This window comes from Dromiciops gliroides, chromosome 1 (assembly GCF_019393635.1).
Source record: "Dromiciops gliroides isolate mDroGli1 chromosome 1, mDroGli1.pri, whole genome shotgun sequence".
In the NCBI taxonomy this organism is placed as follows: Eukaryota; Metazoa; Chordata; class Mammalia; order Microbiotheria; family Microbiotheriidae; genus Dromiciops; species Dromiciops gliroides.
The window spans coordinates 198071468-198143556 of record NC_057861.1 but is presented as its reverse complement, the minus strand read 5'-3'; positions in this window follow the sequence as shown (position 1 = coordinate 198143556).

Genomic DNA, 72089 nt, shown 5'->3' with positions numbered 1-72089 from the left:
TTTGTTTTAAAAAACCCTTAGAATCTATTGCATGGTATCCTATTTGGCAATAGGCTAAATAGCACCCATGACCATGCTAAACTTTCTTTCCTGCTTAATAAAACCTTTCTTTTAATTTGTACAGGCATTGTCTTTCTCGGATTTTCCTTCCCTTTTAGGAAGAAGGGGATTTAAATCTCAGGAATTGACCTTTGCATTCTCTGGAGAACTGGCCTTTGCGTTCTCCAGTCTTTCGCTTTGGGGAATGAGAGTTCTAAATTCCATCTAAGAGAGGTTTGCCTCAGTTTATATCCATTTCCTCTTCAAAAACAACCAGGATGGTGGCATCAGAATACAGATGTGGTGATTTCACTCACCTGGATTGTGAAAAGAGTTTATTTTAAATAACACCAACAATGATAAATATTATATATGTCTTCTTGATTGCTCTATTTGTAGTCCTCCTTTCAGTATCATTTATATATATGTATATATATATATATATACATTAATTATGGATTTATATATTTATCATCTATGTTCTTGACCACATTTCAGTAAAAAATAAGCAAGCTTCTCAAATATTGTTATTATAAATACATAGTGTAGGGGGTAGGGACTTTCCTTTGGGCTAACATATTCCCACAAAGTTCGGGGACTGAGGGAAACCTCAGTTCACCAGGGAAAAAGTATTTGTACTACATTGTCTATAACAGTGCCTGACACACATGAAGCATTTATTAAATGTTTGTTTGTGGACTGATTGAACCTCCCCCTCCCAATGCTATTTGTGAATGCATTTGCTATCTTCCTTCCATTTTCATTCTTGTGCATATACATATACAACATTTATGGGTTTTGACCATATTTCAATCAGAGATCATCCCCTAAAATATTTTTATTACAAAAAAAATAGTATAAGGAGCCCAATCATAAGACTGCCATGTTCCCAGAGTGTTTGGAGACCAAGGAAGAACTCTGCTCACTTAAGAAGAATCTCTGTTCTACATTACCTAGAAGTATGTCTAGGCATTTCTTCAATGCTTGTTGATTGATTGACTGATCTCCTCATCCCTGCCAATGTCCTTTGTGGCTCCACAGCAAAATGATGTCTATACTGCCAAGACTTGACTTGGATTGATGCTTTAAGTATGTTCAATTTTAAAACAATAGGCTGATATAATACTTGACTGGAAGTTGCTATCCTAGAAATGGAAATGTATAGAGAGAGCAAAGACTAAAGTCCATTCCATAGAGCCACATGTCAGGTTCATAGAGGAGAAGAACTAATGAGTATGATAAAGCTGGGTACAGATTCAAGTGGTCAGTGTGTAAGGGACTGAGGGTTACATTTGAAAGCAAAGTCTGCAATGTATTAACATGTTATCTCATGAGTTCTCATGATATCTCAACCAACTAATGATAAAACAAATAATATTATCTTTCATTTATAGATAGAAAAACTAAGGTGCAGAGAAGTGAAAAGACTTATCCCATGTTATAGAATTAGTCAGTAGCAGAGTCAAAGTGAGAAACCAAATATTTGAATCTTTGCTGATTTACTCACAGGCCAATCCTTTATTATAATGTGTACCTCTGGCCAATAGGAAAGGAATGTTAAGTTATCTCCTCATACTAAATAGAAATAACTGGATATTGAAACACATATAGATGGGTATAAAAAGCATCTGCTCAGAATACATAATTAAGTAGGTTGGGGAGGTTAGAATATGTGAGAAAGGAGATGTTACAAACATTACCTTGGTTCTAGGAGTTCTGGAATTCAATTTCCAGTGGTTAAGAACCATGTTAATTGATTGAATGGCTAGGAGTATAATTAGGAAAAAATATTTAGAATTAATACTGAAATGCTCTGGATTATTAAAATACACATCTGAAGACTCTAATGCTTATCTAGAATAAACCTCACTTCTGGACCCCTGAACTCATCTCTAACCCTAATAGCTTGTCAGTAATGATGACCAGTGAATTAGCCCTGAAAAACACTTATTGATCTCTACCTCAGATTGCTGACTTCAAAAAAATGTCATTGCTTCATAACATACACTGTTCTGCCTCATTAGCTACTGTCACTTTGTTCCTGGGCACCAAGGGACTCATTATTCATGACATAATAACTTGCCATGAACTAGCCATGTGTTATTACGAGCCTGTGACAACAAGTGGTTAGACCCATCCCTACTGTTGTCTTCCCCTTATTTTCATGTATGAGTAGTTACCATTCCTGACCAAAAGATTAATTGACATAGAGCCTAAAACACCCAAAGATGATCTAAAACATTTATTCTCTTTTTTACAGCCTAGTTAACTAGATGAACTTAAGTTTTTGTTATTCCTCAAATGTAGCTTTCAAGGACTAATAATGCTTCTTTTTTCATATGGTAATTGACATTGCATAAGATCACATCTATGACCTGGGTTCACCCTAGGAACATTTTATAGTAGAAGTTGCAAAGCTCTATTAGATTATGCTTAATTAGATGCGAACTATCTAGAGATCTGAAATGCAAATTAGAATGCCAGGATAAAAGGAAATCAGACCGGGTCATTAGGAAATAGGCTAGAGAAATAAGATGAGTTTGGAAGGATACAAAAACAAAAGTGAAAGCACAAAAGGAAAACACAACTTTTAAAAGGCATAAGTGGCACTAGAAAATTATTTAATTATTATCATCCTACACTTTCAACCCACTAGATGGATTTTGAAATGAGTCCTTCAAAATTTAAGTTTATTTTTTGTTTTTGCTTCCATCACTCTCAACATTACATCAAAGCCAAACAGAGAATCCATCATTGGTGCTGAGAGAAAGAAACAAAAATTAATTTAGAATAGTTAAAGAAGTCTCTGGGCCCCAAACAGAAGTCCCTACCCTCTTTGCCAACTGAAAAGGAAATGGATCTCCTTTGGAGACAGAACTTTTCAGTACTCTTACCCCTTACAAATATAAACACACAGATAGAAAGAGGACAGTATTTTTGCCTTCGAATTAAAAATAATTTTAAGGGTTCTATAGTTTACTAATAATAATTCCTGATTACCTATAGACTTAGATTCTCTCTGAGAAAGTAGAAAACAGTAGATTGTTTCAAATTGGAAGACATAATTATGTTTCTTAAGAGGTAGCAAAATATTGATTGGACATGGACAATGGGAAAAAAAGAAGACTAGAATAGTTTGAGGGATCATCATTAATTAGTCTTGTCATCAATAATAACTAACATTCTAAAGCTCTTTAAGGTTTGAAAAGTACAAATTTTATATCATTTTATCTTCACATAAACAGTGAGAGCTAAGTACTATAATTATCTCCATTTTATAGTTGAGTAGACTGAGGTAGAGTTTTTGGTAACTTGCCTAAGGTTATATAGCTAGTAAATGTCTGAGGTCAGATTTGAACTTGGGTTTTCCTGAGTCCAGGTCCAACATTCTATTCACTGCTCCAACTAGCTACCAGTCCTGAGTGTAGTATCATTTTCCCCTCTCAGACCTAGAATGATGGGGAAGAACACATATTTACTAAAGCACTATCTACATTGAGCAGTGACCTGGTACAATCTATGGAACACCAAACTTGGAGTCAGGAAGACTCATCTTCTGGAGTTCAAATCTGACCTCAGTCACTTACTAGCTGGGTGATGTGGGCAAGTCACTTAACCCTGTTTACCTTACTTTCCTTAGCAGTAAAATGAGCTGGAAAAGGAAATGGCAAATCACTCCAGTATCTTTGCCAAGAAAACCCCAAAGGGGATTAAGGAGTAAGATATGACTGAAACAACTGAACAGAAACAACTGTCTACATTATTTTAAGATACTTTGGTCAAAACCTCTTCCAAATACATTTCTCAGAAAAATGAACATCTATTAGAGCATACCCTTCAATATATTCCATATTTCATTCAGTTGTCCCATATGTGGAGTCTTAGAATAAACAGGAGAATAATCCAAGCATGCTATGCTTATATAAATATGGCCCATGGATATATAAATGTAATGTATATTAAACAGAAGCATAGCTGTGTGACTTGCCCACATCACCTAGCTAGTAAGTGTCTGAGGACAATTGAAGTTAGTTAAGGGATGTGATGCCATGGACATCTCAATCCCATGTATCTGATTAACTTCACATTCTCCCTTAGGTGAGATGGTCAGGGGGGGAGGGGAGAGACCTAAGACTGAAAAGTTACAACAGTTTGAAAATGATGATTTTAGCTATTAATAAAATTCCACATTTCTAACTTAAGATTATTGTCACTACCTGGTAATAACTTCAATTGTCCTAAACACATAGCAAACACAACTGGCTCCAAACTAAGCTCATGTTGTAAATTCAAGGAACCCAGCTTTCTGGGTGGCTGCTTTATTATCTGTTTGACCAACCACTATCTGGTTAATTAACTACTTTGCCTCTCCAAGGATAGAGTAATCTCTAACTAACCTCAGCAAGTGATCAATTGTATTTCTCCATGGACAGAGTATCCCCGCTTAGGGCTAGAGCATCCCTAACTGGACTCAGGCCTATGAACCTGCTACTACATTACATAGGAAGTATTTAATAAATCATCTAGGGATCTATCTTTCTATCTATATATCTATCCATCCATCCATTTATCTTCCTAATCTATCTCTGTACATTGATCTACCTATTATTTATTTCTATCTATCTAGTTCTTTATACATTAAGCAATTAACAATACTTTATTAAAAACTCACTAGGAAATATAAAGGGAGTGGAGCCAGTATGGCAGAGGAAAGGCAGTGACTTGCCTGAACTTTCCCCAGAACCCCTCCATATACCTTCAAATAATGCCATAAAACAATTTCTGAAGCAGCAGAACCCACAGAAAGAAAAGGTAAACTAATTTTCCAGCCAAAGACAACTTAGAAAGTCAGCAGGAAAGTTCTATTGTACCAGTGTTAGAGTGGAGTGCAGCCCAGTGCAGCCCCAGTCACAGCCACAGCAAACCAGGAGTTATCCTAGGGAGCCTCAGAATCAGCAGCAGCAGGAACTGCTTCTGGAACTCAGCCCATGGTAAGGGACTCAAAAAATTGACCAGAAGGAGATTATAGGGATCTCTTTGCTAGCACTGAGGGAAGACTGTGTTTGGCCCACTGTCTTGGGTGGTGGTCCCAGGTGGGGGAAGAGCACAAGCACACTGGAACTTGCAGCCACAGTGGAGAGGAAGAAAAGCAGCCCTGTGGTTGCTTGCAGACCAAAGCACAGGCCAAGAAAGTGGTAAACATACCTCTCCTTAAATCATAATAGAATTAAAAACTTACAAATTCCTAGAAGTATCTCTGAAATCAGATACACAAACCCCCTGAAGCTTGAGACAGTACACCCTCCATGTTGGAAGCAGTGCTCCACTTTAACAAAGAGTTAAAAGTCAAGAAATAGGCTGGAAAAATGGGCAAACAGAAAGAAATGCTGTCCGTAGACAGTTTCTATGTTGACAAGGAAGATCAAAATACATCCTCAAAAGAAGATAACAAAGTCAAAGCTCCTATATCCAAAGCTTCCAAGAAAAATATGAATTGGACTCAGGCCACAGAAGTGTTCAAAAAGAACTTTGAAAATAAAGTAAAAGAGGGAAAAAATGGAAAAAGAAATGAGAGTGATGCAAGAAAATCATGAAAAAAGTCAATAGCTTGGTAAAAGAGACACAAAAAAATACTGAAGAAAATAACACCTTACAAAACAGATTAGGCCAAATGGTAAAAGAGAAATAAAAAGCCAATGAGGAAAAGAATGCCTTGAGCAGCTGAATTGGCCAAATAGAAAAGGAGGTACAAAAGCTCTCTGAAGAAACTAATTCCTTAAAAATTAGGATTGAGCAAATGGAAGCTAATGACTCTATGAGAAATCCAAAAACAAGATAAAAAACCCAAAAGAATGAAAAAATAGAAGACAATGTGAAATATCTCATTGGAAAAACAACGGACTTGGAAAATAGATCCAGGAGAGATAATTTGAAAATTATTGGACTACCTGAAAGCCATGATCAAAAAAAGAGCCAAGACATAATCTTCCAAGAAATTGTCAGGGAAAATTACCCTGATATTCTAGAACCAGAAAGTAAAATAGAAATTGAAAGAATCTACCAATCATCTCCTGAAAGAGATCCTAAAAGAAAAATCCCCAGTATGTTGTTTCAAAATCTAAATGTGTTCCCCCCCCCCAGTTTTTTGGGGAAACTAGCTAAAATCATTGATAAATTCAGCAAGAGTTTAGGCTTTTAAGGGTTTATTAAAAGATATATTATAAGATAGTGAAGAAAGAGAAAGATTGAGAATAGATTCCTTATAGCATAGAAATCTTAACTTTCCTAGCAACCCACATGAAGTCCTCCCACCACACCAATGTCTAGAACCAAAAGAGCAAACTCCAGCATGCCAGCCTCTGCTTCCTACTTCCTGTCCTCCTCCCCAAAATGGGAGGTCTTTCAAGCTGATTGGTCAAGAGCAGTCTCCTGTTGATATTGCAGTCCACACACTCTACTCAGAGTTGGCCATGTGTGATCTCAATTTAATCAACCTTAACTAGGTTCAACTTCTGAGAACAACACCCTACTCAGGGCTGGCCAGGTGTGGTCCCAATTCAATCATCACAAGTGGACACTTAGTTGGCCCCTCAGACAATACCAGATCAATCAGGTGGGACTCCTGGGTATCTGCCAAACTCCATTACTTTATCACACCAGGAATATTATAGCCAAATTCTTGAGCTCACAGGTCAAGAAGAAAATATTTCAAGCATCCAGAAAGGAACAATTCAAATATTTGTGTAGCTACAGTAAGGATAACACAAGATTTAGCAGCTTCTAAAGAACTGGAGAGCTTGGAATATGATATTCCAGAGGGTAAAGGAACTGGGATTACAACCAAGAATCACCTCAAACTTCAGGGGGAAAATGGGGATTCAATGAAAGAGAGGACTTTCACATATTTGTTGGGGTTTTTTTGGTGAGGCAGTTGGGGTTAAGTGACTTGCCCAAGGTCACACAGCTAGTAAGTGTCAAGTGTCTGAGTTCACATTTGAACTGAGATCCTCCTGACTCTAGGGCCAGTGCTCTATCCACTGCACCACCTAGCTGCTCCTAAAAGTTTTTTTTTTTCCCCGCCCCTCTGGGGCAATGAGGGTTGAGTGACTTCCCCAGAGTCACATAGCTATTTCTGAGGCCAGATTTGAACTCAGGTCCCCCTGAATCCAGGGCTGGTGTTTTATCCACTGCACCACTTAGCTGCCCCCAGATATTCTTGATGAAAAGGCCTGAGCTGAATAGAAAATTTGATTTTCAAATACAAGATTCTAAAGAAGCATAAAAAGGTAAACAGGAAAAAGAAATCATAAGGGATCTTAAAAGGTTAAAATATTTACATTCCTACATGGGAAGATGATACTTATAATTCATAAGAACATTCTCATTATTAGGGCAGGTGGATGGAGTATATTTAGACAGCAGACAGAGGTATGGGTTGAATATGAAGGGATGATATCTTTAAAAAATAAAATTAAGGGGTGAGAGAGGAATGTACTGGGAGAAAGGGAAAGGAAGAGGTGGAATGGGGTAAAGTATCTCACATAAGAGAAGCAAGAAAAAGCATATACAGTGGAGGGGAAGATGGGGTAGGTACTGGTGAGTGAGTGAACCATACTCTCTTACTCTTTGAGCATTGGCTCAAAGAGGGAATAACATACACACTCTTATAGTAATATGAGTAATCTATAGTAATCTATCTTACCCTTCAGGAAAGTAGGAGGGAAAAGGGATAAAAGGGGAGAGGTGATAGAAGGGAGGGCAGATTGGGGGAGGGGGTAGTCAGAAGTAAAACACCTTTGAGGAAGGAAAGGAGATAGAGAATAGACTAAATGACATGGGAAGGGAATAGGATGGAGGGAAATTCATTTAGCAATTGTGCCTGTGAAATGGTGAACAGGATGCTCTCAGAAAACCCTAGAAAGATTTACATGAGCTGATGCAGAGTGAGATGTACTATATACAAAGTAACAGCAATATTATAAGATTATCAGCTGTGAATGTCAGCTATGCTTAGCAATGCAATGATTCAGGACAACTGTGAAGGACTTGTAAAAAACATGATCCATCTCCAGAGAAAGAACTGATGGCATCTGAACACTGATTGAAGTATTTTTTTTGTTTGTTTTCTTTTACAACCTGACTAGTGTGGAGATGTTTTGCATGTTGAGTTGCATGCATTCTTAGCATGGGGGTGGGAAGAGAGGGGGTGTTAGGAAGGGAGGGAGGAGGAGAATTTGGAACATAAAGTTTAAAAAAGGGATATTAAGGGGCAGCTAGGTGGCGCAGTGGATAGAGCACTGGCCCTAGAGTCAGGAGTACCTGAGTTCAAATCCCGCCTCAGACACTTAACACTTACTAGCTGTGTGACCCTGGGCAAGTCACTTAACCCCAATTGCCTCGCTAAAAAAAAAAAAATTAAGTTAAAAAAAGGGATATTAAAATTGTTTTTACATGTAATTGAGGGAAAAATAAAATTCTAATTAAATGGGGAAAAATTGGAAAAAATAAAATAAAAACTCACTATGAGCCAGGTGCTTCTCTGGTTGCTAGAGTAAAAAAAAAAAGCAAAAATTAAAAAAAAAAATTCTTTCCCTCAAGGAACTTAGATTTATACAATTGATTGAATTAAATATACTAGTAAAATATTATTTTTCTTAATTAAAAATGACAGTGGGGCAGCTAGGTGGTGCAGTGGATAGAGCACTGGCCTTGGAGTCAGGAGGATCTGAGTTCAAATCTGGACTCAGACACTTAACACTTACTAGCTGTGTGACTCTGGGCAAGTCACTTAACCCCAATTCCCTCACACACACACACACACACACAAATGACAGTGAAAAATTGTTCAACCAATGCAAACTTTATTTCTATTATAATTGATTAATGTCTGGGTCAGAGGGTACACATAGTTTTGTATCTTTGGGGATATGATTCCAAATTGCTTTTTACAGAATTTCCAGAGTGTACCCATCTGCTTGTTTTACCATTGCCTCTCCAAAATTTTTCATTTTCCCTTTTGGTCACCTGTGACAATCATATGAGTTCAAGGTAGAACCTCAATATTATTTTGATTTGAATTTCTCTAATCTTTAGTGATTTGGAGAATTTGTGTGTGTGATTATAGATAGCTTAGATTTCTTCCCATGAGAACTGCCTCTTCACAACCTATGACCAATTCTGGAAAAAAATAAGAAATCTAATTAAAGTGATTATCAACCATGATTCCAGAGGACTGGTGTTGAAGAATGCTGCCCACTACAAGAGAGAAAGATGATGGACCAATAATAAGCAGAATGAAAAACATATTTTTGAATGTGGCCAATGTGGCAATTTGCCTTGCTTGACTATGCTTTTATGATAGAAGAGTTCTGTATTTCATTCTTTTTCAGTGGTGGGAGGAAGTAGATCTAAGAAAAACTAAGTGCTTGGTAATTGAAAAAGAATTTATTTTTAAAAAGAAATTGTAAATTGGTTAATTCAGTAGAACTAATGGTTTGTATAGTTTTGGAAACTTAAAAGATCTCTCCCTTTGAAACATGCTGAGTAGACATAGAAGGTGGCTATATAAATATAGTACCCAATCTCCCATAATATTTAGATATTTTTTTTGGTGGGGCAATGAGGGTTAAGTGACTTGCCCAGGGTCACACAGCTAGTAAGTGTCAAGTTTCTGAGGCTGGATTTGAACTCAGGTCCTCCTGAATCCCGGGCTGGTGCTTTATGCAATGTGCCACCTAGCTGCCCCTAGATATTCTATTTAAATGATGTGTTATAATAATAATGTGACATCGTAAGGTTTGTGAAATGTTTTACATTTGTTATCTCATTTGATTCTCACAACACTGAGAGGAAGGTGCTATTATTCTCCCCTTTTTGCAGAAGAGGAAACTGAAGCTGCGTCTATATGAGTTGCCCAAGGTCACATAGATAAGAAGAATCTGAAGCAAGATTCCAATTTAGGCCTTTCTGACCCCAAATCTGGTATTCTAACCATCAGACCTCTGGATATGGAGTAATGAAAACCTGAATTTAAATCTCTCCACAGACACTTAAGAGCTGTGTGTCCTTAGAAAGTCATTTAACCTCCTTTGGCCTCAGTTACTTCATCTGTAAAGTGATGGGATTAGTTGAATTCATTGACCTCTAATGTCCCTCTAAACTTTTAATCCATGATTTTATGCTCATTTGTGCTGAAAATCCTCATGTTGATTTCATGTAGGTCATTGTCTCCTAAATGTATCTGACCAAAAGTGAAATGATACACTGAGCTTTTCCACTAAACTAGTGAGTACCTCTGATTGAGACAGTTAATATTGCTCTTAAGCTTCCATACCAAAGGCTGTCAGGTTGTTTCTCCCCGTTGGAGGGTCTTCAAGCAGAGGCTGAAGAATACTTATCCAGGCATCCCTGCTGAGGTCAGAGTTGGACTACAGGACCTCTGAGATCCCTTTCAACTCTTGTATTGGATGAATTTCTCCCATTTAAATTTATTTCTCAGTACTAGTACAGGGTGGACCAAAAGTCATGAAGAGGTCTGATATTTTTAAAAATTGGGTTTTTTTCTTTATTTTTCACCATTTATGAGATTTGATTTTTCACACATAATGTAAATTCATTTCCTACATACACTGTATATGATGTTCTGGTATTGCAAATTAAAAACAAAAAATAAAGAAGTTATTAAATATTTGTAACTTTTGGCCCACCCTGTATATGGCTAAGATAGATACAGAGGGATTAGAAAACTGTCAGGGAATCATATTCAACAATGAAACTAGAAGTAAGCAGCATAGGAAACATACAGTGTTCACAGAAAACATATTTAATGTTACTTTTAAAATAAATGCACACATTACTTAATGCAAGAACATTCTACTTCCCTTGGCATGTAGGAATTTTGTGATAAATAATTATGTGTATTAATGAATTTGGTAAATAGAAACTTTTCCTGTTCGTAAATTTCACATGTGAAAGGGTGAGGTAAAGAGTACAATTGCCACATTTTTCCTAAGGTACATAAATACAGGGGCCCAGTTCTTGTTAAAATGCTTGAGAGATATAGTTTATGGAGGCTATAAGATATGGTGTATTTTAATGTTAAAAAAAGCTATTGAGCATTATAATACATGCTAATCCATTAATGAATCAGTAAGGGTATTAAGCAGCCAGAAAATATTAAATACTTACATGCCTACCAAAGTGAGAGGCACTATGGGAAATGTATAAGACATGTTCTCTATATACAGAGAGCTGATCATGTCACTAAGAAGATATCTTGGTACTCCAATGAATCTGTGACATCATTTACGTGGCTATTCGTTCCTGTTATGTAACTCACAACTCATGGCTTCCTGTCTATTTTGTGTTACTCTTGTCCTCATGTGAAATAATACATGACTAAGACATCACTTTTGTTTAGATATATAATGGATCACTAGACGTAAAATAATATATTCTATTATGAGACTGATGTTTAAAAGATATGCTTGAGCTTTTGTAATTAAGTGTTGTATACACTTGAAAGTAATCACCTTGGGAGTTGCTACAATAACTCTAACCAAGTGACCAACCATTCAAATTTGAGATTGCCCTGAAAATCTACCCTAGTTTATCAGTTCCACAAGAATGTTTGTTCCTTTACCTTAGTCACCCCTAATCTGGGGGTAGGGAGTGGCAGAAAAGAAAAGTGGAAATTTATCACCAGATCCTTTCAGATTACTCAGTTCCAAATAATCCTATGTACTTTCCCAAAAATACAATCCATACTGAACCACAAAAATTTGCCACCATCAAACATATTTTAAAAGTGTGTTTTGCCCAAAGATATTTTAATCAATGATAGAATAGTTGGAATAGCTGCATAACTCCATGAGGTGACTGGCCTGATGGGGATAACTCCCATCAAAGTATGTATGTATATATGTATGTATGTATGTATGTATGTATGTATGTATGTATGCATGCATAACCCATATCTGGTTGCTTACTGCCTCAGGGAGAGGGAGAGGAGGGAGGGATAAAAATTGGAACTCAAAACTATAAATAAGATGTTTATTAATTTAAAAAAATTAACTGGAGATGGAATAAATTATTCCTAAAGAGTTGGTATTTAAAAAATAAATCATAGAAATGGCAGATGATACAGTTAAAGATGACACAAATGAAACAATACACCAATATTTTTGAGATACACCCCAAACAATCCCTCAGTGAAAATTTATAACTACAAATAATTCCATCAACAAAAGAAAGTATAGATCAAAGAATTAAACATGAAACTAAAGAACAAACCTAGAAAACCAAAAAAATTAAAAACACATAACATCAACGAAATGTAAATTCAGAAAAAAAACACAAAGAAGTAATAAAGATACTTGAAGGTTTAAAATTATCATTAAAGTTCTCTCTATAAGAACTGTTTAAAAAGAATAAAATAGATAAAGCACTAGCTAATTAGCATTTAAAATAAAAAATCAAATTATCAATATTAGAATTTTAAAAGTTTACAAGACATGAAGATAAAATGAAGGATATTATTAGAAATTATTTTTCCTAGCTATATGCCAATAAAACCATAGCTTAAATAAATTTAATAAATATTTATGAAAATTCAAAATGCTAAGATTAACAAAACAAAAGGTAAAGAATTTAAATAACCCAATCCCAGAAAAATAAATTGAACCAGACAAACTCCTAAGGAAAATATCACAGGATAAGATGGCTTCAGTTAGTCAATCAACAAATAATTATTAAATGTTTACTTTGTATAAAGCACTGTATTAAAGACTAGGAACATAAATATGAGCAAAAAGATAGCCTCTGCCTTCAAGGAACTTATGTTCTAGTAGTGAAGATAATGCAGGAAAAGGGAGCTGAAAAAGTGAAGGGGAAGGGTAGAAAAATTATGTATTACAGTATGAAGAAGAATGAAGCCTATCTCCTTAAATGGAGATTGTAAGAGGAGTCATCCAAACAATCAAAGAAAGAGAGGCCACAGAGGGAGATAATACTTCCAAAATGTTAATTTCAAAGATAGAGTGAACTTCCAGAATGAAGGGCTTTCTGCAATGTGACAGAGAAAATCTAGACTGCAAGATAAAGAGAAATGAAGGGGGTAGCTAGGTGGCTCAGTGGATAAAGCACCGGCCCTGGATTCAGGAAGACCTGAATTCAAATCCAGCCTCAGAGGCTTGACACTTACTAGCTGTGTGATCCTGGGCAAGACACTTAACCCTTATTGCCCCAAAAAAACAAAAGAAAGAAAGAAAGAAAGAAAGAAAGAAAGAAAGAAAGAAAGAAAGAAAGAAAGAAAGAAAGAAAGAAAGAAAGAAAGGAAGGAAGGAAGGAAGGAAGGAAGGAAGGAAGGAAGGAAGGAAGGAAGGAAGGAAGGAAGGAAGGAAGGAAGGAAGAAAGAAAGAAAGAAAGAAAGAAAGAAAGAAAGAAAGAAAGAAAGAAAGAAAGAAAGAAAGAAAGAAAGAAATGAAACATAATTGGTTTTGTTAGATGAGGATCTTGGAAAAGATATACAATCAGAGGGAAAGGCCATACTTATATTTACAATACATAAATTCCAGGTCTGAGATTAACTTACTGCATGGCATGATAGAAAAGAATACAGCCTAGAAAAGAACAAGGAATGATTTACACATAAATTCTATCAAATGTGGTCCAGCTAGATTTATACTGGGAATTGGTTGGTTCAATAAGAGGAAAACTATAAACATGATAGACCATGTTAATAAAAAGAACAACAAAAATAATATGATTTATCAGCGTTTGTCAAAAAAAGCTTTTGACAAAATGCATTTCTTAAAAAAATAGAATATCAAGTAACAGTGTGTATAACCAAGAGTCAGCATTATATATAATAGCAATCAAATAAAAGCCTTTCCATTAAATTCAAGGGTAAAGCAAGGATATTCATTGTCTCCACTACTTGATATAGTGCTAGAAATGTTAGCTTTGGTGATAAGACCATAAAAATAAATTTAGGTAATAACCATAGGCAAAGAAAAATAAAAATATCACTTTTTTGCAGATGATATAAGAATCCTAGAGATGGAACAAGAATTCATTGTAATAAGTAATACTAGGCATTAAGACTAGAAGCATTTGGCTGGTGTGGTGCAGAAAATAGAGACTAATACATAGAGTTAGGAAGACCTGAAATCAAATATTGACTCAGATACTTCACTATCCATGTGACCTTGGGGAATTAACTTAATCTTTGTCTATCTTAATTTCATCATCTGTAAAATAGAGACAAAAATAGAAAGTACACTCCATGGTTATTGTAAGGATAAAATGAGATATATTTAAAGTTTATTTCAAATAGTAAAATCTATATAAATCCTAGGTATTATTATTATCATCATTATCATCCTACATAATATCAGCAAAGTTCAAAATAAATCCACATAAATCTTTAAATTACCATGAAAACCCAGAAGAAAGAGAAAATAATTTAAAATTCAGAAAGGATAAAATATTTGAGATTCTACCTGTCAGGAGCCACAAAAGAACTATACAAATACAATATTAAATGTTGTTTACAGAAGTAAAGACAGACCTAAATAATTGAAGAAATATTAATTTCTCATATATTGGTCAAATCAACATAATAAAGATGACAATTCTAAATTAATTTACTTATTCAGTCTATCCAATCAATCTACCAAAGGTATAATTGTTTATAAAACTAATAAAAATAGGGGCAGCTAGGTGGCACAGTAGATAAAGCACCCACTCTGGATTCAGGAGGACCTGAGTTCAAATCCAGCCTCAGACACTTGACACTTACTAGCTGTGTAACCCTAGGCAAGTCACTTAATTCCCATTGCTTCACAAAAAACAAAAACACAAATAAAAAACTAATAAAATAACAATGAAATACATGTAAAGGAACAAAAGATTAAGAAACTTGAGAGAAATAATGAAAAGAAAGTGAGATGGAAGGGGCCTAAGCAGTACGTAGTAATGATCAAAATGACTTGGTACTTGTGAAAAATAGAAGGTATAATCAGTGGAACATAAATGCTATACAAAAAGAAGAAACCAATGAATTTGGTAGGCTGGTGTTTGACAATCCCCCCCTCCCAAACTATAGCTACTATGGAAAGGATTCAATACTTTACAAAACCTGCATAGAAAAATGGATAGCAGTCTGGCAGAAATTAAATTTAGTCTAACACATCATACCCACATACCAGGATAAGTTCAAAATGGACACATGTCCTAGATTTAAAAGGTCTCATCATAAAACAAATTACAAAGAAGGAATTATCTTTTGGATCTATGAATTGGGGAAGAGGTCATGACCAGACAAGGGATAAAGAAGACCTCAAAAAATAAGATAGACAATACTTATTATGTAAAATTTAAAAAGGTTTTTCACACACAAAAAAACTCAATACAGCCAAGATTAAAAAAAAAAAACAGTTGAGAAAAGGAGTTGTTTTGTTTGATATGACTCAAATTTTAAAGTATATTAGCCATTCCCCAACTGATAAATTATCGGTGAATATGAATAGGCAGTTTTCTGGGGAAAACATTTAAGTTTTCTATAGCCATCAAATGTCTCAAATCACTAATAATTAAAGAATTGTAAAATATGTAGCTATGAGGTTTTGCAAAAATGTAGACAGACAAATGTTGAAGGGCTTGTGGGAAAACAGATGTGTCAATGTAATATGGAGCTGTGAACTGATTCAACCATTCTGGGATATAATTTGGAACTCTCCCCTCCCCCAGACTATTAAACTGTGCATACTCTTTGACCTAACAACACTACTACTAGAAGTGCAACCCAAAGATCAAATAAAGAGGAAAAGGATATAGATATAGATATACACACATATATGCATGCATGTAAAAACATATGTTTATGTGAATATAAATTATAACATCTTTTTGTCATAGAAAAGAACTGGAAGCTAAATAGGTACATACTAATTGGGTCATGGTTGAACAAAATGGCATATTAATATGATGAAATAATATTTTGCTGCTAGAAATAGTGAAAGAGATAGTTTGAGAGAAACCTGGAAAGACAGATAGGTATGGGGCAGCTAGGTGGTACATTGGATAAATCACCAGCCCTGGATTCAGGAGTACCTGAGTTCAAATCCAGCCTCAGACACTTGACACTTACTAGCTGTGTGACCCTGGGAAAGTCACTTAACCCCATTGCCCTGCAAAAAAAAATTTTTTTTAATTTAAAAAGACAGGTACAAAAGAGATAGATAGATAGATAGACAGACAGACAGACAGATAGTTGCATAGAGTGTCAGACACTGCCATAAGCCTGGAAATTCAAATACAAGAAAAAGACAGCCTCTGGCCTATGGAGCTTACATTCTGATGGGTAAAGACCATGCATAAAAGGGAAGTGACTGTGTATATTTGTTGGAAGTGTTGCTGATGGTTGTGGTGGTGGTGATGATGAGGATGATGAATGGGAAATGGGAGGGGGAAATATAAGGAAGGGGGAGAGAGAAAGAGAATTATCTGTCTTAGAAAATGAGAAAATGTTTATGTAAATGTGGTTACTGGGCAAAGGCTTAATAGCTTGTATATATTCCCACTAACAAATTAATAGAAAATGGTCTTTATAGGAGAGGATATTTAGGTGACACAAAAAGAAGAACTTGTGAACAGTAAAATCACTTGAACAATGGTCCAAGTTACTAAAGAGGTAGAATGTCTTCTTTTAAAATTGAGAACCCATTAATCAAGAACATGCAAGAGTTAACATTTGGGTTTTATTCTTTTGGGAAAAGATTAGCTGAGCTTCCATTGCCTTTTAGCTCTTTGGTTCCACAATTTCTTTAATTTTAATTTTAATTTTAATTTTAATTTTTGCTAATAGCTTACACTCAGAGCCATTTCTTCTTCAAACCTCTTCCCTCTTTATTTTCAATAGGAATAAATTGGATCAGTCAAGGGAATGGTATAGATTTATCCTGATAGTAGAGTTGCCAATGCTCTGTGGTTTACTTAACACTTAGCACACAACCTCTCCAACATCGTTATGGCTTCTCCTGTTGAGTTTGTTACAAGTTCTTCTGATTTTTTTTCTGTTGTTCCTTTAAGTGTTGCCACTCAGCTGGCAATTGCCTTAGGCAGGCATGGCTGGACAGCTACATTTTATTGCCAGGAATTAAGCTTTTTGATGATCATTCCAGCTGTTTTTTGTGTCCTATTGCTATTTATCTGGCAAGTTACCCAGGAAATTCATAACTGGCCCTTTCAGATTGGCTGCCAGAGACCAGAGTTTTTGATGATTGTTCCAGCTGTTCATTTGTACTACTACTACTATGCACAATAGGGTAGTCTTCTTAGTTCTCCTCTATTGAAAATGATGAGTCTGGTTTCACATTGGTATTATAATGATCAGAAAGTTATCTCAAGAACTCAATATTCCAAAGGAATTACTACATTATAGTCTTTGAAGATTTCCTTTACTACTGAATATTCAAAAGTTGAGAATTAAGATGTCTTAGTCATATTATTAATTGAAAAGCTTACTCTCCATGTACAAAAAAAGATGTACACAAATCTCATTTCAATTTGTCAGAATTTTTTAAAGTAATAACAGTTCATGGGGCACTATAATTGGCCCTTAAATACAAAGACAAAAACCCAAATAGTATCTGGCCTTAAAGGACTTACATTTTGTGAGTGAGGAAAAGGATTGAAATTGATACAAATGAGTAAATGGCAAAATTATTAGAGGAATGAGAGAGCCCTAGCACCTTACAGCATCATAGAAGGTGTCAATTAGAAGGGGATGCATGAACTAACCTATAAAGAAAGATAAGAATTCTAAAAAGCAGAAATGAAGAGGGAGTACATTCCCAGCATGTGCAATGGCACAGTGGGGTTGAGGTACATCTCTTACATGAATTCATTAATTGAGAAGTTGGAGTTGCAAGACTAGGGAACAACTAGTAGGCTAGTTTGGCTGTAATGAAAGAAAGAAGTAATAAAAACAAGACTGGAAAGATAGTTTGGAATGTGAGACTGAGAAATGTGTATTTAGTCCTAGTATCAACAGAAAGCCACAGAAGGGATTTGACTAGGGAACTGACATGATCTGTGTCCTAGGATTATTTCAGGAGTTGTATAGAGGATGATTTAAGGGAGTTGGGAGGGAAAGTAGAGGAAGTGAGACAAAATGTAAGCTATTAAAATAGTCCAGGTAAAACATGATCAGAACCCAAAATAGAATTGTGGCTATGTAGGTAAAGAAGGAGACAAGATGAAACAGCTGTAGCTAATTTGGGTAAGTGATTGGTTATATAAACAATTTACCAAAAAGAAAAGCCACCAAAAAGAAAGAGTAATGTCACTAAATAAAAATCTGACTGACCACAGTGTTCCATCACCAACCATGCATATACTCCATATATTGTTAAATTGTTATATTGTTAAATAATGCATTAATTTGTCATAATTTATCAGATTGTTTTATCTCAAAAAGAAAAATAAACAAATTAAGGAAATATACAACCAAATTTATTTCATAAAATATGTCTATACACAAAATACATGTTGCATGTATATGTGTGTGTATGTTGATCAGTTGCATAAATAAAATATGTCTATACACAAAATACATGTTGCATGTGTATGTGTGTGTATGTTGATCAGTTGCATATCCCATGGAAAAATCAGTGAAAGGGTAATCAAAAAAAAAAAAAGGAAGAAAAAAAAACCTGATCTAGTTACTCAGAGAATACAGTCAAAGCAATTATGTACATAAACAATCTTAGAGACAGATATTTTTAAAAGCTACTTGAAAGAAAAGACTTTTCCATTTTTACTTCTGTATCCTTAATGCCTAGATAGTACCTTACACATAATAGGCAATAAAGTTTGTTAAACAGATTTTTAAGTTAATAGGAAGAAAAGTTTCTGAATACTTTACTTTCACATTGGAGAGACACTAAATGGATGAATCTAACCAGCTTGACAACAGTTTTATTGAGTGGCCATTATGAGGAATCAGAAAGCAGAAGATGATTTCAAAGGAGAAACAGGTCAGGTGAACCATGCACAATCATTTTTAAAACAGCAATTCTCTCTAGGATACAAGGAAAGAAGGAGAGAGGATACAGTTATTGTAGTGTGAAGCAGGACTGGGACTAGATAGAGTAGTCTAGCAGATAGATTAATGAGGATACATGAAGGAACAGATACTCAAGTCATAGAATCATAGAATCCTATTGTTAATCGGGATCTAAACCTCCAACTGAAAGATAAAGCCACCTCTTTGACTTTTCGGCAAGAGGTCATGTAGCCCTCATTTGAACAGTGATTATGGAACTCACTAGTTTTCTGAGAAACCCAATCCATTTCCACACAGTTCAAATTCTTAAAAAGTATAACTTCCAAAAGGTTTCAAAAGACATGGAACCCTGCAAATCAAAGACCATTTTTATCAGAAGGAAGAGAGTATCCCTATTGCACATTCCTGAAAAAGAAAGAAAACATCCCTGTAATAGAATACAGCAAAATTTAATGCAAATAAATGTAGCATTAAAATCTATACTATTGAAAGGAAAGATCTATGCTTACAGCAACAACATATGTCATAATAATACTGTATACTTAACAGTCTTCTGGAATTCACATTATAACTCTATTTCATGGGTTTATATCATAGCTATAAACTTGCTGTAAGCTAAAATGTGGCAAGTAAATTTCAGCCCAGGTGTGAATATACATGTACATATCTGAATAAAATTTTAGGGGAAATCTCTCAATATTTGAGTGGGAAGATTTTACAAAATTAACGGTCCCTTCTCCTTTCCTCTAAGCAGTGCTATAGTTGTTCTAGGTGAGTAGGATATATTTGTCTCTCTATGTAGCTTAGTAGGCAAGCAATTCAACAAACTTTTTTTGACATTTTACTTCAAATGAGATGATTACACTGACTCTTCTCCCCTCTGCTCTCCTCCTTCTTCTCCCTTTTCTCTTCCTTTTTTCCCCTTTCCTCCCTTCTAAACACTGATGAGTAAGTTTTTATTCATCAGTCACCCTCTATTATCCTTATGAGTAGTAAATTACCACCACCTGTTACTTTCCTTATCCCTGTATTATTTGTCAGCTGCTCAGTCGCAAATGACCCTTCCCAAAGACCAGCTCTCATTCTCTCACATTCACAACCTCATTAACTTTCCCCCTCAGTGCCTAGTGATAAACATTATTGATGTTAAATTGAACAAACATTAATGCCTACCATATGTAAGGCATTGTGCTTGGTCAGAGAGATATAAGGGCAACAATGTAAAACAATCGCTGTCCTCAAGAAGCTAGTACTCTCTCTTTCTTTTACCTATCCTTACCACTATAACCTTTGGAATTAAGAGTAGCTAGGTGGTGCGGTGGATAAAGCACCGGCCCTGGAGTCAGGAGGACCTGAGTTCAAATCCAGCCTCAGACACTTGATGCTTACTAGTGGTGTGACCCTGGGCAAGTCACTTAATTGCCTCACCAAAAAATAGAACTAGCAAAATTAGAACTAGCAATCCATAATGAAAAAACTCCCCTTCATTCTGCACCTCTGGTTTTCATACTTTCTCTGTACACTTGTACTCAAAGAAACCAGCTTCCTCCAGATGACACTTATCCCTGGCCATGCTTTCCTGCACTGACTGTCTATACTTTCATTACCCTGGTCCTGAAAGGGGAGTCAGAAAATTCATTATTCTATACTTTTTTTTGTCCCTTTGTCACCATCACTCAGCAACTTTTGTTGCTTTAAAATTCACTCAATTAGAATTTCTCAACCAATCCATGTCATGATGACTATTGTCTGCCGCCCCCCCCCCAGGTTATTCTCTCTCCTTTTTCATGTAATTCAGTACCAACTTTCTGTTTTCTTCTCCTCTACTCATCTGTTTATAGTAAGGGGCTTCAACATTTATAATGATTCTTCCTCAAATACTCTGGCTTCCCAGTTTTCCAGTTTACTCAGTCAGATCTCATGACTTACCTTTCTATTCCAATAGAAATGGTCACCAAATAGATTCCATTATTCCCCTTAAGTATAATACATCTATCATGAAAAATTCTGAAATTACTCTGAATATATATATATCTTCTATCTTTTCATTTTCTCCCCTCCTAAACTTAATCTTTACTCTGTGTATGATAGCCAATCTCTCATTTTCTCAGTACATTCTTAAGCCCTTATACCCTTCCTGATTTGATTTTCCCCCTTTCCTAATTTCAATCCTACTTTTAAGCAGTTTGACTCCACACTGTCTTCTGGGATTGAATTCCTTATCCCCTTGTTCTCTTTTCCCTCATCTATTCCCAACCTTCAATACTCAGTTACTCTTACCATCCATCCACCTCTTTTGTCCATAACTCAAATGCTACTGAAAAGGCAGTTGGAGGATGTCAAATAACCAAACTCTCTGGATGCACTTCAAGTTAATGATTTGTAACCTCAATTGAGACTTCACTGAAGCAAGGGCATCCTTTTACTTCACCCCAATTCCTTCCTTATCCCATTCCCTACAAAAATTATTCCAGAATTTCTCTTCTCTCCTTAAGTCTCCCGCTACTCCCACTAACCTCATCCTCTCAGCTAAAGATTTTGCCTCTTGCTTTACTCAGAAAAACAAGTCCATTTGTCATGATATCCCTTTTTTCTTTCCATTTCCCTCCCTTGATATCATCTCCCATTCTCTTTTCCTTTCCAGATTCTGATAATGAAGGAGCATTTCTCCTGCCAAAGCCAATCCCTCTACAAGTGCCTTTCATTTGTCCTCCCCAGTGTCCCCTCAATCATTCCCTCTTTCTTTCTAATCTTTCATATTTTCCTATCTACTGATCAATCCTCTAATGTCTTCAAATATGTCCAAATCTTCCCAATCCTTAAAAAAACTTCCATAGGCCTGACCAACTCCTTAATCTATTATACCATGTGTTTTCTCTCTTTCTTTCTCCTAAAAAAATTTGTTACACTTGCCTATATGTCTCCTTTCCTCTTATTCATTCCTCAAATCTGTGTAATCTTTCTCTCTTTTTTTTTTGGTTCAGTATTTTTATTATTTTCCAGTTACATATAAGGATAGCTTTCAACATTTGTTTTCATAGGATTTTTAGTTCCAAATTTCCCCCCAATCTTCCTTCCCTCCCTCCTCTCCAAGACAGGAAGCAATATAATATAGGTTATATATGTGCAATCACATTAAACATATTTCTGCATTAGTGATATTGTGAAAGAAGAGTCAGAACAGAAGAGAAAAACCTCAAAAAAGAAGGAAAAACCCAACCCCAAAGTAGAAACAGTATGGTTCAATCCGGATTCATAAAACACAGTTCTTTTTTCTGGATGTTGAGAACATTTTCTATCATGAAATTCTTTGAAATTGTTTTGGACCTTTGCTAAAAAGAGCCAAGTCTATCGCCATTGTTCATCACACAATGTTGCTGTTACTGTGTACAATGTTCTCCTGGTTCTGCTCTTCTCAGTCAGCATCAGTTCATGTAAGTCCTTCCAGGTTTCTCTGAACTCCTCCTGCTCATCATTACTTTTCACATTGATTTTTAAAAACTGTGTTCTAAATTTTCTTCCTCCCTCCCTCTTCATCCCTCCCTATGAAATCCAGTAGTTCAATAAAAGTCATACATGTGCAGTTATGTAAAACATCTTCTCATTAGTCAGGTTGTGAAAGAAAACAGACAAAATACTTTTAGAAAGAGGAGCTAACAAATAAAATTATACTTCAATCAGTATTCAGATACCATCAGTTCTTTCTCTGTTGATGGTATGCATTTTTCATATGTCCTTCTGATATCATCCTGCTCATCAATTCTTTCACAGTTACTATTGCTATCTGTATTACCCTCCATCTTAATCCTTCCCCTTGATATTTACTCTATGTTCTATCTTCCTTCACCCTATCCCTCCTCAAAAGTTTTTTGCTTTTTATTGCCCCCTCCCCTAATCTGCCCTTCCTTCCTTTGCCTCTCCCTGCCCCATCTCCTTCCCCTCCCACTTTCCCTCAAGACATAAAGCACCCACTTGAGTGTGTATGTTATTCCCTCTTTAAGCCAATTCTGATGAGAGTAAGGTTCACTAACTCCACCACCGCTTCCCCATCTTCCCCTCTACTCCATAAGCTTTTTCTTATTTCTTTTATGTGAGCTACTTTACCTCAGTCCACCTCTGCCTTTCCCTTTCTTCCAGTGCATTCCTCTTACCCATTAACTTTATTTTGAAGATGTCATCATGGGTCAGCTAGGTGACACAGTGGAAAAAGCACCAGCCCTGGACCCAGGAGGCCCTGAGCCCATATCCAGCCACAGACATAAGCTATCCCACCCTGCCTGGCCCACAAAAAAACAAGAATAAACAAAAAATAAATGCCTTACAGATATCATCCCTTCATAGTCAGTTCAGACCTGTGCCCTGTAAGTATATTCTTTTGTGATAAATAATGGTATTTGGCAGATGCCCAGGGGTCCCACCTGAGAATTGATTTAGAATTGTTTGAATTGGGTGACTGAATGGAGACCACACCTGGCTGGCCCTGAGTGATGTGTTCTTCTCAGAGGTGGTGTACTGCTGACATCAACAAGAGACCACTCTCTACCAATCAGCTTGAAGGACCTGCCCTTTTGGGTAGGGAGAGAGGAACTAGGAACTGGAGGCTTGCAGGCTGAAGCGGGCTCTTTTTCATGAGGAATAGGTGTGTGGTAGCAGACAGGAGAAAAATGAGGGTCCCCTTGTCATTCAGACATTGGCTTGGTGGCAGAACTTCACGTGGACTGCTAGGAAAAGAAAAGGTTTCTATCTGGCTATACCAAATAGATCTAACTAGGATTTTCCATCCTCTCCCTTCACTAACTCCTAATACACTTAATAAATCCTTAAAAGCCTAAACTCTTACTGAATTTATCAGTGATTTTAGCCAGTTTCACCACCACCACCAAAAAAACCTGGGGGGGGGGGAGGTGTGCAGATTAGAACCCACAATTTATATTTTAAGCAAAACACCTTTCAGCTGCCCTAATATTGAGAAAGATCTTATGAGTTAGAAGTATTATCTTCCCATGTAGAAATGTAAACAGTTTAACCTTTTAATATCCCTCATGATTTCTTTTTCATCTTTACCTTTTTATGCTTCTCTAGGGTCTTGTATTTGAAAGTAAAATTTTCTATTCAGTTCAGGTCTTTTCATCACAAATGCTTGAAAGTCCTCTTTTTCATTGCAGTCCTATTTTTCCCCTTGAAAGATTATATTCAGTTTTGCTGGGTAGGTGATTTTTGGCTATAGTCCCAGTTCCTTTGCCCTCCAGAATATCATATTCCATGCCATCTTGTCCTTTAATGTAGATGCTGCTGGGGGCAGCTAGGTGGTTCAGTGGGTAAAGCACTGGCCCTGGATTCAGGAGGACCTGAGTTCAAACCCGGCCTCAGACACTTGACACTTACTAGCTGTGTGACTGGGTAAATCATTTAACTCCAATTGCCTCAACAACAACAAAAAAATGTAGATGCTGCTAGATCTTCTGTTATCCTTACTGTAGCTCCAAAGTATTTGAATTCCTTTTCTCTAGCTAGAAAAAAAAATAAATACAGTATCAGGGTCAGGGGTTCAGGCCAACAGGAGTTGAGAATCAGAGATGATAAATAATTGACATATCAGCACCACCTTGTGAGTGAATAACTATGTGTGCCCTTTATTAGGATAGCTCAGTATTTAAAGCAAAAAAACACAAAGAAATCAAATAAAATCTCCACAAGAATAATTCTAGAGAATAAAAATATTTTTCAACCTTTCATCCTTAGCATGACAGAACTTGTTCTCGGTTTCAACAAGGCAAGGCTTGCACAACTAACTCCTTGGACCCCAGGAAACTGGCCAGGCATTGTCACTGGAATTCAATCTTTAACCACAAGACTTTCCCAGGAAACTCTTGCTGCTTCAGGGACTACGACCTAAGTCTGGAAGGAAGAACTCAGTCAGAGGGACGACAGAGAGCCCTCTGGGTTCCCCATATATCAGGGCAATTTTCCCTGATAATTTCTTGGAAGATGATGTCTAAACTCTTATTTTGTTCATGATTTTCAGGTAGTCCAATGATTTTCAAATTCTCACTTCTGGATCTATTTTCCAGGTCAGATGTTTTCCCAAGGAGATATTTCATATTGCCCTCAATTTTTTTTATTCACTAGGATTTTCTTAAGTTTGTCTTGGTTTCTCATAAAGTCACTAGCTTCTATTTATTCAATCCTAATTCTTAGGCAATTATTTTCTTCAGAGAGCTTTTGTATCTTCTTTCCCATTTGTCTTTTCAAGCTGTTGACTTTTTTCTCATGACTCTCCTGCATTGCTCTCATTTCTTTTTCTATTCTTTCTTCCATCTCTCTAAATTTTCCTTCTATCTTTCCTACTTTCTCTTCAAAGTCCCTTTTGAGTGCTTCCATGGCCTGAGATCAATTCATATTTTTCTTGGAAGCTTTGGATGTTGGAGCTTTGACTTTGTTATTATCTTCTTCTGAGAGTGTATTCTGGTCTATTCCTCCCCTAAAAAAGTTGTCTATAGTCTGTTGTTTTCTTTGCCTACTCATCTCAACCCAGAAGCAGATGTCTGATTGAAATCTGATTCTCTATGGTCAGAAGCTTGGTGTACCTGTGTCCTTCCCCACTGGTCTGCCACCAGTGGATTTGGCCCACTGGTTTAGAACAAGGGCACTTTGTCCCAAATCCAGCAGAGAGTGCAACCACTTTACCCTGGCCAACCACTGAACCCCCTCATTGGTCTGTGGGCTGAGCTTCAGAAGAAGCCCCTGGTGCTGAAGACTCCAGGGCACTGAAGGCATGGTCTGTTCCTGGCTGAGTCCAGTCTGTACCCTGAGCTCCTCTCAGCCCTATCAGCAGGTGATCCCAATTGCCCTCTTTGGCTGGAAAATAGTCTCACTCTGTTCTTATGTGAGTTAGGGAGCTCTGGGTTTTTTGTTTTTGTTTTTGTTTTGTTTCGTTTTCTTAATGGCATTATTTGGGAGTGAGTAGACATATTTATTGGGAGCTTGCGGGGGTCACAGCATCTCCTCTGCCATTTTGGCTCCACTGGTATAATCTTTCTTTCAAACACATCACTCAACAGAAACCTCTATCTCCAAAGTTACCAATATTCTCAGTTGCATGTAATTTTATGCTCTTTTTTCAGTCCTCATTCTTTTTCACCTCTCTGCTACATTTGATATTGTCAACCACACTCTCCTCCTGGATGATTTCTTTTCAATAGGTTTTCATATAAGCAGTATCTATGAGTTTTTCTCCAACTTCTTTAACTGTTCCTTCTTTAGCTCCTTTGCTGTCTCATTATCCATATCATGGTCAAAAACTGTTGATTTAGTATTAGCTTCTTTCATGGGCCTTCTTTTCATATGTCTCTCTACTTTCTCTCTTAATGACTTCATCATCTCCCATGAATTTAATTATTCTCTCTATACAAATGACTGTATAGCCAGGCCAAGTCCCTACTCTCAATTCCAGTCCCATATCACCAACTAGGTATTGAACATTTCAAACAAAATATACTGTTATCTCAAACTGAACATGGCCAAAGAAGGACTCAATATTGTACTACCAAAGTCATCCATCTATCAAAATTCACTATTTATGATATGGACACCAGAATTTTTCAGTCTTCCAGGTTCATATCCTCAACATGATCCTCAAGTTGGCATTCTTCTTCATACCATAAATACAATGACCAAATCTTACCATTTAAACCTCCATATCTCTCATACCAGAAGCATTCTATCATTTTACTTTAGAACCTTATCACCTCTTTGTTGGACTATATCAATAGGCTCCTAATTTGTCTCCCTGAATCATGTCTCTTCCTGTTACAATCCATCCTGCACATAATTGCCAAAGTGAGCTTTCTTTGGACCAGACTTGACCATATCATTTCCTAGTCAATAAACTGCAGGGATTCTCTGTTGCTTCTAGTATAAAATATAAATTGCCCTCTTTGGTTTGCAAAACCAAGCTCCAGCTTACATCTCTAGCTTCATTTTATATTACTCTTTTTTCCTTGCTCCAGACCATTTGACCTTTACTCTTTATCTCACATACAATATTCCATCTCCCACATCTGCCTTTGAACTGAGCATCCTCATGCTTGGATACTAACACTCCTTGCAAATCTATCTCAATGAAGCCTTTCCTACTCCTCCAACTTCTAGTGACTTTCCTCCCTTGTATTTGTATTTCACTCCCTCATATTTAGTATGTGTTTATTTTGTCTATATTGATTCTGCATATGATTACATATATACATTTCACCTTTCTTGACTGAATGTTAGCTCTTCAAATTCTTAGCACCTACTCTAAAGCCTGGAACATAGCAAGCATTTAAAAAAAGCTGAGAGGAACAGAAACAGAGAGAAAGAGACAGAGAGGGAGGGAGACAGAGACAAAGATAGAATTTCCTATTGAGATGTATCACAAATACACCTTCTACAACTTATTGTTTTAGAGCATCGTGTGGGGTATTGAGAAATTTTGTCTAATGCAGGGTCATACAGTCAGTATCTGTCAGAGGTATGCCTTCCTGAATATGAGGCAGGCTACCTATACATACATATTATTAGCATTGATATGTAGCAGATTGAGGGCCTTTCTCAGACTGAGGAAGATGTCTAGATCTGCATCTATACCTCCATGTACTTCTATATCTATATCACTATCATTTTATCAGTGTCTCTATTTATATATGTATCTAAGTCTCTTGTCTGTCTCTTTATCTTTCTGTCTTTATCTAGAGTTAGAATATCCTTTGATCTTTGCTGCCATTTTTAGAATTTGCTTTTGTGGCTTCACTCAGCAAGCTCTCTTCCTTTCAAATTTACTCAATTAAATTGTCTCATGCACACATATGCACATTGGTAAATGAAGTCTATAGTTTGATAATTCAACTGCAAATGAATTTAGCCTGAAATTAACCATTCTTCTACTTGTTTTTCCCCCTTTGTATATTGTCATGTAAATCTCTTTAGTTTAATTGTGGATCTCACTTTGGAGAGAAACTGTAATATTCCAGAACATAATTCAAACATCACAATATTATCCACAAACAAGAGATTCTGGAGAACCTTACGAACATAATTCAAACATTGCAATATTATCCATAAACAGAAGATTCTGGAGAACTTTACCATTCTTAAGGAATCTGTTTTACTATAACTCTCCATTGTATCTGCTTCAGAATAATGGAAGATACCTTTGGAAAAGATGCATCTGTCTTTCAAAATTTGTTTGATATTAGTTATGAGTGTCCATTGAATAAGATTATTTCTATTGTTACTTCATTTAGGGAATTTTGTATAATTTTGGAATACAACTAAACTAAGGAACTATATGTCAATAAGTAGTTGTTTCAATTTTTTTTTTGCTAATTTAAGATAACAGATATTTGTTGTTTTAAATAATAACAATTATTGTTGGGAAGATTGGTGGACCTTAATATTATCTGTATATTAATACTTTAAAGAGTTGGTGTAGATTATTTCTAGTGTGACTAATATTGGAAGGTGTTTACTTACTATATGTATATATATATATATATATATATATATATATATATATATATATATATATATATATATATATATATATACACACATGCATACTAGATTACCTGGTCATTTACTACTGCATATTATGTGCCTAATTTTATTTCACTGATCCAACCCTCTATTCTTAGCCACTACCAGATTGTTTTGATGGATAGATAGATAGTTAAATGACCTGGAATATAATTTCTTTTTTATTATATTTTATTTACTTCACAAAATATTTCCCAATTACATGGAAAAACTTTAATAATCATTTTTTAAAAATTTGTTCCAATTTTTTCTCTCCCTTACATCTTCTTCCTTGAGAAGACAAGCAGTTTTTTATTGTTTATACATATATTCATGCAAAGCACATTTCCATATTAGCCATGTTGCAAAAAGAAAACAAAAATAAAACAAGAAAAATGGAGAAAGATTTTTTAAAAATACACTTTAATCTGCATTCAGAGTTTATCACTTCTCTTTCTGGATGTGGACAACATTTTTTTTTTATAATGGGTCCTTTGGAAGTGTCTTAGATCATTGTCTTGATCAGAATAGCTAAGTCTTTCACCGTTTTTCATTCTTAGAATATTGCTCTTACTGTGTATAATATTCTTCTGGTTCTTCTCACTTCACTTTGCTAGTATTTAATTTAAAATTTTTGTATAGAAATCCCTTAAGGAATTTGATCTATAGTTTTTTTTTCTCTGTTTTTGCTCTCCCTGATTTAGGTATCAAAACCATGTTTTTGTCATAAGAGGAATATGTTAGGACTTCTTTGCCTTTTTTTTCCCCAAATAGTATATAGTATGGAGATTAATTATTAAATGTTTCTTAGAAATCACTTATAAATCCACCTTGTCCTGGGGATTTTTTTTAGGGAGCTCACTAATGGTTTGTTCAATTTTATTTTCTAAGATAAGGTTATGTAAGTATTCCATTTCCTCTTCTGTTAATCTGGGCAGTTCATATTTTTATAAAAATGTATCAATTTCACTGAGTGTCAGTTTTACTGGTATATAATTTGGCAAAGTACCTCCAAATAATTGCTTGAATTTCATCTCTGATATGGGTCTTTTCAAAGCATGTGGGTCTTGGGATTCCTTCTTAAAGAATTACAAGTACTATTTAGGAATAAAAGAACAGGTTTATTGGGGTACAAGAGAAACTGACCAGGAGGAAGGTTTTGGAGAAACAGAATGCTTTCCTCCCCGACTAGCTTGGGGAGTGCCCTTTTATAGGTGGTGGGCTGGGGTAGGTGAAGATCAGTTGTGAGCAATCTGCTGATGGGCCTTAACTACATCCTGGTGGGTCCTAGCAGTCTGCTGGTAGGCAGTTCCTGGGTCTTCTCCTGGTGTAGTCACGCCCAACAGAATTACCTCATCCAGGTGGTCTTCTGGTGTAGTCCTGCCCAACAGGATTACCTCATCCAGGTGAGCCAGGAGGGCTGGAATGTGGGGGTGGTGGTCCTGGAGCATGCTCAGTTCTATCTGGTGCTGCTTATGTCTTTTGGGTGTGTCTGTCCTTGATTGAGTTCAAGGTGAGGCCTACTTGATTTCAAGGGAAAACTCCTGAGGTTTCAAGGAAAAAGTTCCTTGACCTCTCCAGATAACTTTTGGGGTAACCGGGGCACATAATCCTCCCATAACATCTCCATTAGTGGTGCATTCATTTTTTTCATTATTAATACTAGTAATATGGTGTTATTTATTGTTTTTTGATTTGGCGTTTGGCCCACTTTTTCTTTAGGAATGTTTAGTTTCCAAATAATTTTATTCTTCCATGGTCCCTTATTGAATAATTTTAAATTCATTATAGTCTAAAAGGGGTGCATTTAATATTTCTGCTTTTCTGCATTTGGTGCTGAGATTTTTACATCCTAACATATGATCAATTTCTATAAAGGTACCATGTTCAGCTGAGGAAAAGGTATATTCCTTTCTATTTCCATTCAATTTTTCCCAAAGCATTCTAAGAATCTTTTAATCTCCCTAATTTCTGTCTTATTTATTTTATGGTTAGATTTATCTACCACTGAAAGGGAAAGGTTGAAGTCCCCACTATTATAGTTTTACTGTTTATTTCCTCCTGTAATTTATTTTACTTCTGCTTTAAGAAGCAGGATGTTATCCAATTTGGTTTTTATATGTTTAATATTCTTATTACTTCATTGTCTCTAGTGCCTTTTAGCAAAATATTGTTTCCTTTCTTATTTCTTTTAATTAGGTCTATTTTTGCTTTTTCTGAAATGATGCTTTCTACCCCTCCCTTTTTAACTTCAGTTTAAGATTCTGCTCCAGCACCTTCTATTAACTCTCTGTGTCTGTCTGTTTCAAGTGTGTTTCTTCTAAAAAACATCTTATGTGTTTTTATTATATATCATAGGGCTTTTATTTTTAAAGTATCAAAAGAATAGTATACCAAGTATTGGATTAGTAAGTAGGAGCTTTTGGTTTTAATCTTAGTTTTGCTACTTACTATCTATTTGATATTAGGAGAGTCCCTTACCTTCTGTGATCTTCATTTCCTTTGCCTAGAATATTAATATCTGTTTGACTTGACCCTCTATTTTCTACTACCAGATCAAAGTTTGTCTGATGGCCAAGTGAGATTAAATGCATGCAAACAGTAAATAATTACAAAGTGCATTATATCTTCAAGATATTATACTTAGGCTAATTAAATCATATATTTCTCCCTTCTGTGATGAAAACCATAAGTATAATTCCTCAATAAAGAGGCCCAACTCTTAAAAAAAAAACCAGTCCTGGTCCACGTATGCCTCATTGTGGCATGAAAGTAACATGTCACTCTTAAAGGTTTTGCATGGAGCACAACTTCTAGAAGGTTCTACAAAGCTTAAACAAGTTGGATTATGGGTCTTGAGACAGTCTGTACCTGTTGTCTGAGAACCTGTCTAGCCAAATATGGATGTGCTTATCACCAGCAAGTTGTCCACCCACTGATTGGGTGGTCATATGAAACACATACAGGATTTTTAAAAATATATTTATAAATTGGGGAAGCTAGATGGTACAGTGGATAAAGCACCAGCCCTGGATTCAGGACGACCTGAGTTCGAATGTGGCTCAGACACTTGACACTTATTAGCTGTGTGACCCTGGACAAGTTACTTAACCCCCACTGCTCCACAAAAAAAAAAAAAGTAAATAAATAAAAATAAAACTATTTATGAATCTTATCTAACTACCTCTTGTTCCCACAGTAACTGTGATAGAGTTGGAGCAAAGAGAGCTGAGAGTACTTAGTATAATATAGTTGGCTTTTTTAATGTTTACAAATATGAATTTAGCTGTTACCATCATAAATGTGAAACTTTTGCCAAATAACCAACAAATTGATAAACTGTTGGAGGAACTGAAAAGTAATCCAGCTATAAATGAAATCAAAAGACATAAAGAAGTTGTCATTAGATAGAAGGATGATTCTCTGGCTCTCTCTCCTCAGAGAGAAATACAGAAGTATTTGCAGAGCTCATTTCATCAAGTATCCAAGGGCAACTTGAAATAGTATTTCATAGAACTTTTGCTCATCTTACTTTACAGGGCACCTAAGGAGTAAATATTGGAATCACCACAAATAGTTACTATTTATGTAATACCTGTTATGGAGAATAAAGAAAGGGAATTTCTATGAAGAAATTGACTCAATCATTTGGATTTTAAAAGCTGTGTCCCAGTTGCCCCATGCTCTGATTATTGAGTTTTTATACAGAACCTCCATTTGAAGAAGTGCCCAGGCCAGCTATGCTCATTTCTCTCCCAGCTTCACATCTGACTCAATACTTTTATACCTTACCTTCCCATTGACATCTTTCTCTTCCCTCACCCTGCTTTCCTGTTGCCAGTTTTCTTTATGTGTTGTTTCTCAGTTAGAATGGAAGTTCTTCAAAGGTAGGAAATGTCTTTCTTTTCACTTGTATTTTTATTTCCAGAACCTACCATAGTTCTTGGATCATAATATTTGCTTTTAAAAGTCTAGTCTTTATTTGCCTATATATTTATTTACCATTTTGTCTATAATCTATCTACCTACCCATCTACCTACCTATTAGTGAAAATGCATATTAATTTAAAACGATTTTAATGAATAGGAAGGCACAGGATTGGAAGGTAAAATTTTGTTGGCATATGATTTGGGATTAAGCAATTAGTATATCACATAGAATCTGAGAGCTAAAAGGGATCTTATATGCCATCTAAGCTAATTTTTATTTGACTGAGAATCTCTTCTCTAATTTCTCTAACAAGTGGTAATCCAGTCTACACTTGTATACCTCTACTAATAAAGTGCCTATTACCCATCCTGAAGTTGCCAATTTGAGGTTAGCTCCGATTGTCAAGGAGTTGTTTCCTAACAATTAGGAAAGAAATCAAAGGTTCATAGATTAATTAGAAGCCCCACACCTGAATATCAAGAAGACTTTGTGCAAGAAGAGAGAGGGAATTTACTAGATATAGTAAATACCTAAGAAAATCACAAAGGTAAAATTCGTTATATGTTAATGAATGGGACATGTACAATTCCCAATATGTAATAATGTTATTACATAGAGAATAATCAAATAATTATAATAAAATAATAGATCTAGATTTCTATTTGTAGTTAGATCATCATCTAGGTAGAGCAAATGTTAGAGAGGATGACAAAATTAGTACATATTTTCAAAAAATAACTATGAGCTAAAAATACTATATAGAGTTATAACAAAGTCAATCCCACCTATTTAAAGAAGTAACTGAAAAAATGGGGAATAAGACAGTCTTCGTTATCATCATTTTTTATGGAAGTTTAATTCACAAAAAACCTAACACAATGAAGAAATAAAAAAAGAAAGAAAAAAAAACTTTGTTTCCTTGACAAGCCTATAGAAATGGGACCCAAAGACAAAATATGTTTGGAATGCAAACTCACTCCAAAACATTAGGGCTGAGGATGAAAGATCATAATATTCATTTCACAAAACAATGTGAAAAGCAAGGGAAAGGGAAAGCTTGGCATATGACTCAGCTAATCCATATCATCATATGAAAAAGTAGGAAAAGAGGAAAACAAATATACATGTGAACTTGGACAGATTTAATTGAATTTCAAAATAAATTATTTTTCTTTTATTATTATTATTTAAATTACAGTAATATTTAATTATAACTTTTGTTTTTAGACCATTTATTTTTTAAACCTCTCCTCCAAACAAAAAGTAATTCCATATAATAAATATTTTATAAGAGGGGAAAAGACATTTAAAAAAACTAAATAATATACATCTCAGATAGTATATGTAATGCTCCATGACCATTTTCCCTTCCCTCTACAATGAAAGGAGAAAAGTGCATTTTTTCATCTCTTTTCTATGAACAACTATGGTCATTATAATTCCTCAACATTCAAACTTCACATTTTAATTATTATATTGATACAGTCATTTGTACATTGTTTTCCTCTTTCTGCCAACATTCAGCATCAGTTCATATAAGTTGTCCCATGGTTCTCTGAATTCTTCATATGTAAGGTTTCTTATGCCACAGTAATATTCCATTCCATTTACTCCAAATGAATTATACGATTTTCTATAGCTCTATTAAATAAATCCCTTAGAATATTTTATAGCCCTAAATATCTAAATTTACTCAGGCAGTATCATTTCCCCTACATTTTCATGGTCAAACTATGAGCATAAATGTGTCAAACTTTGTCAGAAGTCTTTTCCATGAATTTTGATATGATCATGTAATTTAGGGCATTCTTTTAAATATCATTACGTTGTTTATATAGTTGGACTATACTTTTATCCCTTACATAAATTCAGCTTGGTCATGGTGATACAATTGTACACACATGTATGCATGTAGAAATTCACCTATCTATATTGTGTAGAATTGGTTCAAAGACCTTACTCTCATCAGAGTTGGCTCAAGGAGGGAATAACATACACACTTAATTGGGTGGAGTAATCTATCCAAGCCTGGAGGAAAGTAAGAGAGGAAGGGGATAAGGAGAGAGGGGTCAAATAAGGGAGGGTGGAGTAGGGGAGGGGGCAGTCAGAAGCAAAACTTTTTGAGTAGGAATAGGGTTAAAATAAGATAAAAATAGAGTAAATATCATGGGAAGGGAATAGGATGCAGGGAAACCGTTAACAATAGTAACAAAAACAATTTTGAAGCAGAGGCAAGAGTAATGTAAGATGATGATGATTATGTTGATCAGATGATGATTGGAGGAAGATGAGGACTGATTGATGAGGAGGAGTATTGAATGATATAGATAAGGATCGATTGAGGAGGAGGAGGAGGAGATGGATGGATAATTGATGGATGATGATTGGTGATGATTATTGATTGATGATGATGATGACAAAACCTATGGTACTTACTTTGCTGGGCTATCATAAAGAAAATTCTTTGTCAGGTATAGGGTACTAGATAAATGTTATCTATTACTGTCGTTGTAATAATCAACCTCACGGGTTTATTGTAAGGAAATCTCTCTTTAAAGTACTATATAAATGTAGTTTACTAAAAAAACAAAATGATGAGCAGTATGCTATCAGAAAAACCTGGAAGGACCTGCATGAGTTGATGCAAAGTGAAATGTACTGCATACAAAATAACAACAATAATGTGAGATGATCTGCTGTAAATGATTTAGTTATTTTCTGCAGTTCAGTGATCCAAGAAAACTCTGAAGGTCTTATGAAAAATGCAATCCATCTACAGAGAGAGAATTGATGGTATCTGAATACAGATTAAAGCAAATTTTTTGTTCCTTTATCTGAAAAAAAGTGGTTTGGGGATTTTTGCTTTTTTTGTTGTTTTTTGTTTTGGTTTTTAAGGGGTCTGTAGTCACCTCCACACTATACTGAGCAATCAGAGTAGAAATTTTCTGGAGGTCCTTTTCCATTAAGTAGTAGTGTCTAGAAAAGCAAATGAGATAATCTATATGAAAGTGCATCATACTTATAATGCATATCCTATATAAATGATCAATTATTATCATGAATATAGTTGTTATTGTTATAAGAGGGAAAGTATTGGATAAAGTATTAAATTCAGAGTCAAATTGAAAACAGCCTCTAATCATGGGCAAATTGGTTAACTTCTCTATGCCTCAGTTTTCTCATCTGGACATGAGGACAATAACATTATATCAGCTCCTTACAGAGATATTACATGAATCAAATTAAAGAATATTTATATATTTCACCTGTTTTTCATGTTGTTTATGCCCAACAAGAAGTTTGTGATAACTATGTTGATAATGTGGCCTGGGAGGTGACCCCTCTTTACTGGAGACCAGGTATCTAAATGTGAAGAGACCTTTTCTCACTTTTGCCTTAGCTTTTCAGAGAGAACCAATGATAACTGATGTTTATATGATGTTTTAAGGTTTGAAAATTTCTTTACAGTCATTATTTTTGCTATTATTCTCACAATAATCCAGTAAACTTAGTCCTACAGAGAGTATAATCCCCATTTTATAGATCAGGAAATTGTGGCCCAAAGAGATTAAATGAATTATTCAGGGTCACATACTTAATAAATACCAGAGGTGCATTTTTTTTGGGGGGGTGAGGCAATTGTGATTAAGTGACTTGCCCAGGATCATACAGCTAGTAAGTGTCAAGGGTCTGAGGTCAAATTTGAATTCAGGTCCTCCTGAATCCAAGGCCGGTGCTCTATCCACTGTACCACCTAACTGCCCCCAGAGGGGCATTTTAATCCAAGATTCTCCTTACTACAAATGCAGCAGTTTTTGCCATAGTTTTGTAAATGGAATTAAAACTTAAAACATCATTCTCTTAAGATGATAAATGTTTGAGAATATGTAGGAGAATTGGAACAATAATACATTGTTGGTGGAGTTGTGAACTGATCCAACCATTCAGGAGAGCAATTTGGAACTTTTCCCAAAGGGCTATAAAACTGTGCATATCCTTTGATTCAGAAATACTACTGTTAGGTCTATATCCCATAGAGATCATAAAAAAGGTAAAGGGACCCACATGTACAACTATATTTATAGCTTTTCTTTTTGTGGTGGCAAAGAATTGAAAATTAAGGGGATGCCCATCAATTGGGGAATGGCTGTACAAGTTGTGGCATATGAATGTGATGGAATAATATTGTCCTGTAAGAAATGATGAGCAGGCAGATTTCAGAATAATTTGGAAAGACTTAAGTGGACTGATGCTGAGTGAAGTGAGTAGAACCAGGAGAACATTAACATTGTACACAGTAACAGTAGCATTGTATGATGATGAACTGTGAAAGATTTAGATCTTCTCAGCAATACAATGATCCATGGCAATTCCAAAAGACATATGATGGAAAATGTTCTCCATATCCAGAAAAAAGAACTATTTAGTTTGAATGCAGATAAAGTATACTATTTTCTCTTTATTTGTTGTTGTTATTTGTTTCTTATGGCTTTTTTCTTTTGTTTTGATTCTTCTTTTACAACATGACTAACATGGGAATATGTATAACATGATTTTATATATTATATATGTATATATACATATATCCTTCTCTGTGTGTGTGTGTATATATATATATATATATATATATATATATATATATATATATATATATATATATATATATATATATATGAGCCAACTCTTTTAACATTTTTAAAATTTCAAAAAAGACAAGAAAGGCAAGCAATAAGAGGGAAAAAATCAGCAATCAATACATCAAAAAACTCGGGCATAATATACAATGTACTACAATTATCCTCCCATTCCAATTTGCAAAAGATGGAAAGGGAAAAGGTAAGTAGAATATTTTCAATCCCAAACTAATATACAGAAGTCAGGTGAAAGACTTGGTATTTTTTCGGGATGTCCTATCCCTTCTCAAACCAACCCTAAAATGCAACTCTTCCAAGCATGCTTAGAAAAATTCAAAGGGAACAAGAGTATCATGCTGCATAGATTTCTGATTTTACATTTGCAGAGTCAGGTGAATAGACTTATGCTTGAGACAAAACTGTCTGTGATTCAGACTTGACCTCTGAATCTTAACACTCCTAGGGTAAGAATAGTCATACAGACAGGATGAATTAGATTACATAGACAAGGGCAATGAGCTGAGAGGAATTCCACCACAGGGAAGGATAATAAACCTTTATTTCTTCTAGAATATCCTGGCCAGCTCAGTCTCATCAAATGAAGGAAGGCTCACTAAGAGTTTTCTTTCACTTTTTAAACAATTCCCAAACTCATCAGTTCTAGGAATATTAAATGTTGACTAGTCTTATTTTTTCTTCTCCTCAAAGCAAGATACCTTCTCCTGCTTTTCAATTGTCGGCACTTGGTAACAGCAATCTGTTGTTTGTCTAGTACAGATCATCTTTGGGGCATTGCTGTGTACATTAATAGCACTTTATAAAGACCAGCCACACTGAAATGAATATACTGGATATGGTGTGGGAAGTAACATATCCCAGATCTGACACACTTACCACAGCTTCAGGCTTTGAGAGCTGACAAGAATTTCACCCCTCCTATGTCTCCCAGAGCAGGGAAACACAAAAGTTTGTGCTATGCAACATATAAAATCCTCTAACTACAACACACAGTGACTATCATTCTCAGCAAGAGATACTTTTCAGAATGAGAATAAAGGAATTTCTCTTTGTGCCATTTGTATGGTGGGCAAAATGAACCAAATATGACACTAGTTACTTAAATGCTTCTATCAGGGCCAATGTTTTAAAGGGTGTTAATGATGAGAAAGGCATTTCCTGGGTTTGATTCTTTCAGATTTGTGAAGTTAACATGAAGGATAACATTTATGCCTTATACACTATTCTCTTCTTTATCTTTATAAAGAGTCTTTTCCTTTGAAAAACTATTCTTTCTGAAATAACCTCTTCAAGAACATTTAGTTATTATTATTAGAGATTGTTATAGTAATAAATTATATTTTAAACATTTTATTAAATGTAATTCTCATGTATTTAAAATAAATTGCAAAGCCGGCTATTTTCATGGTATTTAATATATATGGTATGACACAATGTGCTTTTAATATATTTAATGTTATATGCTTTAAAAATGTAAGTGTGCTGTACTTTTATGAAACTTACTTTATATTCCTCTATATATGGAAAATGTATTACTTTTTAATATGGGTTCATTGTAGAGTGCCATTAGGAAATAGAGCATGGTGCTTAAAAGTGGTAACTTTCAGAATTTAAGTACATTAAATGTGGGGGGAGGGGAGGAAACTGCATTATAGTAACATCAAGCATCTAATTGAAACTGACAAAAGCAAGGGGAGAAATCTCCCATTGACATTGTAATGGCACTTGCATTTGCATTGACATCATAACAGTTCTAATGCAAGCAGATGAGACACTTCCACTGACAAAAAAAAAAAAAAACTTCCCCCTGACATCCTGTCTTTCTTTGGACATGCTATCACTGTCATTCAAGAAGAAGATAAAAATATTATGAAAAACATCTTCAGTCCATTCTTATTAGATACTTTCCAAAGTTGAAATAAGAGGTGGCTGTGCTCAAAACCTCCTTCCTTAAAACATCAAGAAGGAGCTGTGAGAGTCTTAAAAGATGGGTATAATATTCATTTCCAAGGCATTTAGGATAGTGAATTAAAAATTAAGATTTTCAGAAAAATTTTTGGGAGAGTCTATCAGGTGAAAAAGGATTATGGGTCACTTTTTGGAGAAACAAATTATCCCAAATACCAGCATACAATGAAGTGAAATCAAGGATGTCATTGATTAAGTGGATCTCAGTAGAGACAAAGAATCCATGCGTACCTCCCTAGGCAGCCTGTAGCTTTATTTATAAATGTAAAATGAAATAAGGAATAATTCAGAATGAAGTGACACTTTCACCTGAATTATCATCTTGATAATATTAAGAAATATGCTTTTTTCTTTCGATTTTCTAAATAATCATCTAAATTACCCACTTTAATTTATTTGCACAGGCACAACTATTATCTTCGTGTGTTTAGTCTATGAGAGAATGGGAGAGACAGTAGGTGTGGTGGAGAGAGGCTATGACTCACTCTGAAACTGTGGGTTCTGGTCTGGAATCTGCCACTAACTCAAAGTGAGACCACAAATGATTTATTTCCCCTCTCTGGGCCTCTCCTTCCTTATCTGTAAAGGGAGAAGTCTGTTAGATTATCTCCAAGGTCTTTTCTAGCCCTGTGATTCTCTGACCATCTTTCTTCAAGAATTGTGCATAAATAAAACAGAAAGAAGAATTCAGGAGTTGCCACAAACCAAATTATAACATTGGCTCCTCTTTGCAAAAGTTGATGTCTAATAATCCAGAGGAGGAAAAAAATCTTATCTGCCCTGCTCATTTGGATAATGACCTTCCCAAAAAAGAGAAATATTTCATCATAAATTTGAAAGCTAACATACTCCTTTTCATTATGAAATCATTATTGTCCAAAATCTTTACTACTTAAAAAGATAACATAATATGACCCATAATTCGAGCATATGTTCTCAGTCAAAAAACTATGGAAAAATAGAAAATTAATTGGAGTAGATCAATATCCATGCCTGTAACATTCATAGAAGTTCTATAAAGTCTGGAAGGCACACTTTATTGGACTCCAGTTATAATTTTCTTATTGAGAAAAAGATTAAACTGGGTATCATTATTATTGTTAGTTAATCAGTATGTTTGCCATAGAAACCATCTAACACAGGAGAATTCAGGGGAAGAGTAGCATGTCTCATTCGTGTTCCACATGATATTGTGGATTCACAGAAATAGTAGTCTGATGTCATAATAGGACAGGATGCACCTAAGTCTTATTGAAAGGAGAATAGGAAATGAGGCAGGGTAGGAAGTAATCAACCTTGAGAGGAAAGGTGAAGGCACAGCCTGAATTCCAGAGAAAGGTCTACAAATGAAGAAGTTACCAATCAGGTTGGATATTTGCCTGGTTAAAGTACAATGTTAATTCTTTAGATTTCCTGACATGGAAGTTTATACACACACACAAACACACACACACACACTTTTATTGATGCTTTTAAATTTTAACAAATTATACAGTTTCATAGTTATGAACACAATTTATATCATGTCATCATCAACACCACCATTTAAAAATTCTTATTTGGCAAAATGAATGTTCAAGATACTGAAAAGCAAAGAACTAAAAAATGGGACTCTCATCTAAGCAATTATTAGTCAACTTTCAAAAGTTGTCCACGTTCAATGATGGAATACTAGAATTGCCATTTTGCTTTTGTCAAATGATCTACTGAACTGAACTCAAAACTTCCTGGAGGAAGTAACCATCTCATATTTCTTTTGTATAGCTTACAGCACATCACATTGTGTGATGCTAATAGGGAATCTTTTATAAATACATGTTCAGTTAAAATTTTGCTAAACAAGTACCACTGAACCCCAAAATGCTCTTTAAATTAGGGGGATTTTGTTGGTTTAGATGAATTTGTTCTACTTCCACAGGGAAGCTAATTTATGTAATGTTTTAATAATAGTTATTGATATGACACTTTAATGTCTGAAAACATCGTACATGCAAGATCTCATCTTGATCCTCATAAGGACTCTGAATTAGATGTTATCACCATTTTATAGTTAAAGAAACTGACACAGGTTACATGTCTTTCTATGGGACACAACTAACAAATTCATGGCAGAACATGAATTCAAATCTTTTTTACTGTAAGTACAGAGATCTCTCTACTATAATATGTTGTCTTTTTTAAGGATGAGTAAAAAGAAGGTTGTTGCAAGTTAAGGAAGAAGTTGAGTAAAAGCATTTGAGGAGGTAGAGAAAGGAATGCATTAATTCTTCTTGCTATTCATATGAATTATTGAATATGCATGCTTAAAAAACTTAACAAAACATATAGCAATTAATGGAATGGACTGGAGTTTTGATTTTATGTTTTCCATCATTTTGATAAGTTGTTTAAACTTAGAAAAATCATTTTGCCTTTCAGCAACAAAAGCAAAAATATACAAATATATACAATGAATTCTCAGTGATATATCATTCTATAAAAAACAAGAACTTTTGCTTAAATAGTATTTTTACACAGTATATTTACAATTCTCACAGCACAATGCTCTGCACACAAGACGTATTTGATGAATGTTTGTGTTTGTAACATATCTATGTTCATAATGATGATCAAAGGTGAAACAGTATCGCAATGTACTTTCTGAATCATACATACCACACACACACAATGAACAAAGAATTGTTGCACGGAAAATACTTGGTAAATGATAAAAAAAAACAAACCAATATATGTATAAGCCTTTATTTTTATTATAATTGTTATTTTTACTATTTTACTTATAAAGAAAATAAAATGTAGTCTATATAATTTAAAAAGTAATATCATCAAAACTAGTTCTGTCAAAAATGGAATATGGTATCTTGTTCAACAGTGCTTTGCCTTTATGCAAAAGCTTGATAACCACTTAACATTGATTTTATAGAGAGTATTCATATATCTGGAAGGAGCTAGGCTAGAAGATCTCAAATGTTCCTATGCATTTTTCCATGATTCTAAGTTTATGTTACTGGATTATATGTATATACATATACACATACGCTATGGATAAAAAGAAATGGTTCATTATTGAGTGATTCTAGACACAAAACAGGCTATAAATACCCCAACATCACAGAATATAAAGGCATATAAATGTCAATATATGCGTATATCTCTATACACCTATGGATCTATGGATCTATAAATCTGTCAATCTATCTGGTGTGTATATACACACACATACATATATACATGTGTCTATTTGTGTCCACATGTTAGATACAAATATATACAAACAGACTGCCCAAACAATATCTCACTTCTTTCTGGGTTTGCTTTGCTCACTGCAATCTATTCACATGCTTTTAGGATTAAATTCCAAGAGACAGGCTAATACCTCCATAGTTACACTTAAAATCTCTTATGATATGAATAACCCTATTGAGTGGAAATATTCTTCCTCTATTAACTGTTCTAATTCTTAATTACCCTTCCATTGTATTTTTCTATCTGTTCTATCAATCTTTTATAAGTTAATCAATGTACATAATATTTATACAAGCATACTCACAATAATCATTTATATTGCAATATAATGATTTCTTTTATAAGCCAAATTAAATAATATATATTAATATATTGAAGTAAATTCATAAAAAGTTAAATAGAGCACAATATACATGTCAACACAGACCATAATCTCCTATCAATGTACTTGATAGCTATCCTGAAAAATGGCTTACACTTATATGAACCTGGCATGGAAGAACATAAAGGAGGGACTCCCATGTTCTTAGGTGAATAACCACTCTGAATTGAATGCTTCAATGTCCATTCAGAAACAACCCAATCGAAGAAATTGCCTCTAGGCTTTCTCTGAATGCTGATCCTCACTGCTCTTCAGTCAAGGCAATTCTTTTCTTCATAATCAAACATAACCTTTATAAGCTCTTTCAATTAACCATCATCCTTGAAAGGACATTTAGAAAGTGATAGCTCTTAATGTGAATATCAGTTCTCTTAAGCTAGGGCGGGGGGGAAAAACACAGGGCAAAGCTCACCAAATTGGCTCCTCAATTCACTTAACCAGATCCCCCATTGTCTAATCCAAATGGAGTTTACGGCAACACAATTCAGGTTTACTTTTGTGTGTGTGTGTGAGGCAGTTGGGGTTAAGTGACTTGCCCAGGGTCACACAGCTAGTAAGTGTCAAGTGTCTGAGGGCAGATTTGAACTCAGGTCCTCCTGAATCCAGGGCCAGTGCTCTATCCACTGTGCCACTTAGGTGCCCCCTAGGTTTACTCTTTATACTGGCTCATCTTTATACCAAAACAAGTCTCATGGTTCCTCTGCTTTCTGCCCCCCCCCCCAAAGCTAGAGGTGGCAGAAGAGAACATCAAGTTATTTTATTTTATTTTATTTTATTTTATTTTATTGGTGGAGCAATGAGGGTTAAGTGACTTGCCCAAGGTCACACAGCTATTAAGTGTCAAGTGTCTGAGGTCAGATTTGAACTCAGGTCCTCCTGAATCCAGGGCCGGTGCTTTATCCACTGTGCCACCTAGCTGCCAAGCAACAAGTTTTAATGAAAAACTTCACCTCCAATTCAAATGGAGCTGGAGGGCAATAGGTGTCATTAGATCTCTTGACCAATGATGTAATTTCTTTCTATCATTTCTCTTGTCAGCCTACTCTAAGTACCACAGCTCTTACCCCTTCTGCTTACCCCTTCCCTCCCTCCCCCAACCCCATTCTCTCTGATTCTGATTCTGATTCCTATGTACTTCCTCCTCTTCCTCTGCTATGTCTTCAGTAGCTTAAATGTAAGGCTTCTAAACTATCTGCAACTTACTTTTTTGCTTAAGTAAAAAATTCCCCAAATTTCTCCTATCAACTTTCTTTTTTTTCCAGGGCAATGAGGGTTAAGTGACTTGCCCACGGTCCCACAGTTAGTATCAAGTGTCTGAGGCCAGATTTTAATTCAGGTCCTCCTGAACCCAGGGCCGGTGCTTTATCCACTGCACCACCCAGCTGCCCTCTCCTATCAACTCTTAGTCCTTTTTAAGTCATACCTCAGTTTCCAAAATTTTATGTGATTTCTCTTTTTTGTTTTATCCACTTTAGTCAAAAATCATTCCTACACAAATTAGCTGACATCCATCATGCATTGTAGCTGAGGACTTTAACACTGTTTCTTTGTTTCTTTAGTACCCTTGAAACCCTTTCCTTATAGTCACATTTCTATAGTTTTTAATAAATAAAATCATTTCTTTGCCTCTTTATAACATCAAACCTATTCTGACACAAACACATCAATCCACATTGTTGACAAAGTTCCAGTTCCTCACATCTTTCCCCAGATAATTTTCTCTCCTGAACTATCTGAAACATCTATTCCCATTGGAAAGCTATTTCTTCATACATATATATTAGTAATGTACAATAAATCAAACTTCTTTTCTTACTCCTATAATTTATCAAAAGGTTCATGACAACAATGACTTACATAATTTGACCATTAATAGATATCACTTCCTTCACACACATACCCTTTTTCTGTACCTTTCATGACTAAACCATTCTGTCTACTTTAAAGAAGCAATGCACCTTATTTAAGGATATGGAACAGTAGCGCCCCATTCATAGAGAGAGGCCCACCAATGGTGGAGACTTGTCCTTGTGTGGCTCAAAGGGAGGAAGAATAGACATCTCTAGCTTATTCTTCCCTGACCCTTCTCCAAGGATGACTTTCTATCCAAGAGGTAAAGCAGGATGTTGGGGCTAGAGGGCACTATCCTGCAATCCTCAGAGAGGAGGGGTGCCGAGCTAGAAGTATATCTGTCTTCTTCATTAAATGTTCACCTAGGGGTTATGATCGGCTTTCATCTAACTTTTGATTGCTTTATCATACGGAGGGAACCCCAAGCTCTATATTCAAGGCTGACTCTTTGCCCATCTAATAAGAGTTCCACAATGAACACACAGCAAATAATGAAGAAGCTCATTTGTCCAAATTATAACAAAACAGAAATCGAAGAAGGTAGACGTTGCAGAATATATACCAAACAATTCAGATTGGAGGGGCTCTCACATTGGGATCAAGACAAATCAACTCAAATTAGAGTGTCGTTCTCACCCCCAAATCACTAGATTAAGAAGCTGGGAATAGAAACATGATGGAGACTGCCTGCTCCTCTCATTTCTTCCCAGAGTCTTTTCCTTCAGCAACCTGAATTGGCCTCTTCCATCTTCTCTCAAAGGTGGAAGCTGACAACATACTATGCTCAAAGAAGACTCTAGTTTGGAAAAAGAGAGGATTGACTGAGAACTAAAGCTCTTCTTGCCAACTGTACCCCAGCTCTTGACATAGGGCAGGGCCTTCATCTCCACCAAGAAGGAGAGAGTGTAATACCAATAAGCTTTGGGACAATATTTACAGTTACAAATTTGTGTATTAATGTGTATATGTACATATATAGAGATATACATATGTATGTATTTATGTCTATACACACACACATATATACATATACATATTTAAAAGGCATCTCCTTGAGAATGGTTTTTTTTTTTAATTTTTAATTTGTACCAGTGGTTAGCACAATGCCTGGTATATACTAAGCTCTTAATTAACTAAATTCCCCCTTTCCCACAACCATGACAGATAACAGCAAGGTTACTATATTTTTCCATAATACATTAACATTTTAGAAGTACAAATTTCTCTGAAAGAGTGAAATAGTATCACTTTCCAAACATTAAATTAGTGCTTCCTCATCTATAGAAATGATAGTTATAATAGCTAATATTTGTGAGTTACCACATTTGATCCTCAGAAGAACTCTGTGAAGTATGTGCTACTGTTTTATTCCTGGAAAAACTGAGGCTGAGAGAGGTTAAATGACTTTAGTGGAGTTGCTCAGCAATAAGTGTCTAAGGCAGAATTTAAGTTCAGGTCCTCCTGATTCCAAGTCCCAGTGTTTTATCTACCACTAGCTAATTTCCTCTAAGTCTTCTTCAAGTTCTGTCTATGATTCTAAGGTAGTTGAACAATCATTTCCTAAACTAATTTTCAAATGACAAAAGTGTGAAAACTACCTTGGCCTTTTAGATCACTAAAGAATTTTTTAATAGATGGAAACATCCAAAATCCAAATGATTTGAGGAGAGGATAAAGCTGTAAGAGCTATGGAATATTTGAAAAGAAATAGTTTTATTATTCTTATGTAATTGTAAGATAAAGAAAACTACCTATGTGTCAGGAGAACTGGGGTCTAGCCCTAGCTCTGCTAATTTTTAGCCTCATATACAAATTCCAACACATCTCTTAAACTTTCAAGATTTATTTTCTTCTTCTTTCATGTGGAAAAATGCTTAATAATCGTTTAATTGAATGAATTCCTTTCCCCTTCAGCTTCCTAATCCCGTTCTTCATCTTCCCCATAATCACCAATCTTTCCATCTCTTGCTATTCTCCTAATCTATCACCTTCTTTCTGGTCTCATTATCCCACATCAGAGTCTGGAGCCTACAGTTAACCAGCCCAAGAGGGCACTGTTCTCCCCTCTTTAATATCTATTCCCCTTGTCTTTCCCCCCAATTCACAGTCTAATAATCCTTAGCTCTGAGTCACTTTCACCTTCTACCTTCTCCTTTTATACTCCAGAGCTGCTAAATGATGATGAGAGAAAACACTAGATTCTGTGGACTAAATACCTCTTCTTTCTTGCCTCCCAGTCATTCTTCAACCCCCAGAAATTTGGATAACCCAACCAATCCCTGTACCAGAACTATTCTTTCAAAAAACACCAATGGCCTCTTATTTGTAAATTGGACATTTCACAGTCTTCTTCTTTTTTTCTGTAACATTTGACACTGTTGATTGCTCTCTCTGAGAGGAGTCCCATTGCCCCTTTTCTTCTCTGGCCCTGTTGTATTAGCTCTTCACCTAACAATGGGACCAGTTCTTCTCAGGTTTACTCAAATATTCCTTGTCCTCCTATCACTAGCTGTTCTAAAGCTCTGCCCTAGACCCTTTTGTTTTACATCTATTTTTCTTCATAAATTACATATAATGTATTATACACACAGATGTATATGTTGTTTTCCATCATTTCAGTCTTATCTGACTCTTCATGACTCCAATTGGGGTTTTCTTGGCAAGGATACTAGACTTTACCCTTTCCTTCTCCAGCTCATTTTTGTCAATGAGCAACTGAAGTAGAGTTAAGTGATTTGCCTAGGGTCACACGGCTAGTAAGTATATGAGGTCAGATTTGAGCTCAGAAGTCTTCCTGACTTCAGATCTAGCAATCTATCCACCTAGCTGATCACACACACACACACACACACACACACACACACACACACATATTTACTAACTCACACACATGTATGTAATTATAGACACACACATGCTTCAATGATTTCCATCACTTCAATGGATTCAATTATTTTCTTCATGCAGAAGGCTCCAAAATGTCAATACTCAGCTCAATCTCTTCTATAGCTTCTATTTTTTCATTTACAATAACATGCTGGACATCTCCCCCAGTATAATGACGATGAGACCTCCATCTCAGAATATCCAAACTTGAACTCCTCACCTTTATGCCTAAATCTCAAACACTTTTTAGATTTCCTATTTCTGTTGAACCAAATATAACTTAAGCATTCTGAAATTTTCTTTGTTATAAGTAGTTAAAATCACTATGTAAGTGCAAAAATAACTCAGCATATATTGCTAACAATTAGGACATTTTCAAAAGTGTTTCAATATTAAAATAACACTATTCCTCAAATGAAACATGATTTAGGCACTTTAGATTTCAAAATACAATCTAATTTATGGATAGTAATTAACTGCCAACTAGAGAAGAAAATGGCAAAGCAATTCAGTATCTTTGCCAAGAAAATCCCATGGATACTATTGAACCTCTGGGGTCACAAAGAATTGGATATGACTGAACAAATTTCTGTTGCTCTCACCAATATCCTATGATCCTATGAGTTTGAGATTGGTTTTATTCCTACTTCATTCCCATCTCTCTCCTGATGTCCCACATAGCCTCATCATTTGCCTTCTTGACCTAGAAAAAAATGTACCCTTGGGGGCAGCTAGGTGGCACAGTGGATAAAGCACTGGCCCTGGAATCGGGAGGACCTGAGTTCAAATCTGACCTCAGACAGTTGACACTTACTAGCTGTGTGACCTTTGGCAAGTCACTTAACCCTTGTTGCCCCGCAAAAAAAAAAAAAAAAAAAAATTTTAATGTACCCTTGGGTACCCATTAATGAAATTCTCCCCTGCCACTATTTCAGGAAAAGTCCTAAGCATGCTTTTCTTCATTTGTTCATTCCCAAGTCTTTAGCCATCCATAACCTAGACAGCATCTTTGTCCCTGATCTGGTATCCCTTCTACCCTCCCACTTCCTCTTAGTGCTGAAATCATTGCCAACTATCAAATCAACTCTGCTACTGTTCTCAAATGAGATTTATCAGTCTACTTTCCTATGCCCCCACTCTTTATCTTTGTATCTTTTCACAACAAAATCACCCTCTCTCCCTAGCCAACATTCCTCTTTGTATGTTGTCATCTTTAGAATATAAACCTACTGAAGGTAGAAGCTGTCTTTACTTTTGCCTATTTGTATCCCTAGCACTTTGTACAGTACTTTGCCCATAGTAAACACAGAATGCTTTCTCATTCATTCATTTATTCATCTTTAACTCTTTGCTCTCTCTTGTTCCTTATACTTAGTTGCTAAGTCCAGTAATTCTGCTATCACATCTTTCCCATCTGTTCTCTCCCCTCCTCCCATACTGCCCATAACCTTATTCAGTGTCCTTCATCACTACATGCTAGGGATAATTCAATAGCCTGCTAATAGGGCTCCCTGCTTCTACCATCTTCCCTCTGCTTAATCCCTCCACAGAGCTGCCAAAATAATCTTCTTGAAAGTCAAGTTCAACCATGTTAAAACCTTCTCTAAAATCTTCCAGTTCCTATAGGATTAAATAAAAACTCCTTAGCCTGGCCAAAATGTCATTCAATAATATACTATCCACCTACATTTTTAGATTATTTACCTTCAAATAGTCTGTGTTATAGCCAAACTGGACTACCAAACTCAACATTCTGTATCCTATGTCTTTTCATTTGCACCCGCCTTTCTTTTCCTTTCCTTTTTTTTTTCTTTTTTGTTTTTGTTGGGCAATGAAGGTTAAGTGATTCACCCAGGGTCACACAGCTAGTGAGTGTCAAGTGTCTGTGGATGGACTTGAACTCAGGTCCTCCTGAATCCAGGGCCGGTGCTTTATCCACTGCCCCACCTAGCTACCCCCTGCAGCCTTTCTTTTCCTTCGACAATCAGTTGATTCCAGCCTTCTCTGATTCCTCCAGCTCAAGGTTTTCTCTTTCTAATTAAATTTTCCTGGAGCACTTTGATTGGATCTCTAAACATCACACACTACCAAAACAAGATATATCTATGTACATGTCATCCTCCCTTCCCCCTCCCTTGTAGAACATTTCTGACTGAGAGCAGAGTTTTTCATGGGTATTTTAAGAATCCTTGTTTCCCCCAGCACTTATCTCAGTGATTTCCACATAGTGGCCATTAAATATAGTTTGCTGTTGAGGGATTGGGGGAAGATAAGAAGGCAACAACTCCACCCTCTCCAGGTGAACTCAGTTGACAGCTGAACTCATGCAGGGAGCTTTAATACAGTACTATGGGAAGTATAGAATAGACCCAAGAACTGAGGCAGCTGTATGTATGAGTGGTTTCAGTCTCCCTTTCCCCTAGGAAGATCTAGGAGGGCAAGTACAGAGAAGAAGCCCTTAGGTCAAACCACACCTATGATGTTTTTGCATTTCTGCATTCCAGTGGTGGAGTGAAGAATTTTCCCTCCTAACTTGACCACTTTCCAGTTATTCATTATTCACAAGTCTAGAAAGCAGAAATTTAGCTGACAAAAGGTACCAACAAAGAAATAGGATCAATGGGAACTAATCCACAGTATCTTTGAGAAAAGCTTTTTTTTTTTCCACTAAGCTCTAAAAAAGTGATTTCAGAGTATCTGAGGTTTTGTTGCAAATACTTTAATGAATCTATATTCACAGGTAATTCATAACTTATTTTTCCCTCAGACAACTAGCTGAGAGAAGACCACTGAGGGATGAGGAATTTGGGCTAAGGCATACACTGTTATGATAATTAATTGGGGGATGGTGGGCCTGGCAGCTAGGATTTGATATAAGGTCTCTCTGACTCCAGACCCAGTGCTCTGTGAACAGTGCTTCTCTAGCTGCCTAGGGAAGCGCTAGAGAAGACAAAAGGGGCTACATGAAAAGAGAGAAGAGCATGTAAGTTAAACATTGCCTATATTTCACATTTCCCTTTATCTTCATTGATTATTTCTCAATATTATGAATTTTGCCTAGGGCTAACACTGGTCACCATTTTATTTTGGTTTTTTGTTTTGTTTTGTTTTTGGTGAAGCAATTGGGGTTAAGTGACTTGCCCAGGGTCACACAGCTAGTAAGTGTCAAGGGTCTGAGACCGGATTTGAACTCAGGTCCTCCTGAATCCAGGGCCGGTACTCTATCCACTGCGCCACCTAGCTGCCCCTGGTCACTATTTTAAATATTTCCCAATATTACAAATTTGTGAATGATGTTCTTACCAATGGAAGAGACTCATAGAATGAGAATAAACCTATATTGTTCACTTCTTTGTTGTCAAGAAAATATCTGTATTTCTTGGAAATAGATAAGGAACAGGCAAATCATTTCAACCAATTTCCTCAGTTTCTGAAAAGAGATTTTGATTCTTGATAGCTGCTCCTTTTCTCCTGACATATATAGTAGCTACAGTCCAGGGGTATTCTTAGTGCTTGCTCATAATGGCTTGTTAGAGTCAATTGTTAAATTTTAAGGGTGAGCATTTATACTTCAAAAATCATCAAACACTACAAAAGAGGACTTGATTTATTGTTTTGTTGATTGTCTAGACCTAAGAAAATGATGGTGACAATGTTAATAATGCAGATTAAACTGACAGGTATGATCTCCTGTCATTCCCCCCCCCCCCCTCCCCCGGATTTACAGTTCTTATTCATTTACCAGCACATGTCTCCTAGCAAAACTGGATAGTTATTCCGGATACAGTTGCAACCTGCTATTCGACTTTAAACATGAGTAGAGGAAGGGAAGCAGTAATAATAGTGTAAAACAGAAGTGTCAGATATGTGGCTCACAACACTCCCCAGTACAGTTCAAACCAGATTCAAATCTAGTTCCCATCTGATTTTAATGCATTGAAGTATTAATAAAAGAAGAAATATACAAACATATGTGGTTTTCTAAGTTAATATGCAGCCCATGGGGATACTTATGTATGGTTTAGTGGCTCTGTTTCTATTTGACACCAGTAGGATAAAGCAGGGGATACTAACATGAGAAATTGGAGTTCTATTCCTGGCCTTGTCATTTACTCACTGCATGATCCTGGACAAATCACTTCAACTCTCTGTGTCTTCGTTTCCTCCTGTGTAAAATGAGTGGGTTGGATTAGATCATCTCTGAGGTCCTTTTCAGCTCTGACATTCTATGATTCTCTCTGATAACAATTCTTTCAAGCAATATTATTAAAGAAAAATGACAGAGACAAAAACAATGATTGTTAACATTGATATAGTACTTTACCATTTTTTAAATGCTTTGTATAAATTATCTAATTTAATTAAATGCCAGCTACATGTAATATACCATGCTAGATATTGGAGAAGATGCAAAGAAAACCATGACATGGTCTTGGCACTTCAGGAAGCATATGTGAAATGGAATCCAAACATAAGGAAATCCAATGCAACCTCATTGAAGTGAAACTGGCAATAGAATGCACATTTAAGACATGAGTAGAAAAGAAATAAGACAAAAAAACCCTGAGGTTTCTGGAGGTGGGGAGAAGGAAAGAGAAGATTCAAGGGGGAGAGGAGCCACTTCTGTTTCCCAAACCCTGTGATGATTTATGTTTTATCGTAAACTTAAATGTCGAGAATCAAATAGATTATATCAGAATAAAAAAAAAAAACAAAGTGTTTAAAAAAATGAAAGCGATGGAGAGATTCTGAAACTGCAGTTCTGAGAGAGTATATGTAATGGATGTTGTAAGAAGAACACTTCTTTTCTATAGAAATACTTCTCTCCTGACACAAAAAGAGAGAAGAAAAACAGTTTTTAGTAGCCTGTGTGACAAGACATAATGCCCTATCATGTCTATTAAGATCTAAGAGGTAATATGGAAACATTGGCATTTAATAGAAACAGATTCCAGGTCAGCTGGTATTTTAAAAATAGTTCTCTTCTTGTTTGAAAAAGAATGCAAGTTGGAGAGTAATACATCAACCTCACAGATCAGCTTAAAATTTTCTACCAGCCTGGAAAATTTCCACCACACTTACCAGAGGCAAGACATGCAGTATCTGACGGCAATTAACATCAGGGCTATGGGTTTTATTTGGAAATATTAGAACCATGATCATAGTCTCACTTCTTTTAAACAGACCTCATTGTATGAGGACTCTCATTCTGCAGGCCTATGTCAATATACATGTCTGGAATATATTATTATGCTGTAATTGTGTCTATAGATATGTTTCTCACCTATGTATACCAGTAAATTATTCATAGTGAAACACCATTGCCAGCCAGACACATTTTTACCTCTTCTAACTTAGCAACATATCATAGACTCAAGAGTTGTATAAGTATAAATTACCTGAAGCTTAGGAGGACATTGTCAGCAAGCCAACTCAATTGTCCCTTGTAACAGAGGAAAGGACCAAGAGTGAAGGACAGGAGAAGGATAAATAAATGAAATACTACTTTGTTTGACTTCTATTTACTTAATCATCTTCTTGAGTAGAATAGAGTTGTTTGTACACATTTTTAAATCCGTCTTTAAGAAAATAAATTACTGGAAGACAAGGACTTTTTCTCCTACTTTGTATTCTAGGACCTAGGACCATGCCTGGAACATAGTAGGTGCTTAATAAATGTTTCCTGAACTGAATCAAACTGAAATTCAAAGCATCCTTATTTGTTCTAAACACTAATTCCAACCTTTCATACAACCTTTTCTAAGAATGGCTAGGAAAGGGGGCAGCTAGGTGGCGCAGTAGATAAAGTACTGGCCCTGGATTCAGGAGGCCCTGAGTTCAAACCCGGCCTCAGACACTTGACATTCACTAGCTGTGTGACCCTGAGCAAGTCACTTAACCCTTATTGCACAGCAAAAAAAAAAAAAAAGACGAGGAAAAACAAACTCAACTGATCTGAATAAGGCCAGGCAAAGGTAAGAAGTACTAAGTAGGCACAGCCCTTCGCTCTTTACCCTCCTCACTCAGGCACCTTTCAGTGAAACTCAGAGCATCCCCATCTTGCCTCTAACCACCTTGACACTCACTCTCTAACTCCATCTCTGAATTACTACCTCTCAGGTTCAAAGGACAGGATTTCTAGCTCCCATTATCACTTTACAGTATCCAGCAGATGTCATGGTACACATGGTCTCCTAATAATGGCTAACATTTTACTTATATTTTCTCAGATACAATTTTTGCCATGCCCATTTTCCTGATACTCAATGATTTTTAAGTTTAAAAAACAAACCCATGGTAGAGATGAAATATAAACACAAGTCACATGTGACTAGATCCAGTTTTCTGTCCTCAGTCCCACAGTCCCCTACTTCCCCTCTTAGAGAACTTACATATAGGGCCAGTGTTAGAGATGTCTCTCACTTCCTTTCCTTTCCCCTTCATATATCCTTGTTGGAGATTCTAAAGAGTACTGAAATTTCTGAACATTGAAAGACAGAAGGGAAGAAGAATATATAGTAAGTAAGAAGTATGGGTAACCCACAATTTTGATAATTAGCACCTAACTAATTGAGCTCTGGCTGTACATCAAGCAGAATTTTGTAAGGCTCTGTCTCTCTACTCTCTCCTTCCCCTCAGCTTTGCTCCTCTATTTTAATGCTGTTTCTCATTAAAGCAAGTTTTAGTGTGAAAACAGAGCTTTCCTCTCTTTCTGTCTTGAAATGTTTATTGATATTTTAAAGGAATTTTATACTTGGAATCTGTCCGATGGTTTGTAAATATAGTAAAGTGTTTTACTATCATTTATCCATATTTATATCTTATCTGTCTGTCAAGTTTAGGCTGTGAGTATGCTAGCCAGTGACTATCTCATTCTATTTTGTTGTGCAATGTTTAGAGAATTGTTAGCACTTAAAACATTTAAAAAATAATGAATTCATAAAAAGATAATGGACTATTTCTTTACTTGTACATTTCAGTTAAATTCAGCAAGCATACATTGATCACCTCAATATGCAAGACATTATATTAGGGTTGAGAACACAAAGAAGAAAAGCAAAATATTCTTTGCTCTCAAGGCATTTGATAGAGGAAATAAGAAACGGATATGAATAACTATCATGAAAAAAGATGTGGTAAGTGCAAGGACAGAGCCCAAATACCATGAGAAACTTATCTGGAAACAGCTACTATATTCTTTTAAGGCTGACTTTTGATGTACATTTTAAATGTGGCACTCCTTAAAAATAGGGGATTCATGGATATGAGGCCATTAATGATAATTTCATTTCACAAAAGAAGGAACTGAGTCTATCTGTGACCAGAGATGAGCTGGTAGCTGAAATGACAGTGATGAGAATCCTTTCAAGGGAAGCGATCACTCCTTTATAGCATTCGGGGTAGAATACTGAACTATTGCTTTCAGTGAATGGGAAGGAGAAGAGAACAAGCATTTAATGAGATATGCTATATGCTAGGCATTGTGAGTTAAGTATTACCCTTATTCTTATTTTACATTTAAAGAAACTGAGGAAATCAGAAAGGTTTTGCTGAGAATTACAAACTTGATAAGTGCTTCAGGCTGGATTTGAACTCAGACCCAGTGGAGGAAACTGATTTCAAATTGTTCAAAGGAAAGATAAGTTCAAGAGAAAGATCACACAGCCTAAAATTCTATAAGAAAAATCAAGCCAACTGGGAACTCATTATAGGGTTTAGAATGAGAAAAAGATCTTAAAGGCAAGCTAATTTAATGTCCTCATTTAATAAATGAGTATACTTAGACCCATACATTTTAGGTGATTTGCCGAAGGTCATGTAAGACACAGTCAGGAATTGAATCCCAGTTCTCTGACTCCAAACCCAGCCATTCTTCACTATACAACATTATCATATTAATTTAAAAAAAAATTGGGGGGGGGGTTTGCTTCATTTTTGTTTTTGTTTTTGTTTTGGGGAGGCAATCAGTTTTAAGTGATTTGTTCAGGGTCATACAGCTAGCAAGTATCGGAATCCAGCTTTGAATTCAGGTCCTCCTGATTCCAGGACTGTCTATCCACTATGCCACGTAGCTGCCCCACTAATTCAGATTTTTAAAAAGACATGTGTGGAAGATAGAACCAAAGTTAGTTATAGCAAATGAAAACAAGAGTAGCATCATCGCATACCAACAGTGACAGCATTAATATCCCTAAAGCATGAAATAAGCCTGGCCTTGTGATGAAATATATGGTGGTAAAATCAATAAAAAGGTTTTTGTTTCTTTCTCTTTTGTGGGATGTGTGAGTATGTGTGTCACCATCTTGAAGGAAAGAATCAAAGAAAGGATTGGGCACACTTTTTTTTTTTTAATTTAAGTGAGGCAATTGGGGTTAAGTGACTTGCCCAGGATCACGCAGCTAGTAAGTGTAAAGTGTCTGAGGCTGGATTTGAACTCAGGTCCTCTTAAATCCAGGGCCAGTGCTCTATCCACTGTGCCACCTAGCTGCCCCAGGGCAAATCTTAAAGTAGATAAAATAATGATAACTGATAATTGGAGAAAGGCAAAATTACAAGAAGGCCAAACTTCCCACCATTCATTTGGTTGCTTTTTACTCTTCCTAGGCCAATGACCTATGTGGGCTAGAGTGAAAATGATTAAAAGGGCATTGAAACACAAAACAAAGGAAGCAATAATTAGAGAGTACACAATTGCCTTTGATGAGTTCAAGTCATCAGATCTGGACAAAGTACATTCTTAAACACTAAAAGAAGTGGAAGAAATAATTGGTGTACTACCACCAGTGATCTTTGAAATATTTGGGAGACTGAGGCAAGGATAAGGCAACACTGAAGAGTAACAAACATTGTTATTTTGTTTTGTTTTTTTGTTTTTGTTTTTTAAAGAAGAGACCTTAGAAGCTATAGACCAGTAAATTTAACTGATTCTTGGCGATAGGGATGAGAATGGGTAAAGAGACAGCAGATAGGATTTTTGCTTTAACGAAAGGGAATTTTAAGTTATAGGCACAAGGGAAATGAGAGTTGGAAGTTTGTCTGCCATCATATCTGTGTAGAACTAGGCTCCACAGCCTTCAAGGTTCTCTGATGACTGAGATAATCCACCTGGGTGAAAAACACATGGGAATCTTAGTGGAGTACAGATTAAAATATGTATTGGCAGCAGACTGTATTGACAGCAGAATATGGAATGGCAGCATAAACAAAAACAAAACAACCAACAACAAAACTGACAGTATCATGGGGTTACATAAAGGAGGAGGAGGATTGTGCCCAGGACAAGAGAGGTGATACTTTTCTATACTCTGCCATAATTAGACCACATCTCAAGAACAATTCTGGCCACCACATTTTAGGAAGCACATTGATCAGATGGAGGGCATAAAGAAGAGTGTGACCAAGATAGTGAGGGGACTGAAGCTATGCCAAACAGAGATCTAGGTATTATGTTACATATATTATAATGGAGATATACAAGTGTACATATATACATATGTGCATATATATGTGTATATACATATACAGAGAGAGAGAGAAGGATTAAGGGAAGAGAGGTTTCAGTTACCATTTTCAAGTGAAGAGCCACCATGTTGTAAAGGGATTAGATCTAGTTTATTCCAGAGGGTCGGATGTAAGAACAATGATTGTAAATTGGACAGAGACAAAGTTACTTCCTTAGGTTAAGAAAAAACTTCCTAACAATTACAGTTTTGCTAAAGTGGAATATGATGTTACAAAAGTTATTGGGTTCCCCCCCCACACACACACACACCCCACCCCCCAATAGGGGTCTCCAAAAGAAGGTTGAATGACTCCTTTGGGTGTATTGGAGAAAGGATTCTTGATCAGATTTAATTCCAAATAGGTGGCCCCTGTGGTCCTTCCCAACTATAAAAATCTTTCACCACTAATCTCTAAGAGCTTCAAGACTCAGCTCCTATCCTACCTTTTGCACGAGGCCTTTCCTTGTCCTTTCTCTCCCCAGTATATATCTTGTATGTACATACTTCTTTGCATGTTATCTCCCTCATTAGAATGTGTTCTCCTTGAGGGTAGGAACATGTTTTTACCTTTCTTATAGGCAGCAAATGCTGCCCTTAGTAAATGAACACTGACCCCTGAACTTCCTCATTGACACCTTTCTTCTCAACTCTATCTTCTTATCTCTGCAAATTTTAAAGTAGCAAACCTACTTCAGGGACATATTGACTCTGGGACTAATTCATCCTTTCACTTGAGACAGACAGTTCAAGTCTAATAGTGCAAAGTATGCAAGGGCTCAATTCTGGATGGGCATGCCTGTCTTCTAAGAAAAGAGGTTAGAGAGCATCAGTTCACCTTGCTTCACTGATGCTCGTGCTTTTCAGAAACTAGCAAATAAATTGATATTTGTTAATCCATTAAAATATGAAATACAAATAAATCTTAATGACTTTCAAGGCTGTCATAGTTCTCAAAATATGAAGTGTGACATATTCATCCTTAGCCTCATTATCAACAACCTCATTCAGATTTAATCTGTCACCCAGAGTGGCAAAATCACATATTCCAAATTCTAATATTTCTAGACATCTGCATGGTTTATTGAGTAATCTTTTTTTTTTTTTAAACTCAAATACCTTGGTATGACATATGTTCAAGCCATTGCCTACAGGTTTGTATATGTATGCCACAGTTGTTCTCCAGGAAAGAAAGCATGTAAACACTTTGATATATTTAAAAACCTTTGGACATATTCCAAGTATAATATTCCTTTAAAATAATTTTTAAAAATCCTCTCAAAGAGAAGCAAGCATTGTTTACATACTACAGCTTACTTTAATAAGAACAACATTAAAATAAAGGAACAAAACTGAGAATGGGTGTGGAACTTAGAAGGAAAATCCTCAAGATAAAATGCCAGAGTTCAATTAGTTAAGGTACTTTATCAAGATGGAAGCAACTCAGCAAAGTAGAGGGAATACAGACTGAATCACATAGCTTAAATGTGAATCATAGTTCAGCTACTTACTAGCTGTGTAATCTGAGATAAGACACCTAACCACTCAGATTCTCAGCTTCCTCATGTATAAAATGAGTAGATTGGACTAGATAATCTCTAAGGTCCCATCCAGCTGTGACATTCTGTCATAGAGCTGTTCTCTAGACCATTAGGCTGATTTGGAATTTAATGTGACATTGATACCATCGTCTGTCTTTCTGAACGACATTCTGGTTTCTTCATTGGCTTTCTATTTTTTCAACCCATGGCTTTGTGTTGCCCATGTATCAGAATTTGGTGACAGCTTCCAGTGATGTATTGATGGCTTCTTGAACTACTTTATCAGCATCACCTATGAGTCACACTCAGTATTAAATGGCAAGGCAGGCTCACCAATAATGAAGTCCTAGACTTACACCAAACCACCAGCATAGGGCAGATGCTTGTTGCAAACATATGTGTGAAGGATGGGCGACAGCTCACATTAAAACCTAACTTCAAGTCATTTACCACAGCTCTGGGATGCTATGGAACAATAGCAGCAGAAATAGAGAGAGAGTGTGTCATTTCTTCTAAGCATATGTGTCAAAAAGTCTGTGGAAACCAAACACAACAGTAGCCATATGTAGATAAAGTAGCTTGAGTAACAAGAGGCTGCAGGTAGCAGGATCTCACAAAAATCTCACCTTCTAATACCCAGGCACCCATATGTGGTTCTAAAATCAGAGTCAAATTTTAAGGGGACACCAAATAATTCTAAGTAGCAGAAACAGGAATCACTGATTTAAGGCATTTCTCTCATTATTCAGACAGAGGCTGGGAAAAAAGAGGAAACAAGAGAACAGCTATAATCATTTAATATCAATACCATATACAGCTGAGAGATTCAGATCTCTGAAGCACAAGAGTTTTGAAGAAAGGATTCATAATAGCTGACAACAGTCTATTTTAATGGATTCCCATATGTTAAATAAAATTGCTTTATTTTTTTTTACAAAGTTTTAAAAGATAATTACAGTGGTTTTCATTAATAAGCTCAAACACATTTTATTGCAGTGAACTTATCTTACTATGCTATCTCATTGAAGGAATAGGAAAATATCACAATTTACTGCAATAAGGTAATTATTATAATAAGATAAATGTTAACTTTTTAATGAAAACCACTGTATTTGAGTAATTACCCTTCTGAGGAGAGCGCCATATATGATTTCTTTGCAATTATTAAGATTAATTCACTTTTTTAGCTGGAACAGACCAAAATACCAAGCCAAATGATCATTCTTATAAGAACATTTCTGAATGTCCTGGAAATTTAAGAGAGAAAAAAAAGGCAGTGGATTTAAATCATGCTTCAGATCCTATTTTATTAAGTCGCAGGCTATTGAGTTCCTAGTCTCAGTTTAATACAAATAAAAGCAACCAAACTGCCTAGGAAAAATAGTGATGTGATTAAAAATAGGAATGTCTGTCCACTGACCATCAACTACAGTGTGACAAAAGTGATGATTTAATTATAACTTTCTTTGTTCTAAAATCCACTAGCTTGCTATAAATAGCTTGTTATATTAGCATCCTCAAATGCATAAATAGATGTGTAATAGCACTATACCTTCAACATTTCTCTGAGTTCTGAACGCCTCCAGAATTCTATTTAAGGAATATTGTAGATATATCAGCAGAATGTGAAAAGCAGCGCAGTAATGAAACAGCAAAACAGAACCAAAGTAGTACCTGGAGAGCATAATAACTTTCACCTCAAGAAAGTTCAGATTTGCATCTGTTTACATTACCACGCCTATCTCCTAATCTCAGGCCTGAGGGGTCTCTCTAATACAAGATTTTCTCTCTCTCTCTACTTTCCCCTAGCCCCTTCCTCATCCTCCCATGCAGGCACTTTACTCTTGCTTTTAGCCAGGAGAGGGAGCTTGTGGGGGGGAAAAAAGTGATTTGTGACACCAACATTTTGCTCTGGAGACTTGAGCACCTCTCTATGGGACAGAGGCTGTTAGTTCAGTGTGAGAGTCCAAGAACACTGGGAAATCCCAGGAACTCTCACCTGATTCAAGCCTGAAGCTCCTGGTCCCTCCAAAATAGGAGTCTGCAAGGAGTATTTCCTTACCATGTGAGCAGTTTGCCCAACTCTGACTTGGCACCGGCTTTCCCCATTTGTTAGAACTGCAGCTCAAGAAAATGCAAGGGTGAAACGATTTATAAACTATAAATGACTGTGCTCTCCTGAGCTCTTTCATATTGCAAAAAGAGCAAGAAAAGCAGCTCATCTTTTATCTCTCGAGTCTGTTCAGATTTTCACGGCTCTCTGCCAATTAGAATTTAACAATGCCATCAATTATCTTAATCTATTAACAAGGTAAATTTTTGCCCTCTTCTTTTCTCATTGGCTTCCTGACAGGATTATAGTCTCAGTTCTCAATTGAAGCAAGATAGACCCTTCCCAGCATAGATAGCTAAGTTATTTCTTGAGCACAATAGAGTGAAAATAAGGAGGTATGATAACAGGATAGCTCTCCAATATAGCAAGATTTGTATTTTCCTCATGACTTTCATAATCGGAGAGTGATGCCAATGACAGGTAATGAAATGGAAATAGACTCTGGGTCTACACTTTACATAGGCAGGTAGAAATGACCTCATAACCTAAGAAAATGACTAGAGTCAGAGAAGCATACATCTAGAGCTAGGCAGACCTCCGGGTTTTCTATCCCATTCCTTCTTTTGCTTATTTTACAGATTAGGAAACTGAGACCAAGATAGATTAGGTTACTTGCCCAAGGTCACAGAGATAGTAAGTGGCAAATATAGGCATTAAAACTAGGTACTCTGGCTCCAGAATCAGTATCAATCAGTGTATTTTGGGGCTGCCTCTGAACCTAAAATACTGATTTCAAAGGAGTCCTTGATTTGGCCATGTATGACTATTTGCTGAGATTTCTCTATCTCTGTGGATACAACTATTATCAGAAATAATGATAATGACCCTTAGATCACTGTTTACCTTTGAATTTAAAAGGCATATTTATATGAAAATAATACTTAAAAAAAAGTCAGCTAAGTGGTCTAATGGATAGAGAGCTAGACCAGGAGTCGGAAAGATCTGGGCTTAGATGTAGCCTAAGTCACTTACTAACTATGTGACCCTGAGATACACACACACACACACACACACACACACACACATATATGTATATGTATGTATGTATGTATGTACTTAACCTTTGTTTGATTCAGTTTCATCATCCATAAAATGGGAACAATAATACCACTCACTTCCCAGAGTTGTTGTAAGGAGAAAAAAAAAATAAGATAATATTTGTAAAGCACTTTGCAAACATTAACTTGCAATAAAAATGCTTTATTTTAAGATACTAATGTATCCTGGGGGCTGATAATGCCCCTTTAAGTGTACGCATAAATTGTATATTAATACAAATACTTCCATACTTTCTAAATTTGGGTATAGAATTGTTTCTTTGTCACAGAAGGGGAGCATTCCACTGGCATTTGACTGGATTAAACAAAGCCCTAGAAAACGCAGTGCAGGGGACACTCCTTCACTGGCTGTGGGAAATGGTCTCAGTGACCCTCTGGTTCTCTTTATTCACTAAATCTTCTAATTTTATGATTAATTCTAGGAAAAAAATAAATGAAGAGCTAATGCTTCCATTAACTTGTTAAAAAACTCCATTTCATTTATCACTGGGGTAAAAAGGGAAGCCCTCTCATATTTGACTGTAATGTGTACATTTTCTAACATTACATGCAAAGCATCTATTGGGAAATAATTCTCTACTTGACATTAAAGCCTGTTAGACCTCACATGCTTAGGAGGGTCAAGACAGGTCAATTATTGGTCATTTCTGAGAACTACCCTCTCATGTGCTGCTGGAAGTGTCACTAGAGATTTACTCTGATCACATAGAGCCAATATCCAGGCACAGAGAACCTCTGTCTTTTGGATAAAGCATAAAAATAAAGTGCCAAGCACTTAGAGACATGAAAGAACTCATGGCACTTTGAGTTGATCCCATTGTCCTAGAAAAATTTTAATCTTGGAAAGCAGTTTTTGGCTTATGTCTTAGGTGTTTTAATTAGATGGTAGGATCAACATTGGTTTTATTTGTCTGTACTATTCTCCTGTGTCTCTCTTTGACTTACTAGCTAGCTGTTCCATTACTGAATGGTTCAAGGGTGACCAAATTTATTTATATACACATTCAGATTTTCCCTTGTTCTTCCTGTGAGTTCAGTGATAAAGAGAGCTCCTAGAAGGAACTCCCTATATCAATGCACATCAGAAATTTCTCTGTAATGTGTATTTTGGGGGAGGTTCATGGGACACTAACAAGGAAAGTGACTTTCCCCAGGTCACACAGGCAGTAAGTTTTAAAGGCAGAATTTGAACCTAGGTCTTCCTTAGCTTTATATCCAATAGGTGTCTATGTCTGTCTGTTTCTTTCATTCGTTGTATACATGCAACATATATATGTGTGTGTGTGTATGTATGAATCTACATGTATATATGTGTATATGTGTGTGTTTCCACATGCTATATGTATGGTTTTTAATGGCTGTATAAAAATTTTATTAACAAAATTTGTGGGGTTTGATGTTTATGGAAGTTTTTAAAAATTACTCGTCTTTTAATCACATAGCTATATATTTTCGTAATTGTAGGTTAATTACATCATAGGAAGAGAAAGGAATTTAGAGATTATGTGGTCAAACTATCTCACTTTTAAGATGAAGAAACTGAGTTAGTGGCAAAGCTAAACCTAGGAATGCTATTTTTCATTTCTTTCTAGTGGAAGCTTCATTTTTCCTTGGATATGTAAACATAATTTCAAAAGATATTATAATTTACTTAGAAGATTGTAGGGAATCTAAGAAAATGATTTAAAAATCAATAATGTTAAGTAGCAGGATAAAAAATAAACCCTCAAAAATCAACAGAATTTCTGTAAAGCAATAACAAAATCCAGAAGGAAATGAGAAAGGAAATCCCATTCAAAATAATCACAAGATGCATAAAATATCTGGGCATCAATCTACCAATACACATTCAATACTTGTTTAGCAAAGATTGCAAAATTCTCCTTAAATGAAGAATGAATGAAAAAGTACTTATTAATTTTTACATGCTAAGCACTAGGAACAAACATAGAAAAGTGAGATGGTTTCTTTTCAACTATCTCATAGTCGTGTGTAATTTAGAATTCTAAATGTGGGTCCTAATCTGTTCCCCCAGTTTGGGGGGAAACTGATTAAAATCACTGATAAAATGAGTTTAGGTTTTTAAGGGTTTATTGAAAGATAGAAAGAGAAAGATTGAGAACAGAATTCCTACAGCATGGCAATTCTATCTTTCCTCAATTTTCCTGTGAAGTCCTCTGGAGTCTCTCTCTCTCTCTCTCCTCCAGCATGGTGAAGTCAGGAACCCAAAAAGACATCGCTCTCTATGCAGGCTCTCCTTCCTCCTTCCTGTCCCCTCCCAGAAAGGAGAGGTCCTTCAAACTGGTTGGTTGACTGGGCTGGAAGTTCAAAGTTTTTTTAGATTCTGGGAGCCATGCTTTTTTAAGTACTCTGAGGTACTAGCCAGATGTGCTTAGAACCTAGTCAACTACTAATCCAGTCAAATGAAAGGGACAAAACACAAAAAGAATACCTTAAATAGTGTTCTTGGCTAGATCATGCCAATATAATAAAAATGACAGTATCAAAATTAATCTTTAGATTCAGTGCAATACCAATAAACTACCAAAGATATACTTTACAGAGCTAGAAAAAATAACAATAAATTTATTTGTTGGAAGAAAAATATATAAAATATCAAGGAAAGTAATAGAAAATATTTCAAGATGAAAGGGTAATAGTACCACTAGATCACAAACTATATTGTAGAACAGTTATCATCAAACCTATTTAGTGCAGGTTTAAAAAAAAAATAGAAAAGTAGGTAAGTGGAACATACTAAAAAAAAGAGTAAAAATAATTGAACTCAATGAACAAGTTAATGATAAACCCCCAAACATGAATTATATAGGAAAGAATTACTGATTTGCTAAGAATTGCTAAGAGAAACTTGAAAGTATTTTGGAGAAATTGGTTTAGATCACCTTATACTATATTCTGCAATAAATTCCAAATGGCTATATGCCCTGTATATTAAAGCTTTATTGCCATTAAAAATTCAGAAGAAAACCAAAACAGGTACCTTGTATAGCTATGTGGAAAAGATGCAGTCCTCATCAAATAAGAAATGAAAGACATTACAAAAAAAATAAAACAGAAAATTGTGATTGTGAAAAATTGAAAAAAAAATACATAAAAAAGTGAATTGACTAAGAAGGTAAGTGGTCCTTTGTATTGAATATTGCTGATTAAGGGTCAAATATCCAAGATTTAGAAACAGTTAACAGAAATAGATAAATGCTCATATGGTCAAATGATATGAGGATATGATTATATGAAAGAATGCTACAAATCACAAATAATAAAAGAAATGTAACTCAAAACAACCCTGAGATTTGACCTTATACCCAGCAAATTGGAAAAGCTGACAAAGGATGGGAATAGTTGATGTTGGAGGGGTTGAAAACGATTGCTATATTAACTCACTTTTGATGAACAACGGATTGTTCCAAAACATTTTGGAAATTGAATTTGGAATTGTAGCAATATTAAGTTTTAGAGGAGTGTAGTAATATTAAGTTTTAGAGAATGTTTCAATTTTTTGGTTTTTATTATATGTGTGAGAATTAGAATGATACCCCCTGCTGGGAAAGATATTGCAGGGAAGCTCCACCATGAGGAGAAAGCATGTTACTTGGAAACCATGTGACTTTAGCATCTGGAAGTTGCCCTGTGTCCACATCTAGAGAACTACCCAGGGGACCTGTCAATTGGAGCTACCAGCCAATTAGCTTGGAGCTCTGTGTGTGTACAGCTTCTCAGGAGGCTTTGGGAAGAAGACGCTGAAGCATGGGCCTTTGTTTTGGTTGGAGACTTTGGCAGGGGAGCAAGAGACAGGCAGGATAGGGAGAGCAAGCAAATTTCATACTTTATCCACATGTTTCTCTCTACTTACCCCTAATATACTTTAAGAAATACTTAATGCCCAAAGATTGGCACTATGCTTTTTCTAATTTAAGGTGAGCACTCAGATTTTAGACATCATAGCTAGAATTTTATCCCCTTACAGAATCATGCAAAGAAAGTAATGCAGTAAAATTTTTATCTTCATTGATATATATACTCAAAGCAAAATAGAAACAGAAACAAAAACCTAGCATTGAAATAAATGCTTATCATTTATGGAAGAGCTAAACAAATTCTGATACATCAATCTTGTTCTGTAACAGATGATGAATATGACAGATAAAAAGAAATATAGAAAGACTCATATGAACTAATGTGAAATGAAGTAAGCCCAAAGTGGATAATCATATACACAATAACTATAATAGAAAGATAAATAATAACAAGATGATTGAAGTTAAATGTTATGAAATTAGAATGTTCAAGAATGGCCATAAAGACTAGATATAAGAAAGCACTCCTGGGGGCAGCTAGGTGGCGCAGTGGATAAAGCACCGGCCCTGGATTCAGGAGGACCTGAGTTCAAATCCAGCCTCAGACACTTGACACTTACTAGCTGTGTGACCCTGGGCAAGTCACTTAACCCCCATTGCCCTGCAAAAAAATAAATAAATAATAAAAGAAAGCACTCCTTTCCTTCTTTCTAGAGGAGAGGAAATATTGGTGTGGTGTGAAACACTACACTTGGCATCAGACTTTTTTGATGTGTTGGTATGTTTTGCTGACTTGTAATTTCTCCCTCTTTTTATGCCTCTTGTAATAAGAGATAGCTTTCTGTGAGGGACAGGAAGGAAGAATACATTGGGAAATATAAGTGATGTAAGAAGAAAAAATGTATATCAATAAAATTTATTTTAAAAATATCAAGAGCATTAGAGCTCATAACAAGTCCTGTGATGAATGCTAAAAACAATTGTTTGTTTCAAATGAAGGCTTTAAACTATGATGGAGAAAAAAGGAGGATCCAAGAGTAATGATATCACTAAGGTTTGATGTCATAATAGTAATGGATGGTAATAAGAAGTCAATACTTATTTTCTTCTGTTTTATTCTGAAAAAAAAAAGAATGATTTTTGAGAAAAGGAAAAGGGAAAGTAAAATAAAATCATTAACATGGAGTTGAAATCTAAGATAAATGAGACAATAATGAAAGCAAAAACTTGCTCTCAATGAGTTTAAGTCACTAGCCCCAGAAAAGTATCACCCAAGATACAAAGGGAAAAATAGCAGATAGAATTGCTGTTTTACTGTTGGTAATTTTAAAAAGATATTGGAGGGGCAGCTAGGTGGCGCAGTGGATAGAGCACCGGTCCTGGATTCAGGAGCACCTGAGTTCAAATCCGGCTTCAGACACTTGACACTTACTAGCTGTGTGACCCTGCGCAAGTCACTTAACCCCAATTGCCTCACCAAAAAAAATTTTAAAATTAAAAAAAAGATATTAGAAAAGGGGACTCTATAGAATGAATAAATGAATATACCTAGAAGGCAAATATTGTCCAGATTTAAGTGGGAAGGATATTTATGTCTGAGTCAATACCCTAATTTTTTGTTTGTTTGTTTTGTTTTGGGGTTTTTTTGGTTGTTTTTGTGAGGCAATTGGGGTTAAGTGACTTGCCCAGAGTCACACAGCTAGTGTCAAATGTCTGAGGCCGGATTTGAACTCAGGTACTCCTGACTCCAGGGCCAGTGCTCTATCCACTGTGCCATCTAGCTGCCCCCCTAATTTTTATTCCTGACAAAATTCTAGAATCCTCCTTAACACAGCCAGGTGGGCTCAGTGTGTAGAATGCTAGGCTTGTAGCCAGGAAGACCCGAGCCCAATTTTGGCCTCAGACACTGACTAGCATTGGGCAAGCCACTTAACCTCTGTTTCCCTCAGTTTCCTCATCTATAAAATGGGGATGATAGTAATGCCTACCTCCTAGAGTTATGAAGATCAGATGAAATAATAACTGTAAAGCACTTAGCTGTGTCTGACATGTAGCAGGCACTATATAAAGATTAGCTAAGATCGTCATCATCATTGCCATCATCATTATTAAAGGGTGGTTTGTGAATATATATGTAAGGATTAGTTTGAATGATTTATTTAATCAAGTCACCCCACTGAACTTAAAGAAAGTGATAAAGTGCCCAATCTTTGCAAAAAGGACTTGTAACTAGGATGGTGTTGCATAGGAATCAATTTGGATAGTCCAAGGAAACTTTGTAGCACCCAGAGACATCTATAAATGATCAAGCTAATTTAGAATTGGAGGAATTAGAGAGACTGGAGTAAGCAGGTCATTGGAGTAATATTTTTAAGTGGAAAATGCCCAGGGGAAAGAAGAGCCTTCAACTTCTGCTTTGGTCTAAGTATACTTATCACTCCCACCCCAACCCCACAACAGAAAATGGTGCAGAGTTACTTGGTTCCCCATCTTTCCATCAATGTTCTAGCAGCCTCTTCAAATAAGGGGGCAACCATGTCTTCATTGGGAGTTAAAAATACACAAGACCTAAATAAGCAATAAAACTAAACCTTGGCTTCACTTGGGGGCAGCTAGGTGGCACAGTGGATAAAGCACTGGCCCTGGATTCAGGAGAACCTGAGTTCAAATCTGGCCTCAGGCACTTGACACTTACTAGCTGAGTGACCCTAGCCAAGTCACTTAACCCTCATTGCCCCACCAAAAAACAAAAACAACAAAAAAACCTAAACCTTTCCTAAGGGGAACTTGATGGGAGACAAAAGGACTTCCTGTCACCAGAGTGTGTGTCTTATCATGCACGCAAATGTGTGCATGTATATATACACATACATATATGCATATATATTATATATATAATTCATATATTCACACAGTACACAAATATGTACATGCATACAAACATACATGCATACATTGGGAGATCATGACCAAGAATTCTATAGAGACCATTTATGTAGAAATATACGAAACCTTTGGCAAAGTCTCTTATGCTATATCTCTGACCAAGATGGTGAGTTGTAGGTAGATGATAATACAATTAGGTGGGTTCAAAGATTATAGGATCACAACTAGTTGAATGGGAACCCCCCCCCCCGCAAAATCATTTATCAATAAATGTACACAAAGAAATAGATCTCTAGCAGCATGCTACAGATATCTCTCCTGTTCCTGGCCAATCTTTATCAGACTCAGATGAAGTATATATGACATACTAATCAAATTTTCAGATGACATAAACTGTGAGAGCATAAGATTATTTTTTTCTTTTTTCTTTCCCATATAGACTTGCAACAACCAATGGAAATTCCATACACACAATATATATACATACACACAAATGTATTATATATATGTATGCATTATATATGTTTGTATATATGTATATAAGTATATACTTTTTTTCTTTCAGTACCTACTATTATTTCTAGTTGAAATCTCCAAAATCCCTCAAGCTACACAAAGTAGGGATTGAATTTAAAACCAGATTCTATCTGTCCTTGCATCTCAATGCACAGAAGAACTACTGGGAGATGAGGCTGTTGCTGCCCTAAACTATACCTATGCCTGCAGGCAGATGACTGCTCAGGTGAATGCCTCCAGGGGATTGCCTGTAGGGGGTTGTTGGAAGTCAATGCAAATGAATACTATTTCCCAGGGAGTAAAATTGAACCTGCAGGGACCTGCTGGCAGAGGTGTATTTGAGGCCAACAGCATGGGTGGCCCAGGTCACTCCTTTACATACTCAGCCTGAGGCCTCCTTTAAGTGTTTTCATTTCTCAGGTTAAACCCCAATCCCACCATAAGAAGACAGTGAAGAAAAGGTTCTTCCCTACATATTCTTTCTTCCTAAAAATAAAGCACTAATAGTATTATCCAGATTTTGAATTTAAATTTTACCTGTGAAAAAAATAACTTCACTACTCAGATATAACTTACTAGTTTGGACTTTTGCACTTTGTACTCAACATTGGGAACAAACAATCGACACTAGTCCCATCAAGTAAAATATATTTTTGCAAAGTCAGAAATAGATTACCTATTCATAGAATCACAAAGTCAGAGTGGAAAGCAATTAGAGATCCAGTCTTATCCTCACATTTCCTAGATTTGAAAATTTAACTCTGGAGAGGTTAATCCATTTGCAGAACTATTAGTGACAGCACCAAGACTTTACCCCCATCCTTTGACCCCAATCCAGTACTTCTGCCAGAACACGCTGCCTTCTATAGACTAAGCTTGATCAGAGTAAGGGCAAAGGAGAGTTAGCAGATAATAAGGACAACAACAATGATAAGAATAAGCAATAGCTGATTGAATGTGATAATTTATCTTTTACAATATCACATTTCTCCTAAAGAGAAAGTGAAATGGGTTGTGTATGTGGATTCTAATCACTGGATAATAGCTAAAATATATATTCAAGCTCTAAGTTTTTCTAAGCATAGGGCAAGGAGTAATTTGACCAGGAAAGTTATTTCATCTCTCCCTTTGACTGAATTTGTATAATTATGACTTGGGGCATGGGGCACCAGGCCCACTCATAAATGGAAACAAAAGACTTGAGTTATTTATTTATTTCTTATTTATTACTTTACTTCGACAAATTTTATTGAAATTTTTGTTTCCTTAACAAGGTGCCAGTGGGCAAGCACTCTATATGAGAAGCAGACAAATCACAAGTTCTAAAAGAAGTCATGTTTCTAACTTTATCAAATAGAGAAATCTTATAAGCAATCCTATACGACATTCTCATGAAGATATATTAATGTGGGGACAACTAGGTGGCACAATGGATAAAGCACCGGCCTCAGATTCAGGAGGACCTGAGTTCAAATCCAGCCTCAGACACTTGACACTTACTAGCTGTGTGACCCTGGACAAGTCACTTAAACCCTTAGTGCCTTGCAAAAAAATAAAAATAAATAAAAGATATATTAATGTGGATCTCTGTTCTGAGAAATTATGCACTTGGATAGTTCTATTCATATTAAACTTCCTTTACCATTAAATTACAACATTTAGGTAACACACAAGATGAGTAATTAAAGGCATATTTTAATCACTAAATACATTTTGTTTTTTCAAGGGGCAATGAGGGTTAAGTGACTTGCCAAGGGTCACACAGCTAGTAAGTGTCAAGTGTTTGAGGCTGGATTTGAGGTCAGGTCCTCCCGAGTCCAGGGCCGGTGCTTTATCCACTGTGTCACCTAGCTGCCCCTCACTCAATACAATTAATGCCATTTTATATGGACTATGTCCAATGGGCAATCAAACTGTGCATATCCTTTGATCCATCAATACCACTACTACGTATTTATCTCATCATAAAAAAGAGAAAGGGATCTACATGTACAAAAATATTTATATCAGTTTTTTGTGGTGGCAAAGAATGGGAAATTGAGGGGATGCCCATCAATTAAGGAATCACTAAACAAGTTGTGATATGCGAATGTAATGGAATACTATTATACTATAAGAAGTGATGAGCAGGCAGATTTCAGAAAAACCTCGAAAGACTTACATGAACTGATGCTGAGTGAAATGAGCAAAACCAGGAGAACATTCTACACAGTAACAGCAATATGGTAAAGATGACCAACTATGAATGACTTAACTCTTCTCAGCTAATTCAATGATCCAAGACAATTCCAAAGGACTCATGATGGAAAGGCTATCCACATCCAGAGAAAGAACTGATGGAGTCTAATACAGATTGAAGCGTACTATTTTCATTTTTTTTGCATGTATTTTTTTTTCCTTTTGGTCTGTTTCTTCTTTCACAACATGTCTGATACAGAAATGTGTTTTACATGATTACACATATATAACCTATATCAAATTGCTTACCATTTTAAGGAAGGGAGAGAAGAGGGAGGGAAAAACATTTGCAACTTAAATTTTAAAAAAAGAATGTTAAAATATCTTTACATATAATTGGAAAAAATAAAATACTATTTAAAAAAAAATACCACATCATATAAAGGCATATTCCTAACTTTTAGCAGGTGAAGAGGGCAGTCAATTGTTCCCACTCTCTCAGTATAAAAATGTACAGCCTCATAGAGAAAATTTTTTAATAAACATCTGAGATTAAAGTACCACTGTTGACAGCAAAATTATAATATACAGTTTAAAGATGAATTTGGTTATGATTACACAGAGACAGAGAAGACTAATGAAATACTGACACAAAACAAAACCAAAAACATGCTCCAAGGAAAATGCAAACTCTTCCAATGCATATCAAATCTTAATCCAATAATCTATCTTTAATTATCCACATTATGATCACTTAGAGGGTGATCATTTCCGAGTCTCAACTCTCCAATCTTTTGGCCCAAAGCCTTAGGGGTAATTGCTTTATAACTGGGTAAGAATATATCATCTATGTCTGATCTAGACTCAGCAAGAATATTTGTAACTAGTATTTAAAGCTGCATT